Genomic DNA, 72,089 nt, shown 5'->3' on the forward strand with positions numbered 1-72,089 from the left:
TTGGCCAAAATTTGAAATCTAATTTTTCCACCACCACCTCCATTCATCTCTGGTCAATTACAACTTATCTCAACACTCACTTTTCAAAAAGGTTCACCATTTGAATTATTTCCATTTTGGATATTTTTGTATTTTCCAAAATTGAACACTATTCCTACACTATAGCAAATAGTGATCTACTCAAACTAACCTACTCTAACCAACCCCAAATGGTCCCCTGGTCCCCTCTCTCACTAACCTCAACATAGAAACCCTAGGGAGGGAGAGAGAACAAGCGTGGCATGGCCATGCCGGCCACATGCCGGCCATGCCGCACCACCTCCCCTCTCCTTCATCGCCGACCCTGGCCACCATGTCCCTGCACTCCACCTCACTCTACTGGATCGCCTAGCATCGGCCGTTGTCGAGGAGGAACACAGCACAGGCCAGACAAGCACGCGTCCATGGCGCCCTGGACGCCGCTCGCGTCGCGCGTGTGCACGCCGCGGGCATACACTGGACACGCGCCGCGCCACGACCTCGAGCACGCCCTGGCCCCGCTTGCAACACGTTGAGCATCACCGTGACACCGCAACGCTCCCAGACACGCCCTCGACCACGACCCGCCACCGCCGTCGCCGGAGAAGAGAACCCTGGTCCGCCGCGGACGCGACGGACACGGAAGCAATGCGACCAATTTAGCCACCGCCCGACCCCGCTGTCGCCGCCAATAGCATCGCCAGGAGCCGTAGAACACTGCCACCACCTCGCCTAGCTCGATCGCTTGCCGGAGAAGCCGCGCCATGGTCGACTTCTTCACGGCCAAGCCGCACCCTTGGCCATCTATAAATACCGCGTTCCCTGGACGAAGTTGAGCACACCATCTCGTTCACCACCCTCCACTGCTTCTCCTCCACCAAACCACTCGCTCGATTGTCGCCGGAGCTGCTTCAATTTGAAGATCGGAGCCCGCCAGTACCGCACCTCGCCGCCGTCGATTGGAGCCGATCCAGGAGTCGCCGCCGGTACCAGGAGAACCGCCGTCGTCCACATCGACATCACGCACACTGCCAGCCACCGCGGGAGCCCTGGTTAGCTCTCCCACCCCCTAGGCTCGCCGCCCGAACCTCTGCTTCTCGCCGGAGAAGACGACGACCGTGCGCCGTTGGATTGCCTTCTAATCCAACGCGCCACGTCGCTCGTACCGTTTCGGGTTTTAAACGCCGCTGACATGCGGGACCCCCCTGTCAGGCAGCCCACGCGGGCACAGACGCGTGGTGGGCTGAGGTGGGCCGTTTTATTTCAAATCGGCCCAGCTTCGTTTTCCCGCCGGCCCTTTTATTCAAAATTCGTTTAAATCAATTTCACCCAATTTCAATACTGCCCAAACTTTGAAATTAAGTAGTTTCAATTTGGCTAAACCAAATTTAGTGAAGTTGATATTGTTGGAAAGCCACTGAAATTCTCTACAACATGCCACTGGCCTCTTGGTCAATTTCCTTGTAGAATTAAGGTGACAAAAATAACAAGCCAGGGACTTTTCCCTATTCAAATAATTCTTAAAAATCAACCAAAATAGATATTAAGTTAATTCCAACTCTAATAGCTCACTTTTGACTTACACTAATTGTTTATGCAATAAAATGGTGTGGTCACTTTGCATGATCATGCCCTGGTTTAATGAGTGGATATTTTGACTAGTTTAACTAGTTGATATTGTCCAAAACTATTAAAGTTAAATGGTGTGAAGTCTTATACTTCATTTAAACTTGTCTCACATGAATTCATGGGATGCTTGGACCCCTGGTTCCAAACTCTCTTATATGAAATTCTTGAGATTTAAATCAAATGTAGTATTATTTAAATGGTATGAGGTGATCCACCTCATTTAAATCATTCTACCAAATGATGATGATGATGAACATTTGATTTAGGTCAATATGAGTTCATCCATGATTATTGGAGAAATTAAATCTTAAGAAGATTTCAATGAGAGGAAATTATTTCTCAAGAACCCTATGGAAACTATCATCTACATTTGGAATACACATTCTACTTAAATCCCACAACCCATGCACCCTAGTTTATTTATGTGTGTGCATAGAGTAGTTTGTGTGTTTATTTGTGATGTGTGGAATAGCCATTGAATTAGTGAGTAATTATACTCGTATTCAAATTTAGACGGTAGCACCGGAGAGTACGCCGAAGAAGAAGGTTGCTACCAGGAGGAGGAAGAGGAACAGTTTGAAAACTACCAAGGCAAGCTAAATTACTGTGCAAGCTTTTACCCTTGCAAAGTGCAAAGCCCCTTGGGGCATGGCACCATGTTTCTTATCTTTTCTTATGTGAACCCATCCCAAGTTTTTACTTGTTTTCTAAACGATTTACTTTTATAGTTAACTTTGGTCGAAGTACAAGTTGGGTACTAGAGTAGTGAGTTAGTCTCTTCCAAGCAAGGCAAGATAGCACCCCTCATGAATTAGAGCTAGTGCTAATAAACTAAATTTGACTACTCTAGATGGGAACAACATGTTTTTGAAAGGATTTTGAAACCTTGGAATGAAGATGCATTCCATTGAAGGATTTTTGAAGATGAATATGACCAAGAGAAGATGGTGATTTTTGATAAAACATGATGTTGGTTTGAATGCGATACCTTTCCAATTCTCAAGTACCCCCACAATACCTGATTATGGGTAGGGCTTAACTGGAAGTTTATGCGTCTTAGTATGGGTTCCCTCTAAACAAGCGTCATCGGGGTTATGCCGAAAGCTGCCTCTACCACAAAAGAAACGATACGACATGATGCGAAATGAGGTGAATGTCCGGCCCAAGCCCTGTGCAGTTCCCAGGTTGACAGTTGGTCTTCACTGGGAGGCCAAGCTCATGGGGAGAGGTGCTCATACTAGGGTTCGTAAGTGAAAGGTTATGGTTGATGATCCGCGTCGTGTTACGATTATTCGGGGAAATCCCGACGGATGAAATCAAATGTTGTGGCACAAGTGTGCAACCTCTGCAGAGTGTAAACCTATTCGAATAGCCGCGTCCACGGTTACGGACGGTTGGAAAGGCCATACAGTTTTCGATATCATATCTTGAAAATGATGTTGAGAGGTGATGGTGAAATGAATGGTGGCGGATTGAATTGAAATCACCACTTGAATGGTGGGGATGACACTAATGTTCCCACTTGAGTTAGTTAGCACTTGAGTAAGCTTTTCTCAAAACTTTGTGAACTAAAATTAGCTTTATGCAAATAAACTAGAGCTTAGCAAACCCTACTAGATTGTCTAGCACTTACATTAGATTGAGTTTGCGAGTACTCAACGTACTCACGGCTTTGTCCCTGGCTATTCAAATGGCCAGAGTATGAAGATGAACAAGGAGATGACCAGCAGGATGCCTACGACAACTAAGCGCCTTCCGACGTCAAGCGTTGGCCTGTGGACTCGAGAGTCCTTGTATCTTACGCTTCCGCTATGTTGAACTATGAACTTGTGTTTGTTCGTTGATCAATAGATCAACTATTCGTGTAATATGGATCATGTGATTCCAATTTGTAAGACTTATGGTTTGAAATGAATGATGACTGTGATACTTAACTATTATGCCTCGCAACAACAATATTCCTGGGATTGCGATGTATGACATAATAGGCATTCGGACTTAAAAATCCGGGTGTTGACATTACTTCAACTATTCCCTTATCAACTTGAATATTTAGCAGAATCCAGTGGAAACTGCACATGTTTATATATATATATATACGTCATGAATTACACATAACATCGAGTAAGAAAAATTGAATGTGCACAACAGATCAGTAAGACTCTCACCTGTAGTTGTAAGGAAACAGTATTGAATCACAGAAGCTTTGCTCCCCTATAAACCTTAGTAGGTTTCCCCCCGTTTCTTCGACATTATTCTTTACCGTGTCATGATGTACTTTATCTGGGTCAACAAACCCAACATTGAACATCTTATTACTTCTGCATTCAATGATCTTCAGTCTGCATAAGAGAACACATAAGATATAATGAGTATATGTAATGAACAGGAACAACTGAATGGACATGAACTTATATGTAGTTAACAACTTACAAGCAGTAGCAACTCATGAGAGATTTGTCGAGGGCGTCTAAATTGAATAACTGCCAGAGTTCATTCATCTCAATATGGATCTCCTCCTTTCGGAAGTAATAATCTTCTGGGATATCCGCCACGATGTAACTTGTGTTCTCCTTGCACGCATCAATGTACCACTGATGCAAATTCCGCATATGCGTTGGCAGTTTATGCAGCCGCTCTTTGCTGACCAAGTCGGCCCCATAGACAAATTTAGGAGCTATATCAGCAATGGGTAGTACTGCATCATGGGCACTCAGCAATTCCTCCACGGTACAGCCAACTTGAGCCGCTAGCGCCGCAGCTGCTTCCAGATCGAAATCACCATGTTCCTGGTACACCGAGGGAACATCTGACACTTTGAGTGGTGGGATCGATTGTTCGGCCTGTTCTCCGAGCTGGGGAACTTCCTTTCTTTTTCTGCCCGTTGTCGCTGCTTGCTTGGCCTTGAGGGGTGCACTTGTTGAACTTGATTTCTTCCCGGCTACACTTCTAGCTGATGATTTGCTCGTGCTAGCACTATCCTTCTTCTTAGCAGTGCCCTTGTCCCCAATTACCCTCGCAAGTGTGCGTGTGTAGTCATCCTTCTTCTCGTGTAAGTCATATTGCGATGGTGTGTTCAGAAAATCAAGAGCATATCCTTTTTGCTTCTCGGTGTATGGCGCTGGAGGTTTTTCCTTATGAAGCTATTCATGCACGTGTTTCTTTACAATGGCCTCATTTTCCTCTTTAGTACGATCGTAAGGACGGGGGGGAGGAACCTTGGTACTGTTGGGAGGGGCGACCGCTTGCGGACAGGACTCTTGAAACGCTTCCGGCTGGGTGCATTCCGAGTCTTAGTGGGCGCAGGCGGCGGCGCTGGAGATGGAGATGGACTACGGATGTCGTGGTCGTACCCATGGGGTGATGGTGGCGACATGTGATCAGTAGGAGGAGGTGATGGTGGCCTGCGATCACCTGGAGGAGGTGATGGTGACCTACTGGGACGACTGGTACTAGGGGCTACCCAGCCTGGCAGCCTGATGTTTTTCTTTTCCCAGAGAATGATTTCTCCCAGCACCTCTCTGAGTGTAAGCCCCCCATCACCTCCAGGGATTTCGAGCTCCAATGTCTCCCACGACGGTACAACTGAATCCACCCCGACACGAGCATAGCCAGCTGGAATCTGATTGCCATGCCATGTTGCCGGCTCACCTTCAGGTCCAAATGCCGGTAAGACATAGCCGACCGCCACCTTAACAGACACCTTCCTGAACACCTCATGGAGATCACAAGGTGTTTGCTCCTTGATTCCATCCAAGGGGTCGCCAGGACCGGCATCTATCATCATCCGTGTAGGCGGGGCCTCCGAGTCGGCCACGCTGCTGTCTCGTCGCTGAGATATGCCGGCGGTATTATCTGGCTGGCGATGTCCTTTAAGTTCATCAATCTCCCGCTGCTGCTGCTAAATCTCCCGCTTCTGCTGGTCTAGTTGCCGTTGGAACTCAGCCATCCGGTCATTCTGCACCTCCAGGTCGCGTTGTTTTGCTCTCGCTCGGCTTCTATAAGTCTCCGCGTCATTCGGAAACCCAAGCGCCCACGGAACACTAGGGCCGTAGCCTCTTGTTCGTCCTCCCTTCTCAGGATTACCGAGGACAAGCGTCAGCAAGTCTTTCTCTCTATCGGGAGCAAACTTCAGTTTTCCCGCTTTAATAGCAGCCGTCACTTCAATCCATTTTGCCCTGGGTACCCTAACCTTCTTGTCACTTTCAACAAGGTTCTTGTCTTCATGTCATACTCACGACCATGCCCAAGGAACCAATTTCGAGCCCTAGTGTCCCATCCTTCTCGCTCGGGTTCGGAGTGATCCCATTCAGCTTCATCTCAGCCTCTTGTGCATCCCACTTAGGCATGGCTACTTCGTAGCCCCCTCGGCCCGTATGATGGTGATATTTCTTTTCGCTTGCATTCTTCTTGTTTTTCTTTGACAGGTTCACAGCCTCCTCTGATTCTTTGTACTGCACAAATTCTTCCCAGTTATGCTCCTGCTTCGCTAGATAGTTTTCGAATACTGGAGGCTTCTTCTCGGCCTTATAAGCTGACCATAACCGGTTCTTATACGCCCGGAAAAGTTCCCCCATCTTCTGCAGAGCCCATTTCTTCACTAGCGCCCTCTGCTTGGCATTCTCAGAGTCCGATCCCAAATCTGGCAAAGTGAAATGTGACATGAGGTCGTCAAAAAGTGTGTTCTTGTACCTATCGGCAACCTGATCTTCGGACACATTCTTGGTCTTGTTCCATTCTCGAATAGTGATCGGGAGACGATCTCTAACCAGAACTCCGCACTGATTCTTAAATGTCACTCTGACACTCGCGGGTGCCACCGGTTGGCCTTTCGGTGATATAGCTTCAATGGTGAAGTGGTCTTTTTTACCCAATTTCTTTGCCGGGCCTCGTTTCTCCAACTTATCTTCGGAGGCCTAAGAGAATAAAAATCAGTTAATTTATATACACATGTACATATAGAATTCCATTAATGCCTCTATACTAATCGTATACCTCGTCATGACCGGAGCCGTCGGCTTCTCCGTCACCGGAGTCGTCGGCTTCTCCATCACCGGAGCCGTCGGCTTCTCCATGACCGGAGCCGCGGGCTTCTCCATCACCGGAGTCGCGGGCTTCTCCAGCTTCTCTGTCGGCTTCTGGACCTTCGCGGATTATGTCCTCGAAAAAGTCTTCCTGTTCCAAGTCTCGACGGATTTTGAATGGATCCATTGTTTCTGCAAAAAAATTAAATCGATAAGTACATATGTATATAACCCTATTCCTAACCCTAATCAAACACTAACCAAACCCTAACCCAAACCCTAACTCAAGGAGGGGAAGGCGGCGTGGAGCAGGGAGAAGAGAGCGTGTGAGGTAGATGATCTCGACAATGCTCACGTGACTAAGAGGTTGTTCGCGAGAGGTAGAGGAGAGGGAAGTTGCGGCATCGGGGGGGGGGGGGGGTTTCGCGAGAGGGGAGAGAAATATAGGTGTTTGCAGCGTCGGTTGTTTGCGAGAGGGAGAGAAGAGGGGAGTTGCGGCGTCGGTGGTTTTCGCGAGAGGGAGAGAGAGGTGTTTGCGAGAGGGAGAGGGTCGGCGTCGGTGGTTTTTGCGAGAGGGAGAGAAGAGGGGGAGAGGGCCGGTGTCGGCGTCGTCGTCGGTACTAGGGTTTGCGAGATGGAGAGGGGTGGTGTTGGCGTCGGGTTCTTCGGTGGAGGAGTCGTCTACTAGGGTTTGCGAGATGGAGAGGGGTGGTGTTTGTGTCGGGTTCGTCGGTGTCGGAGTCGTCTACTAGGGTTTGTCGTCGGGTTCAAAAATTATGAAACTAAATACATATACTAACTAATTACACTAACTAGTTTTTTTTAGTAAACTATACTAAAAACTATACTAACTAAATACAAACTAACTAATTACATAAACTACATTAACTAATTACATAAACTTTACTATACTAAAAAACTATATTAATTATAAACTAACTAACTAACTAATTACATAAACTATACTAGCTAAATAAACTAACTAATTATATAATAAATAACTATTAACTAAAAATAACTAAAAAATTAAAAAAAAATGGCCGGCGCCGGCGCCGGTACTGCCCTTGCTGGTGGCGTGCGCTACCTGAGGCGGCCGAGGCGAGCTCGAGGGAGGCGGCCGAAGAGGCGCGGCTGCGGCAGCGCCGGAGAGGAGCTCGAGGCCGGGTGCGAGGCGGCGCGGCGGCGGCCCCCGAGCGAGGCAGAGAGGAGGCGCGCGGCGGCCCCCGAGCGCGCGTGGCAGAGGAGGGAGGCACGGCGGAGGAGCTCGAGGAGGCGGCGCCGGAGGAGGAGCTCGAGGGAGGCGGCGCGGCGGCGGTGGCGGCGCGCTGAAATCCGGCAGCTGGCGGCGTCAAATCGATTAGGGTTGGCCTCCGGTGTCGCGGGTGGACGCTCCGCCGCGACGCGGAGGTTATATACTCCACCCCTTTTGTCGCGGGTCGTGGCTCGGCCCGCGACAAAGGCCCCTTTATCGCGGGTCGTTCCACCACCCGCGATAAAAGGGGTCTTTGTCGCGGGTCGAGCCACCACCCGCGACAAAAGGCCTTTGGGCTGATCCGTGGCCCAGCCCCTCCAACGGCTACGGCCGTTTGAATCCAACGGCCTAGAGCCGTTGGATGGGCTGTGCCACGGATCAGCCCATCCAACCCTCTTCACCCCTTTTCTTTTTTCTATTTTAAATTAATAAAACTATTATTTCAATAACTTTTGAATGGTAACTCAAATACAAATGTTTTATATATGAATATTGATCAGAAAAAGCTAATGAACATGAATATAACATCCATATACCTATTTGCATCTCGCATCATATGAAACATTGATAGTCGTGTATGTTTCACCCCTGTGCACCGCCGCCGTGCCACACGTGTCGCGTCCCGGCGACGCCGTCGTGCGACGTGTAGCCACCGCTTCCACGTGCCTCGCCCCGCCGATGCCGGCATGCGACGTGTAGCCACCGCTTCCACGTGCCTCGCCCCGCGTGCGCTATATAGAGCGACGAGTGCGGGCGCAACCACACGTCGCTACCGCCTCCTCCGCTCATCCATCTCCGGGATGCCTCCACGTCGTCGAGGGGCGTCCGGTTTCCGTGGCGTTCGAGTGCGTCCGAGCGGTAGGTTCTACGCCGAGATACGCGCCGGTGGCTTCCGCCTCACCCTCGGCACGTACAACACGCCGGAGCTGGCGGCGCGCGCTTATGATGCGGCGGCGTGGCGTTTTCGGCGGCCACGGCGCGACATGAACTTCCCGGATGTTGAATCGCTAGAGGAGGCGGAGTTCCTCGCGCCACCGCCGTGCCTCGTCGACGACGAGGACCGTCGCCGGCACCGCCAGGTGCAGCGCAGGATCGCCATCGCCGAGCAGGACGAGCAGTTGATGCGCCAGTGGAGGGCGCAGTTCCCCAACGACGTCGACAACACCGACGTGTTCTTCTCTAACCTTAGGGCACAACGCAGGTCCAACAGGCGCCACCGTCGGGCCGTCGCCACCTTCGAGCTCGAGAACCCGAATACAACTTGGACCGAAAACGACCCTCGGTGGGATGACATTTGGACGGAGACAACCTCCGACGACGAGTAGAGACTAGACTAGTAATTTATCTATTTTATTGTAATTTCAATAAAGTCGTTGTCGGTTCTATTAGTTTAAATTTAGTTTATAAAGTCGTTGACGGTTGTTTTTGTTCAATAAAGTGGTTGACACGAAATTTATTACGATTGAACTGGAATTAAAGTACAGAGCTCAACTGAAAATTAAGATACATGGCCAGATTAGAATGTTGGAGCCATTCAGTCATAGTCGTGCCTAGCCCTATAAACATCGCCACTGTAGTCATCATAGTCGCCGACGTCATCGTCGCTAGCATCGGGGTCGCGATTGTTGAACCTCGGCGGGTGAGTACGCGTGGGCTGGGATTGAGGGTAGCGCAGGCGGGGGCCACGGTAGGCCATGACGCTCTGGAGAGTCGGCCGCGCCACCACAGCCGACGGCCGGCCTCGTTGAAGTTCGAAGGAGGCGGGCCGTCCTCCTCGTACCTGGCAACCGCCCTCTCACGCCGATTGATGAAGAAGCTGTCCCAAGTCGGGCTGTAGTCGGGATGCCACTGGGGATTCCTCCGCTGCTCTGGCGTGAGCTCGAAGTAGTAGTGGTTCGTGATGGCCATCTCGCGCGCCACACCTAGAGGGATAGGAGGGACCGGTACGCCTCCGACGCTCAGCAACCAGCCGGTCGGGACGCGGTAGCCTGGCGGGCAGGGGTAGTTCGAGGCGCAAAGCGCCTCCGCCTCCCGGGGTGTTAGACATACGGTGGAAGCCATGGGAGAGAGTGATGAGGTTTGCAGATATGAGTCCAAGCCTACATATATATAGTGGAAAAATGGCGGGAATGCGGGAAGAAAATAGGCGGGAACGAAGTGGCGCGCGAAACTTTCATCCCGGGTGGAGGCTCCAACCGGGACAAAAGACTGCGGGTAACCTTTTGTCACGGCTGGTGGGTGCAACCGGGACTAAAGCTGTCGGCAGGATAAGGATGTGTCGGTAACATTTTGTCACGGTTGGTGGGTGCACACGCCCTACGGCATCTTCGGAAGCTGCTCCTCGGAAAAATTTCCCTGCAAGCCCGTGAAAGACTCTGTCTCCTCTAACAGTGTTGGGGAAAGGGTTCTTATTATTACATAAATGTATGAAGAATACATTCTTACATCGCCATCTACTGTTGTGATCTTCTACGCCGTAGCCATGGAGAATCTTCATCATTTAGCAAGATGCTTGGGTCAATTTTCACCGTGAATGGCGGAATTTCTTTAAACTTATTATAATCTTCTGACATGTCTGTCTTGTCATCCACTCCTTCATATTTACTATTCCCTTTATATTCGACGAGAAACCAGACGGAACCTTGATACTGAATAGGGCTTCAAAAAAGATCTCCTTCTCTTGTTTGGTAAGAGCGTAGCTGGCAGGCCCTTCAAACTTCCCTGGATGATTGTCGTTTCGTCCTTTATGTTGTTTCTGGTCCTCCCGTGCTTCTGGTGTATCTTTTGTCTTCCCATACACGCCCAGGAAACCTAGAATATTCACACAAAGATTCTTGGTCAGGTGCATCACGTCGATTGCAGAGCGGACTTCCAGGACTTTCCAATATTCTAGCTCCCAAAAAATAGATTTCTTCTTCCACATGGGCGCGTGTCCGTCATCGTCTTTCGGAACAGGTCGACTGCCTGGACCCTTTCCAAAGATAACATTTAAATCCTTGACCATGTCAAATATATCAGCACCACTATGTGGTACAGGCTTCGGACGATTGTCTGCCTCGCCATCGAAATGCTTGCCTTTTTTCCTTAAGGGATGCTTGCGCGGAAGGAAACGGCGATTGTACGGGTACACAACTTTTTTGCTTTTTCCCAAATATTTACCTTCAGTCTCATCTAAACAGTGTGTGCATGCGTTGTATCCTTTGTTTGTCTGTCCTGAAATGTTACTCAGAGCAGGCCAATCATTGATGGTTACGAATAGCAACGCTCGTAGGTCAAATTCTTGCTCGGTGTGCTCATCCCACACACGTACACCTAGTTTGGCCCACAACTCCAAAAGTTCATCAACTAATGGCCTTAGGTGCTGTGACTGCAGCTCTGCTCCCCAAAAGGATTCATGCCATCTGTACTTAGACCAAAGTATAAGTTCCTTGCCTCACCTGCAAAATCTGGGAACTCTCTCCCGATGTTCCTCCACTGCCGACCATCAGCGGGGTGCCTCAACATCGCGTCTTTCTTACGTTCTTCCATGTGCCATCGCAACAACTTGGCATGCTCTTTGTTTCTGAACAAACGTTTCAACCGTGGTATTATTGGAGCATACCACATCACCTTCGCAGGAACCCTCTTCCTGGGTGGCTCGCCCTCAACATCACCAGGGTCATCTTTTCTGATCTTATACCGCAATGCACCACATATCGGACATTTATTCAAATTCTCGTACTTCTCACCGCGGTAGAGGATACAATCATTAATGCATGCATGTATCTTCTGCACATCTAATCCTAGAGGGCAGACAAGCTTCTTTGCTTCATATGTACTGACGGGCAATTCATTATTTCTTGGAAACAACTTCTTTAATATTATCATCAATTTCTCAAATCCCGAGTCAGTCACACCGACCTCTGCCTTCCATTTCAGCAATTCCAATATGCTACCCAACTTTCTCTGCCCATCTTCACAACCTGGGTACAACAATTTGTGGTGGTCCTCTAACATCTTGTCGAACTGCAACCTCTCCTTATCCGTGCCACAGTCTCTTCTTGCATCAGAAATGGCCCGACGAATATCATCATCAACAGGATCATCTGATGTCTGTTCTTCACCTCCTTCTTCTTCATTGTCGTCCATTGCGGTATCAAAGCATTCAGAGAACATAGATCGGTACTGGTCATCATTACCTTCTTCTTCTTCGCCGTCTTCCATCATAACCCCTTCTTCTCCGTGCTTGGTCCAAACATTATAGCTGGACATGAATCCAAACCGAAGCAGGTGGCTCTTAATGTCTCTTGAGCAAGAGTAATCCTTCTCGTTCTTACATTTTAGACATGGACAACACATAAAACCTTGCTTCGACTTGTTGGCCTCGGCCACAAGCAGGAAAGAATTCACGCCCTCTCTGAAAGCGGGAGCACATCGGTTACCGTACATCCATGGATGACTCATCTGCATCATAAGTACAATTATATGTATCAGATGCAATCACCTTGCTAAAATTAGTATTGTACGGACTATACATATATATACGAGAAAATAGTTGCTAACCTTTTAGGATCAAAAAAAGGAGAAATCTTATCAAATAAAATCAAGTGGCATCCCTCACAAGCATTTCATCAAACACCTCTTGTGCACATGAAGAAAAAATGAGCTAGCATACACCTCCACCTTTCACCACCAAGGAAAAAAATGTAGGGAGGTGGGGGGGGGGGGGGAGGGGGAAGCTGGTTGTGAGTATATATAGGCATGGCCCTTTTGTCGCGGGCCGTATTACGACCCGCGACAAAAGGGGTGCTGGCAGGGAGCGCCAAAGCTAAGACCCCTTTTGTCGCGGGTTGTTATACGGCCCGCGACAAAAGGGCGCGACAAAAGGCCCGCCTTGCTCCGAATGGTTTCGGGGCGACGTGGCCACGCCATTTGTCGCGGGTGCAGGCGCGCCCGCGACAAAAGGCTCCCACGAAAGCCCTGTTTTCTACTAGTGGGAGCAGCCATAAACGAATTAAATCTACGATCGCCGGGAGGAGGCATCTTGGACCGACTACGATTGTCTTGAACAAATGAATGCCCGGGGAATTGTTTTATAGCACGTGACTCAGAGAAAAGACGGGAAATCTTGGCGGGAAATATTGGCGGGAAAATAAGGCAGGAACTTTAGGCGGGAAAAATTAGGCGCGAACTTTTTCCGAGAAATCTACATTTATTTATTAATACATCTCACGAAATTTAGATGCAAATATAACAAAAATTAAAATATGGCTAATCAGTACAACGGAATTTAAGATACAATGAGAAAGTAAAACTGAAAGTAACATACATAGCTACTACAGCAGATCACTCTATTTGCCCTGCGTCCAGCGTGTCCATTTTCCCGTCTTGTCACCGCGTTCTTCTGATGCCTGCGCCTCAGCAGCCCTTTATCTTAATCACTTCCTTTCTGCTTCACGGGCCTCCCTGCACACCTCTTCCTGCGTATACCTACGTGCAGCATCATTATCCATCCTCTTCTGATTCACCTCACGATTTCGAGCTTGTTGCGCCCTTAATTTTTGTATCTCTCTCTCTCTCTGCTTTATCATTAACAACAGCCTTTTCCTAACGCTGCTCCTCATGGAACCTTGCGCATGCACGCCGCTGTTTTTTCTCCACCTCACGGCGTGCCCAATCCGGTTGCTCATTGTCTATCCAGTGAAACCACTTGCAAAGGGGGGGAGACTGCAACACAAATAAGATGGTAAATAAACGAAAATGAATAACATATAAATATGCTTTTTAATCATGCTGTTAGAATATACTGCAGACCTCGAGGACGATGAACTTGTTTGTGCGGGTGTGATCGTAGTTCGCGCACATGAAATATTTCATGCCGAACTTATCAGAAAAATCCACCACCTCTTTCACTTTCGCAAGGCGGCCGCACCAACACCTCTCTGCTCTAACCCCCGGTGGCAAGCTTGCATTCTTCCTCTTCATCGGCCTAAAATCCTGGTCCGAGCAAGGCACATTCATGCTGGCTAAGATATGAGCACTTGTGTACCAAATAATATCGACGCCTGTTTTTATAGCGAACTCGACAGATCGTGCGGGAGAATTTTGCGGGAAAAATAAGCGGGAAGTGCCCTCAATCAGTGCAAACAGCAGAAAAGCTAGCGAATCTTGGAAAAAGCAGCATGGGAATCAGTGCCGGCCGGGCTGTCAGAGTTGCCGACGCATGCCTCCACAGCTGGTGGCGGCACCCCCGCCACGCCAGCATGCCACCACCGGCGAGGGCGGCAGGCTCACCTCTCGACGTCGCCGTTTGACGGCAGCACCAGCTGCCCAACGTGCCACCATGGCTCATGGCGGCATGCCCTGCCGCCACCGGCTGCGGCGGCATGCCCTGCTGCCACCGGCTGCGGCGGCATGTGCCACGCGTCGGCTGGCCAACGTGCCGCCATGTTACTTTTGCCATTTGCATTTAGAGGTGGTCTTTTTTGGCATTTCACTGGGGCAGGTGGTCTGATCTGTCAAAATTTCAACATTTCGATGGGTTGCTTGCTAGTCCCACTGTTGGCTTCAATCTGGTCAAGTGGTGTTTAAAGACATGGTCGTTCTCAGGCAGTGCGGCTTTCCTTACGTGTAGTTTGCTTGTAAATGTATGCAATCTCCGTGTTCTTTTCGTTACCTTGTTGTATCTAATCTTGTTTGGAGCTGACACTTATTATGCATCGGATGGAATAATTGATTGAAAGTCAGACTAACTGACTTCTTCGTAAACGTATTCTTGGTACGTGCTAGAAAATGGCTGCCTGCTCCCCGTGGTCAAAGAACATATGATTGGAGGCCGACTTTTGCTGGAAAATATTGGCCACAACTGCTTGCACAGTTTTGGAGTACTACTTCTCTGGCGTTTCGTTCTGACTAGGTCTCAGCACGAGCTACGGACCAGCACGCGTATATAAATGGAGTATGCCTAACGACACAAGAACACACACGCATTCATCCCAAACCAGTCGACCACAGGAGAACACACGCATCCTGATCGACCACCATGGCTTTCTCCTCGAGAAGCTTGGCCGTGTTTCTGTGCGTGATCCTGGTCTCGCTCGCGTTCGCCACGCGGGACGCGCTCGCGGCCAGAGCCCTTCTTCAAGGTATCGACAACTCTCTTATTCTTTCCATTGGCTTCATTAATAATATGCCGTCCTGTTCGGAAAGAAAGAGAAGAAACCTTTGAGGATCTCACAGTTCCGGTTAGAAACTGGCAGGTCCATCTGATGAGCTATATATATATATATACTTACACACTGCTTTGGTGTGCATGCAGACGGCCCTCCATACACAACCGGCCCTCCTTACACCGGTGTTGGCTATCCTGCCGTGCCTGGACCTTAGGCGCAGGATTCGGTTACGATGCTTCGATCAAGTATATGTATGTAGATACGGCGCCCATGGATAAATAAGTTTGTCGCCCAGCATCCACTCACCGGTCATATATGGCGCACAACTGTATTCCGTTTTATAAGTTTCCCTTTTCCGAATAAACGCCATGGAGCTAGCTGTGTGTGTGCGCGCGTGCGCGCGCTTGCGATGTGCGTGAATAGAGTCGAGAGTCTGTGGGTCGTGTCCTAGTTGAGGCGCTGCCTGAAATGTATAAGTCTTTTGGGTAACACGACGTCTAACATTTACTTCTTCTCTGTATTTATTCATTATTCTTCATGTTCTGTATTTAGCTAAACTCAACTTAAACTTTGTAAAGTTTGATTTAATATTTAGGAAAAAATATTAACATCTACAGATAAAATCGATGGTATTAGAATCATTATAAAGCGGAGTACTACAATTTTACATTATAATGATTTTGGTATTATGCATGCTGATATTTGTTCCTATATTTTTCCTAAAACTGAAGAGATGATGAGACAACAATTACACTCCTCATGTGCTTCGAGAGCTAGTCAAGACATTAAGATGCGCACAACAAATTTTTAGACAACGAACAAAACTGTGAAACAACGAGCAACCACTGATTATGACAACCTAAGGCCTCCAACAACAACAAACACAACAACGCCTCCAGGAAGGAAACGGCGCATGACAGAGGCCTTATTGAATCAAAACATTGAGAATGCATCATGAGTTTTCATCCAAAGAAAAGTTATCGCACTCTTTGTCACAAAAAGGCAATAACCTCAAAATGAAAAGGGATATTCTACAATAGAGAGGTCCATGTTACTTGGCTAAGCACCAATATTGTTGAATATATGTTCGCGAGCATAAGCTATACTTTCGCATGTTGTTGTACATTAAAAGAGCGAATTTCTCTAATTCTTTTCTTGGTTTCGTCGGTGGGAAATTCGACTATGCATGACATCGTCTCCCTCCACGTGGGCAGTCTAGTTTTTGTTTCCGATAAAGAGCTTTCTTTTTACTTAAAAATTTAAACATTACACAAGGCCTCTCATATACAAAATGCACATAGGCGCTCCAGTCCAATCGAACAAAATACAAAATAAAAAAGGACGGCGCAATACACATAATCCTTACATAAACTAAATAGCGCATAAATTTTTGGAGGGCCACTCGGAAGATTATGCTTCCATCCATGTTAAATAAAAATATTCCTCTCAATGTCTTTCAACGGTGCAGACACCTACATAAATAGTTCGCGATTCTTCCTGCGATGTATAGACGGCCATGAACAAATAAAAGTTGCTCACCAATAGATAACCTGCATGAGAGAGAAGATGTTTTATCCTTAAAAACCTTGTAATTTCTACATAGGCAAGGGCTCTCATCCTAATAGGTATTTTAAACATATGATCCACACAATTTATCCAATTACCAAATATATTAGTAAGGTACGTGCCGGATGGAAGGTAGAACCTACTTGGATGACCAGCCATATATAGATCTAGCAAATTGGCACTGGAATAATAAGTCTTTAATAGTATAATCATGACACCATAATACACACTTTTATACTTGTGTGCCAATTGTGTCTTACCATGTTATGTTTGTTAAGTATTCCTCCACTAGAAGATACCATGCAAAAAGCCTTAGTTTTTAGCGGAATCTTCATGTTCGAGATTTGTCCGTTATTATCAATGGGCACCTCTGGTTGAATTAAATCTCTATACATGGATCCCATAGAGAATTTACTACTGTCATGTAGAGTCCATCGAAACTTGTCTAATCCTTGTGTTAATTGGACCAAAGACAAATGTTGCAGCAAAACATTCCATGATGCAAGCCTAGGACTTAATGGATCTCTTTTGAACGTCACATTTGGCGTAGAGAACTTCAACACCTTTGCAATTGTATCGCTCTTGTGATGAACAATATTGTACATAGCTAGATATTATTCTCGGCGAATAGCATTACCTAAGCACTTATCCTCCAAGAACCTAATTTCCAAGCCATCCTTTATTATGAACGAACCATAAGGGGAAAATATTTCTTGTCGCCATTGGGCCAGCCCAGAAATGCGAGTCCCCAGGTTTCCATTACATACATATGCACGTGACCCTATGTATTTTTGGTTAAGAAGAGTGTGCCATACTCCATCTTTGGTAAGAACCTTAAGATGCAATTTACCAAGACGAGCTCTATTCTTAACCTCAAGATTGTGGATACCAAGTCCTCATTGGTCCTTAGGATGGGAAACTACATTCCAGTTAGCCATTTGATACTTTTTCACATGGCCTTGCCAAAAGAAACTTGATCGAAATAATTAAATTGTTGCAAAACTTTTCCGGATAACTAAGGAAGAAATCATGGGCAGTACCATATTACTTAGTACCCTATTAATAAGAACTAAACTTCCACCAAGGGATAGTAGCTTTTTCTTCCAACTACATTTTTTTTTGCCGCCTCTCCTCGGCATGCTTCCATTCATCATTTGTAAGTCTCAAATAGTGTATTTGGATGCTTAACTTGCCGAAAAAAACTGGCATAGCCCACATCCAAATAGATGGGCATAAAGGGAGGATTTGTCTGGAGCCTCGCCAAAAAAATATTAAATTTGCTGGAAATTTATTTTGAGTTGTACGGCCAGTTTCTCAAAAGCTGATAATATTAATTTCCCATTTCTCCCTTTTTTTAAGATCATGCTTCATAAATAAAACAGTGTCAATAACCTATTAAAGGATAGACAATCCACAAGGTGTGGAACTACTCCTTCAAGTTGACCGTCATATTTTCCATGCTCTATTATTAGGGATAATATATTAGCCATTGTATTAAATAGCATCGTGGTTAGTTTTGCCTTAACCCTTTTTTTGGTTCGAAGTATTATCATTCTGTAATACAATGGTTATTTGAATAACCTTTTACAAAATAAGCTACTACCTCTTAAATTATGTTGCTTTTAGGGAAAATGAGCTAGTTCTTGACCTTAAGCATGTCATAGTTTTCCGGAACATGACCATATTACATACGAGCATGGGTCCTGGAACGGCAAGCAATGATGCCTTTATGAGTTCTCCTTTCCTAGCCACGAAGAAACCAGTTTTGATTGTCCGAGTGCCAAAACCGGTTTTTCTTGAAGCAACTACATGAAGCACAATGTGTAATTGTATGAAACAAACGCACAAAAGTAGAAGACTTCTTCTATAGTATAGTTCAAATACCTTTCGATTGTGCTTGGTTGCTAGAAACTTACGGTATTTTCTACCATGTCCTGCTGATTTTGCTGGAAGCGGACCCAGATTTGAACTAAGTTTTGACTTTCGCTTGTTCTACATTGTTGCAAAAATCTGTTTTAGATCGACAACGTGTTTTTTTATCAGAGGTGCGCTGTCGGTTTGGGCAGTAAGTTTCTCACATGTAGCAAAAAAAGGTGGGAACGAACTAGCAATCTTTGCCGAGTATCACTACTAGAAATCTGCTGACTTGCGACCCCCGATATTTGTCATTTTTGGCCATTTATTACCAAAAATTGTGAGTCACCAATTGTTAGTCACTGAAAGATTACAACAACCATTTTTTGAAATGTTCATAAAGGGTTTTGACCAGAAAGAAGGTCATAGATTCTATGACCAAAATTTTGGTCACATACGATCTGGCTTGTTCATGTCAGATCCAACGTGGCCAATTTTACATGGCAGATTTGTGACCAAACCAAATTGGTCGTGAATCAAAATCAGCCATATATTTATCTTGAGATGTCGTTGCTTCGGTTTACACCTGCAACACGATACAGTGACAAATATTTCAAAATAAGCATCGCAAATAACATGCCAAAGTACAAAAATCATACAACATGAAGAAGGAACTGCCATCCAAATTGAGAGGTACCTTATATGGATGGGAAATCGAAGCCCATGAATGCATGACTAGCCAAGCAAATTTATTTAGGTTATATGTCAATAGAAAAATAAAAAAATGGAAGAGCGGCTCGCGGATCATCGGTTGCTGGCTGCGTGGCCATCAGATATGTTCGGGCTGCAACGATGGCAGCTTCGGCTGTTTTGGGTATTATGTTACCACTCCTTTCTACCGTCATGAAGGATAGATCCAAATCCCTTATGATATTTTTTCTATCCGCCGAAGGGACTTGGCTTAGCATGGACCTCGTCCTGCTTTGTCATGCACCGGCTGCGGCGCTTGCTCCTCTTGCAAAACTCAAGTTTGCCCGACGCTCGCTTGACAGGTTGGCTCTTCTTCTCCGCTCATCGAGCTGCTGGCTTGTTTCATCGGCTTGCCGCCGCCGCTCATTGAGTTGCTGCTGTGCTTTGCGCAATGCCTTCTGCTTTCGGCAGGTCAGGTAGTGGTATGCCATTAACTCATCTCGAGTTGAGTCGGGTTTACATATGCCTAACTATAAGATAATTCTTATTTTGCGGGCTTCTTCTTCTGGCATCATGGGTTTCTCTCGAATTTACACCAGGGTTGCCTAAGTCGCTGGCCCAATTAGGCATACCCATGTCAGTCGTTACTTTTGGAAAAGAATAGAAAGGAAATGAAGAAAAAATGAGGGAGCTCGTATATGTAAGAGAAGCATAGACACGATGTATCGAGACACACGATATGCCATGGGCGACATGCACATGTACCATAGTCCATGATCCCCAATCTTCATTCAGAGCTGAACATATTATCTAGCAAAACATGGACAATTGTAATATCTAGAGTAACCTATAAAATCTATAGAGATCAGCAAATTAAATCAAAATAGGTGAAAGGATCAAAAGAGCCTACTAATTTTGGGTAGTATTGATTCCACCGTGGCCCCCTACAGGTGAGGCGGCGGTGACAAAAGAGCTGGACCATTGTGAACCTCAAACCCCAATGGCCTTGAGTGCGTCTGTTGACGAGTTTAGGTCACTGATGCAGACTAAAATAATGTCGAAGTAGGAGTAGAGGAGATGCAGGACTGGCTGGGAAACTCGATTGAGAAGAGGACTGTGAAGGGGGCAATGATGAAATATGAGGAGTTACGACTCGGAAGAAGAAGGCCGAATGGTGCATGGAAGAGGAATAGCCATCGCCCAAGTAGTTTCATTTGTTGGTGGATTAATGGATAACCTTTATTCTTGGAGAAAAGGAGTTCGTTGGCTGTAGTTCCCCATGAGATGAAAAACAGGTAACGGCCGCATGTGGGAATCGTATTAAGTAACAGTATAATGGAACCACCTAGGAGCCTCCACAACGATTAGGCATCCTTAGCCGTCAGATCACGTGTATGTACGATCAAGATCTTTCTATCTTACCGAACCGTCACTGCTTCCGATTCGCACATAAAATCGCGTCAAAAGGCCAGCTCACCCTTACAAGGGCTGCTACTCCGCCGGCCGATCTAGGTGTTCTCTGGTTAATCGGGCCGATAGTGTGTACCTAGGTCCGTTCGCCGCTGTTTTTCTCCCGTCGCTGGCCTTTCCTTCTCCTCTCGCATACCATCGCAATCCTCTCCCATTCCTCTCCCTCTCCTACCCGGGTAATGACGGCGAGCTTCCCATGCTCGTCGCAGCCGTCCGGCGCACAGAACCATTGGGGATGCTTGTGCGCACTCAATCTCCATCCGTGGTGGGAGACTGGGAGTGCCGGCTCCCCCTGCTGCTCCCACAGAAAAAATTGCGTGAAACATTCAGATGGTGACGCCATGACGGCGGCGCGTGCGGGCGATGACGGTCTAAGTGGTGCGTAACCGTGGCTCCCTATGATGGCGCATGGTGGCGTGTGCTCAAGAGGGAGAGAAAGCTTGAAATTGAATTGGTTTGTCCTCTTGCAACTTGGTCTCAATCTGTACTGTACCAATCTTCCGTTTTAGCCTCAAGGCGCTGCTCCATGCCACTATTATTACCAGAAGCTGGTAAATCTAATTACTGATTCTATCCACATGCTGCAAATTGTTCGGTTTAGGGTCAGATTTGCTAAATCAGTTTCTCCTTGTGTATGTTGTTTATTCAATTTCTGGTTGATGTGGCATACCGTGGTAGTAATCTGGCATCTCGGTACTAGGAAGTCCAAAGGATATGGATTCATCCTCGAAACAAAAGGACATGGATTCGCCAAGTCAACTTTGTCTACAGAAATTGATGCAACTGCGGGCGTAAAACGCTGGAGAAGATGGGCTATGAGGTAAAATATGCTTTATTAATTCTCTTTATCCGTTTATATAGCAGAAGCCAAGTTCTTGCACTAACGCTGATGAAATTAGTTGTCGCAGGTTCAATGAACCTTGACAGATTTTAGGCATTTTTCCTAAAACTGCGACAATTAATTTGGATCAGAGGACAGTAGGATAATATGAAGCACTAAGTGTTCATCTATTATGAGAACACATTTTTTGCACGTGTAATTGTTTTAGCTATTTGATGGAAAAGGACACTATGCAAACAACAAATGATTTATTGCCGCCGTTAAGATAAGGTAATTATTCGTTATCATTTCTTGCATTCTTGGTCTGTGATGTTATATATTGTTGTTCAGATATTCAATCCAGTATTCTATGCCATTTGTCTACTTCACATCATAGCTCATAGTTCTCTCTCATAATCATATGCATATATGTTTTTTTTCTTATATACCATCTTAAAAGGATTTGTAAAATTTTCTGCAAGCAAACTTGCACTTAGATATTTGACGGCTGTTGGAAGTGCCCCTTCTATAGCGAATATTTTTTCTTCCATGCTACAAATTGATTAAATGTAATTTATTTTTTCACATTTATTTGTACTGTCGATTTCTCTTTGACTTTTCTACTCTCATTTTGTTGAAGATGAATAGGCACGGCAAAACACGGCTTATGTTTTCCAAATCATAGATTATTCTCATGTGTAATCCATTTGACTGTCTTTTACTCGCATATCAACTACAGAAAGGGTACATAAGGAAGTACAAGTATGTAACGTAATATTTATTCAGTTTACTATTTTCATACAAGTTTGTGGTTACATATTTTTAAGCACTAATTTAAAAAATACTTCCTTGGATAGATAATTTACAGTTGATACTGGAAGCTGAAAAGTGCTGAAACAGTAGGGTCTATGACAATTTTGTAATGTTTACGAATTACGTAATGTTTGACTTCGATCTATTCTACCTCTTCTTTTTCTTTTGTTGCGTTAGTGAAGTTTCTCAATGGCGGACATCAAGTAGTGAAATGGGTGTATACAACTTGAATATGAAGTCCGAGCCAGAACATAGGTGCTACAAAAAATGGTGCAAAGTTCTGGCTCGGACTTCGATCATGTAACATAGGTGCTACAAAAAATGGTGCAAAGTCCGAGCCAGAACATATGAAGTCAAATGGGTCTATGACAATTTTGTAATGTTTACGAATTACGTAATGTTTGACTTCGATCTATTCTACCTCTTCCTTTTCTTTTGTTGCGTTAGTGAAGTTTCTCAATGGCGGACATCAAGTAGTGAAATGGGTGTATACAACTTGAATATGAAGTTTCCCTTTGTTTATTTTCTGCAACTTCTTTTGTCTTTTCTTTCACATCCCCTTTTGTGTTATGTTGTCCCTGATATAGGTTTTATATGATTTATTCTTTACAGGGCTTGGTCTTCCAAAGTTAAATATTACCAATGGCAGCCTTGAAGGTACTCAAGTGATGTTAACATGTGGTTCCTTTTTCTTTTTTCTTGGATGTCCAGTAATCAAATATTATTACAGTGAGCTTGTCAGGGGAAGAGATCAGTGGGCTAACGAGAATGCTTCATATACTTGGTATACTGATAGCAGTGAGACATTAATCATGAAAAGCTCTGATTCTGTTTACCAACTTTAGCTTGTTACCAAAATCACTAAATCGGAAATAAGGCGAATCCGGTGTGTGAGTAATCTCATAGCCATTTCTATTGCTAATTAGTAAGTAATTATTAGTTTTAAAACAGCTGCCAATGTATATATATGCACTGTAGTGGATTCTGATTCGTAGAACATTGTTAATAGTTGGCAGAACCTTGGATTATTCGAAAATTTTCTCGCATGATGATAACTTGTGCTTTTCTTTTGTTCCAATTTCGTTCACGATTTATTAGAGAAGATTCTTCATGGTAACAATGTTTTCAGTACAAAACCAGCATAGCAGGCTAGCTGACATGCATGTATATAGTGGTGTGTCATGTTGCTTAAAATAATAGCTTTGTTTGAAAAAATGATTCAACATTTTTATTATCAATTTTATCTACTATATTTGTTCTAGCTTAAAAAATAAAAATGCATACAATGATTTCTCTACATGTGTACTATTAGTAGAGGTTAATTGCTTCCATATTTACAAAGTATTGTTATTAGCTTCAGCAACTATTAATAGCCCAGCTATATTCTTACATTATTTATTTTCCTTTCTCAGGATATTGAATCTACCTGCGTAGTCTAGCTTTCTAAAGCATGGGACTTTTAGATGCTCTTCTTTCTCATATGTAGTTTGTTTTATGGTACTATGTATTTGAAGTCTGATGCTTTCCTTTTTTATGTTGCTACTTGAACTGACACAGTTGTTCATTAAGTGAATTTAGATCATCATATGAGGATGTCCATAAATTACCCATTTGACTGATAGATGGTGCTACAAAAAATGTAGCTAATGCAACATGGCTGTCATGTAACGAAGTTTTCTTACGACTGCCTCCATTTTTTCCTATCATAGCGGCGCCCAAATTTATAGATATAGTTTCACTTCAAATTACAGATTATACTGATGTTCAAATGCTAAATCCAGTTCTTGTGCCATTTGCCTACAGTCCCCAACTCATAAATTTCTACCAGAATAATTTTAATTTTTCCACGCCTTCTATCTTATGAATCTGCACATGGTTTCTGGATCTCGTGCAAGCTGGCTTACACAAAGATATTTTATGGATAAACTTCGATGTGGCCCTTGTACAACGGCATTCTCAACGTATGTATTCATTACTTGCATCTTGAATGTACAAAACATTGAACACATTGTAGCTTCTTAGTCTATGGAGAATCTACTTTTGTGGTCCACCCGGTTTCATTTATTAGATGATTATGATTTCTGACCAAGTTGCCTCTCTCATTTTCACATATAAGATTTTTTTTCAAGCAGTTCAATGTACTTCACGACATTACATACAATGGTATACCTACAAGCACATGATCTTTCTAATTTACCTCCAGGAACATGCAGGACTTGAAGCAATCATCACTTGATAGATGCCACACTTGTACCCAAGAGTCATTCTGAGCTCCAGGATGGAGAGACAAACATGGCTTCTTGTTGGATAGCGACCAACTGATCAAGTTAAATTATTTTATTGAATGACATGTACACTCTTCGGTGAATCCAGTTGATTTGAATGTAGGCTCTCCAACTTGTATGGCTTGTGCACGATATTTACATTATCAATGCAAAAAATCAAATTTTTTGTTTAAGGTCCACTCTATGTATTGTATTGTACCTTTACAGGTAGAAAAATATCCAATATTTCATAATTAGGCCTGGACGCATGGTGAAGACATTAGCAATGTGTCCTTTGACAAGTTGATGCATGTTGAAGTGGAAGCACAAATTGATTCGGTGAAGAAATCATAATACTTCCTCACACAAGTATACAGAGGGAAGAATTTTCCATGTTCACAAATAAAATATTAATAAGATGTGATGTAATTCTGGTCTTTAAACGTTTTATTTTGACTTTTTTTGCTTTTGAAGTCCAATTTTCAAATCTTTTTAACAAATAGGATGCCCCATCACCTATATCTAGGCATTGTAATAGGTTCTTTTTGAAAAAAAAATGTTTTTATCATATTTTATTTATAATGGACGGGCGAGGCAAAGCGCGCCTTAATGGTCTAGTATTTCTTATTGTGCGCTATTGCCTAATTCCTCAGAATTAGCGCTTATAATAAAAATAAAGTATCTATTTTATGACCATTTCTTGTAAGGAAATTATGACATTTCTGATTAAAATGGTAGGATAGATTTAGGATCTGGAACCACCATTTGTTGCGAAATGGTCATAGATTGTCACTAGTTTTCTTGTAGTGTGACAGTTAGGGGACACTTGCCAAAGACCCAATTCCATCACGGCGCAGCTAAGCGTGGCGAGCATACGCAGTTTGCAGAGTTTTTTTTTCTTTTACAATTAGCAATGTCTGGTTCACTGGATATTTGCCTGGTGTTTTTTACTTGACACTCGACAAAGCATGTCTTCCCCGAGTTTCAAGAGCAAACACACTCGGCAAAAAGCAAAAGACTAGGATAAGATGCATTTTCCGGTGATGTTAATGCCTAATCGTTTGACGGTTTGCTACTCCCACTTTTAGGCGTTGTTTGCTTCAATCTTAATCAGAGGTTGGTTAAAGACTTAGCTGTATTGAGTCACCGCGCGTGGCAGATTGTTTGCTGGTAAACGCATGCAATCTCCGTACGTGTTCTTTTCGCCGCCTTGTATCTCATCGGCAGTTTGGAGCTTTGAAGGCCGTACCTATCGACTTCTCGTGAACTGTACTGTTGGAGTCTTGGTAAGTTAGATAGAATTGGAAATCCCGAATATGTCTTTTTTGTAATTTATTGTGTATCAATACATTAAAGTACTTTGTGCAATTATTTGAATCTTTCTTTGTGATACTTGTGCCATTCTCAAATTATCCCTACTTGTTTTTGTTATCTCATTGTAAATTGGAATGATTTTAAGATTTTATTGTTTGAAGTTCATTAATATAATATAGCATAAGAGAAAATGGTTGCTATCGTTCACTGCTCTTGATATATAGTGCACAATTATATATCCTTCTGTAAATTTCCCTTTTCTCGAATAAACACCGTGGGTCACGTCCAAAATTCTTAGTCCCGAGCTGTGTCGCTGCCTTGAAATATGTCCTTGGGTATAGTAACACGACGTCTTGTATTTATTTAGTTCGGCCTCACACTTGTTTTCCATATAGAGAATTTAATGAAAAATAAATTGATTACACTTACTTTGTGCTCTGAGCCGGTATGGCTTTGGCGATACACATAGCCAAATCTTTAGCTTTTAATAAAATACTCCGTCTGTCTCGTGAAAGTTGTGCTAAATTTATCTAACTTCAGATGTATCTAGATAATAAATAGCATCTAGATACATTTAAATTTTGAAAAATCTCAGATAAGTTTCATGAAATCGAGGGAGTACTATCCATTCCCCAAATTTTGGTGAGTTCGCCTCTAAATAACTAGTTTTCCTTCCACAAAATTGCATAATACGACAAGATTATTGGATTTACCGAGGTTTGCAAGACAGACCGCGCTATCGATGGCCAGGGAGTTGGTGACGGATATACTGCCTCCGCGTGGAATTGCGCGGAGACGCTGGTGGTTGCGAAGCAGCTGCACCTCTTCGTGCGCCATTGCAGCCGACGGAAGGAAGGCACCCCAGAACGCGTGTAAGAGCTTCCATAACGTGACTCTTATCAGTGGGCGCCAAGATCAAAATCTTGCTTGATGGGCAGTTATGGCCTCCGACCTGGTTGCCTAGGGGTAAAATTTTCGCCCGGCAATACTTCGTTTCCTTGTCTCGCGGAGTGGGAATTCAGGGGCGTCTGTGGAGTGTGGACTAGCAACCTCCGAAACTAGCTTCCATCGTTGCAACCAGAGACGCTTAGCTCAAAAAGAAATATCGGGACACTTAATTTCATTATTGAAGCGCTTGTATAAGCGTCCTGCACCGTGGATGCTCTAAGTTGCACCCCGCGACGGCATCCCACGGTGGAGCAAATTTACTTTATTATTTTCTTAGACCACCTTAACTGCCATTGTATGTGGAATACATGCATGGTGGGGTCGTCTTGGCGTATGAACATTTGAACATACATGCATGCACACATGCTATCACATATGAACTCATTGCACGCCAAACCAATGTTTGCATATTCGCCAAATGAATCAGTCACTAGCTTGCATATATCACTAGTGGAAAACAGCCCTTTTGTCGCGGGCCGTAAGGGCCTTTTGTCGCGGGCGGCCACCCGCGACAACGAAGGCGCGACAAAAGGTCCACCCTTTTGTCGCGGGTCGCTTACCACCCGCGACATATGGTCCACCACGTGGCAGGCGCGGGGTGCCCCAGGGGCACACCCTTTTGTCGCGGGCGGTAAAGGGCCTCTACGTGGCGCGCGCAGAACGCTGCTGCTTTAGGGTTTGAGGTGTGCAGCAACCCTCCCCCCCCCCCCCCCCGCCACCGCCCCCCCTTTTATTTCATTTTTTCATTTTAAAATAAAAGTTGCATAACAAATATTTGTACGCTACTACAAGTTGTACACGTTCATTCATTATATATAGATCGAGCAAACAAATATTGGGAGCAAAACTTCGTAGATTCCCCTTACACATAACCATGGAGGTCACTACCACCGGGACTAAAGCCCGTCGTCTATTCGAACTAATACATGGGGATCATTTGTTGCGCCTATTTAGACTAAACAAGCCGTTGTCGTCTATTACTTCTTTCATTAGAAGTCCCGCCAATTTCTCCGTAATTCCTAGTATGTGCTCGTGTGGTTGGAGCTTCTCCCGCATGAAGTCGACCTATAGAGGAAAATGAGATGAATATGACTATATCAATCTTGATAACGAAATACTGATGATAATAAACTAAAGTTGTGAATGTTATTGCTTACGTTGAATCTATTATCGTTGTGCTTCTCAGTGGTTAACATGCGAATGGACTCGCAAACGTAGTATCCACATAGATTCGTCCCCTGTGGCTGCTGGGCGCACGGTACAAGAGTAAATGTTAGCTTCTCTGCGAAGTTACCCGCAATATTATTCTTCAAAGCTCTCCAACACCTGCCAGGCAAAAGAATGATTGAATGAGTGGATAATTAATTGATATCTCACGAAAGATATAGCGCGGCAATTAATGATTGAAATTACCTCTGGAGAATGTTCTGCAAGTCGCGGAACCCGTCCAGGCCTCTACTCAATGGGTCCCTTACTTCAACTATTCCCTTATCAACTTGAATATTTAGCAGAATCCAGTGGAAACTGCACATGTTTATATATATATACGTCATGAATTACACATAACATCGAGTAAGAAAAATTGAATGTGCACAACAGATCAGTAAGACTCTCACCTGTAGTTGTAAGGAAACAGTATTGAATCACAGAAGCTTTGCTCCCCTATAAACCTTAGTAGGTTTCCCCCCGTTTCTTCGACATTATTCTTTACCGTGTCATGATGTACTTTATCTGGGTCAACAAACCCAACATTGAACATCTTATTACTTCTGCATTCAATGATCTTCAGTCTGCATAAGAGAACACATAAGATATAATGAGTATATGCAATGAACAGGAACAACTGAATGAACATGAACTTATATGTAGTTAACAACTTACAAGCAGTAGCAACTCATGAGAGATTTGTCGAGGGCGTCTAAATTGAATAACTGCCAGAGTTCATTCATCTCAATATGGATCTCCTCCTTTCGGAAGTAATAATCTTCTGGGATATCCGCCACGATGTAACTTGTGTTCTCCTTGCACGCATCAAGGTACCACTGATGCAAATTCCGCATATGCGTTGGCAGTATATGCAGCCGCTCTTTGCTGACCAAGTCGGCCCCATAGACAAATTTAGGAGCTATATCAGCAATGGGTAGTACTGCATCATGGGCACTCAGCAATTCCTCCACGGTACAGCCAACTTGAGCCGCTAGCGCCGCAGCTGCTTCCAGATCGAAATCACCATGTTCCTGGTACACCGAGGGAACATCTGACACTTTGAGTGGTGGGATCGATTGTTTGGCCTGTTCTCCGAGCTGGGGAACTTCCTTTCTTTTTCTGCCCGTTGTCGCTGCTTGCTTGGCCTTGAGGGGTGCACTTGTTGAACTTGATTTCTTCCCGGCTACACTTCTAGATGATGATTTGCTCGTGCTAGCACTATCCTTCTTCTTAGCAGTGCCCTTGTCCTCAATTACCCTCGCAAGTGTGCGTGTGTAGTCATCCTTCTTCTCGTGTAAGGAATATTGCGATGGTGTGTTCAGAAAATCAAGAGCATATCCTTTTTGCTTCTCGGTGTATGGCGCTAGCGCTGGAGGTTTTTCCTTATGAAGCTGTTCATGCACGTGTTTCTTTACAATGGCCTCATTTTCCTCTTTAGTACGATCGTAAGGACGGGGGGGAGGAACCTTTGGTACTGTTGGGAGGGGCGACCGCTTGCGGACAGGACTCTTGAAACGCTTCCGGCTGGGTGCATTCCGAGTCTTAGTGGGCGCAGGCGGCGGCGCTGGAGATGGAGATGGACTACGGATGTCATGGTCGTACCCATAGGGTGATGGTGGCGACATGTGATCAGTCGGAAGAGGTGATGGTGGCCTGCGATCACTTGGAGGAGGTGATGGTGACCTGGGACGACTAGTACTAGGGGCTACCCAACCTGGAAGCTTGATGTTTTTCTTTTCCCAAAGAATGATTTCTCCCTGTACGTCTCCGAGTGTAACCTGACCATCACCTCCAGGGATTACGAGCTGCAATGTCTCCCACGACGGTACAACTGAATCCACCCCGACACGAGCATAGCCAGCTGGAATCTCATTGCCATGCCATGTGTGCCGGCTCACCTTCAGCTCCAAATGCAGGTAAGACAAAGCCGACCGCCACCTTAACAGATAAGTTCCTGAACACCTCATGGAGATCACAAGGTGTTTGCTCCTTGATTCCATCCACGGGGTCGCCAGGACCGCCATCTATCATCCGTAAAGGCGGGGCCTCCGAGTCGGCCACGCTGCTGTCTCGCCGCTGAGATATGCCGGCGGTATTATCTGGTTGGCGCTGTCCTTTTAGTTCATTTATCTCCCGCTGCTGCTGCTGAATCTCCCGCTGCTGCTGGTCAAGTTGACGTTGGAACTCGGCCATCCGGTCATTCTGCACCTCCAGCTCGCGTTTTTTTGCTCTCGCTCGGCATCTATAAGTCTCTGTGTCGTCCGGAAACCCAAGCGCCCACGGAACACTAGGGCCGAAGCCTCTTGTTCGTCCTCCCTTTTCAGGATTACCGAGGACAAGCGTCAGCAAGTCTTTCTCTCTATCGGGAGCAAACTTCAGTTTTCCCGCTTTAATATCAGCCATCACTTCAATCCATTTTTCCCTGGGTACCTTAACCTTGCTGTCACTTTCAACAAGGTTCCCTGTCTTCATGTCATACTCACAGCCATGCCTAAGGAACCAATTTCGAGCCCTAGTGTCCCATCCTTCTCGCTCGGGTTCTGGAGTGATCCCATTCCGCTTCATCCCAGCCTCTTGTGCATCCCACTTAGGCATGGCTACTTCGTAGCCCCCTCGCCCCGTATGATGGTGATATTTCTTTTCGCTTGCATTCTTCTTGTTTTTCTTTGACAGTCTCACAGCCTCCTCTGATTTTTTGTACTTCACAAATTCTTCCCAGTTATGCTCCTGCTTCGCTAGATAGTTTTCGAATAATGGAGGCTTCTTCTCGGCCTTATAAGTTGCCCATAACCGGTTCTTATACGCCCGGAAAAGTTCCCCCATCTTCTGAAGAGCCCATTTCTTCACTAGCGCCCTCTGCTTGGCCATCTCAGACTCCGATCTCAAAATTGGCAAAGTGAAATGTGTCATGAGGTCGTCAAAAAGTGTGTCTTTGTACCTATCGGCAACCTGATCTTCGGACACATTCTTGGTCTTGTTCCATTCTCTAATAGTGATCGGGAGACGATCCCTAACCAGAACTCCGCACTGATTTTTAAATGTCACTCTGACAGCCGCGGGTGCCACCGGTTGGCCTTTCGGTGATATAGCTTCAATTGTGAAGTGGTCTTTTGGGCTCAACCTCTTTGCCGGGCCTCGTTTCTCCAACTTATCTTCGAAGGCCTAAGAGAATAAAAATTAATTAATTTATATCTATATGTACATATAGAATTCCATTAATGCCTAGTGATCGTATACCTCGCCATGACCGGAGCCGTCGGCTTCTCCATCACCGGAGCCGTCGGCTTCTCCATCACCGGAGCCGTCGGCTTCTCCATCACCGGAGCCGCGGTCTTCTCCATCACCAGAGTCGCGCTCTTCTCGGTCGGCTTCTGGACCATCGCGGATTATGTCCTCGAATAGGTCTTCCTGTTCCAAGTCTCGATGGATTTCGAATGGATCCATTGTTTCTGCAAAAAATTAAATCGATAAGTACATGTTCTAACCCTAACCAAACCCTAAACTTAATCAAACACTAACCCTAACCAAACACTACCCAAACCCTAACCCTAACCACGGATGGGGTAGGCTCAAGGAGAGGATCTCGACAATGCTCACGTGAGGAAGAGGGTATCGACGTCGGTTGGTTGCGAGAGGGAGAGGGTGTCAGCGACTGGTATTTGCGAGAGGGAGAGGGTGTCGGCGACTGGTATTTGCGAGAGGGAGAGGGTGTCGGTTGTTTGCGAGAGGGAGGGAAGTTGCGGCGTCGGGGGTGTTCGCGAGAGGGAGAGAAGAGGGGTGTTTGCAAGAGGGAGAGGGCGCGTGAGGGTGTCGGCGAGAGGGAGAGGAGAGGGAAGTTGCGACGTTTCAGAGGTAGAGGAGAGGGAAGTTACGGCGTCGGGGGTGGCGAAGCGAGGGAGACGGAGCGTGGGACGGTGTCGGTCCGGTCGGGGCGTTTTGAAAGATTTACAGAAAACTTAAACTAACTAACTAAAAAATACTAACTAAATTACTGACTTAATACCGGCGGCGCGTGGCGATTAACTAAATACTAATTAAATTACTAACTTAATACATAAACAACATAAAACTAATTAACTAAAAAACTAACTAACTTATACATAAATTTAAACTAACTAACTAGCTAACTAATACAAAATTTAAACTAGCTAACTAATACAAAATTTAAACTAATACAAAAAACTTACAAAAAACTAATACAAAATTTAAACTAACTAACTACATATACTAAATTTAAACTAACTAACTACATATACTAAATAACTAACTACATATACATAAATTTAAACTAACTAACTAGCTAACTAATACAAAATTTAAACTTGTACTAAACTAACTAACTAGCTACATATACTAGCTAACTAATACTAATAATATTATAAAAAAATTTAAAAAAATACTAGCTAACTAACTACATATACATATACTAAACTAACTAACTATACTAGCTAACTAACTAATACTAATAATATTACAAAAATTTAAAAAAAAAATACTAGCTAACTAACTACATATACATATACTAAACTAACTAACTATACTAGCTAACTAACTAATACAAATAATATTACAAAAAATTTAAAAAAAATGGCCGGGGGCACCGGTGGCCGGCGGCGGCTACCTGCGCAGGGCGCGCGCGGTAGAAGGGCCGGTGGCGGCGCAGAGGTGGCGGGGGCGGCGGCCGGGCGGCGGCCAGGGCCGGCGACGGCGCAGAGGTGGCGGGGCGGCGGCCGGGGCGGCGTAGCTGCTGGCGGCGACGGCGGCAGCGGTGCGGAAATTTTTGGCAGCCCGGCGGCGCAAAAATCGTCTAGGGTTGCCTCCGGGGTCGCGGGTGGTGGCTCCGCCCGCGACGCGGAGCTTATATAGGAGACACCCTTTTGTCGCGGGTCGTGCCACGGCCCGCGACAAAAGGCCCCCTTTTGTCGCGGGTGGTGGCACGACCCGCGACAAAAGGGGGGGTCTTTTGTCGCGGGTCGTGCCACCACCCGCAACAAAAGGGGGTTGGGGATGATCCGCGCCAAGTGCATCCAACGGCTCCGGCCGCTTGAATCCAACGGCCTGGAGCCGTTGGACGCGGATCAGTCCACTTTTCTAAACTTTTTCCTTTTCTATTTTAAATAAACCCTATTTATCTATTTTATATTAATAAAAACTATTATTTTAATAACTTTTAAATGGTAACTCAAATAGAAATATTTTATATATGAAAATTGATCAGAAAAATCCAATGAACATGAATATGACATCCATATACCTATTTGCATCTCACATCATAGTCGTGTATGTTTCACCCTAATGATATGCGGAGTATTTCGGACACCGACGTGTAGCCGCCGCCTCCGCTCATTCATCTCCGAGATGCCGCCACGCCGTCGCGGGTCGTCCGGTTTCCGTGGCATCCGTGGCACAGTGCATCCAACGGCTCCAGCCGTTTGTATCCAACGTGTCGCTTCCCCGTGCCACGTGTCGCCCCGTCGCTGCCGGCGTGCGACGTGTGTAGCCGTGGCTTGCACGTGCCATGCCCCGCGTGCGACGTGTGTAGCCGTAACTTACACGTGCCATGCCCCGCGTGCGACGTGTGTAGCCGTGGCTTACACGTGTCATGCCCCGCGTGCGCGCGCAGCCACACGTCGCCACCGCCTCCGCTCATTCATCTCCGGGATGCCGCCACGTCGTCGAGGGTCGTCCGGTTTCCGTGGCGTTCGAGTGCGTCCGAGCGGTAGGTTCTACGCCGAGATACGCGCCGGTGGCATCCGCCTAACCCTCGGCACGTACAACACGGCGGAGCTGGCGGCGCGCGCTTACGACGCGGCGGCGTGGCGATTTCGGCGGCCACGGCGCGACATGAACTTCCCGGATGTTGAATCGCTAGAGGAGGCGGAGTTCCTCGCGCCAGCGCCGTGCCTCCTCGACGACGAGGACCGTCGCCGGCACCGCCAGGTGCAGCGCAGGATCGCCATCGCCGAGCACGATGAGCAGTTGATGCGCCAGTGGAGGGCGCAGTTCCCCAACGACGTCGACAACACCGACGCGTTCTTCGCTGACCTCAGGGCACAACGCAGGTCCAACAGGCGCCACCATCGGGCCGTCGCCGAGTTCGAGCTCGAGAACCCGAATACAACTTGGGCCGAAAACGACCCTCGGTGGGATGACATTTGGACGGAGACAACCTCCGACGACGAGTAGAGACTAGACTAGTCATTTATCTATTTTATTGTAATTTCAATAAAGTCGTTGTCGGTTGTTTTAGTTTAAATTCAGTTTATAAAGTCGTTGTCGGTTGTTTTAGTTCAATAAAGTGGTTGTTACGAAATTTTATTATGATTGAACTGGAATTAAAGTACAGAGCTCAACTGAAAATTAAGATACATGGCCAGATTCGAATGTTGGAGCCATTCAGTCATAGTCTTGCCTAGCCATATAAACGTCGCCACTGTAGTCATCATAGTCACCGACGTCATCGTCGCTAGCATCGGGGTCGCGGTTGTCGAACCTGGACGGGTGAGCACGCGTGGGCTGGGATTGAGGGTAGCGCAGGCGGGGGCCACGGTAGGCCATTACGCTCTGGAGAGTCCGGCCGCGCCACCACAGCCGACGGCCGGCCTCGTTGAAGTTCGAAGGAGGCGGGCCGTCCTCCTCGTACCTGGCAACCGCCCTCTCACGCCGATTGATGAAGAAGCTGTCCCAAGTCGGGCTGTAGTCGGGATGCCACTGGGGATTCCTCCGCTGCTCTGGCGTGAGCTCGAAGTAGTAGTGGTTCGTGATGGCCATCTCGCGTGCCACACCTAGAGGGATAGGAGGGACCGGTACGCCTCCGACGCTCAGCAACCAGCCGGTCGGGACGCGGTAGCCCGGCGGGCAGGGGTAGTTCGAGGCGCAAAGTGCCTCCGCCTCCCGGGGTGTTAGAGATACGATGGAAGCCATGGGAGAGGGTGATGAGGTTTGCAGATATGAGTGTAGATGTGATATGTAAATGGAGACCAAGCCTACATATATATAGTGAAAAAATGGCGGGAAGACGGAGGCGGGAAGCGGTGGGAAGCGCGGGAAGAAAATAGGCGGGCAACCTTTAGTCCCGGCTGGTGGATGCATCCGGGACTAAAGCTGTCGGCAGGATGAGGATGTGTGGGTAACCTTTAGTCACGGTTGGTGGGTGCAACCGGGACTAAAGTTCCATCTCCTCTAACAGTGTTGGGGAAAGGGTTCTCATTATTACATAAATGTAGAGATTGTCTTGGGAACTATATATGAAGAATACATTATTACATCGCCATCTACTGCTGTGATCTTCTACGCCGTAGCCATGGAGAATCTTCATCATTTAGCAAGATGCTTGGGTCAATTTTCACCGTGAAGGGTGGAATTTCTTTAAACTTATTATAATCTTCTGACATGTCTGTCTTGTCATCCATTCCCACGATGTTTCTTTTCCCCGAAAGAACTATGTGGCGCTTTGGCTCCTCGGTTGATGTATTCTTTTGTTGATTTCTTTTTCTCGATTTGCTAGACATGTCCTTCACGTAGAAAACTTGAGCCACCTCGTTGGCTAGGACGAATGGCTCGTCCATGTACGCAAGATTGTTGGGATCCACTGTTGTCATACCGTACTTATCGTCTACCTGTACACCGCTGAGCTTCACCCATTTGCACCGAAACAAAGGGACCTTAAAAGTGGGACCATAGTCAAGTTCCCATATCTCCTCTATGTATCCATAATATGTGGTGGTTTGCCCATTCTCATCTTTTGCATCGAAGCGGACACCACTGTTTTGGTTGGTGCTCTTTTTATCTTGGTCGATCGTGTAAAATGTATTCCCATTTATCTCGTACCCTTGGAATGTACATATGTTTGAAGATGGTAACCTGGCCAACAAGTACAGCTGCTCTACAACAGTTGGGTCACTAATGAGATGTCTTTGCAACCAACTGCCGAAGGTATTCATGTGTTGACGTGTAATCAAGGACTCGGGCTGGCCTGGGTTTATTTCTCGTAAAACATTCTTGTGTTTCTCGATGTACGGAGCCACCAAGCTGGAATTGTATAGAACTGTGTAGTGTGCTTGATTGAAAGAAATCTTGTCCCTGCACACCGTTGCTTTCCTTCCTAGTGTGCCTTTTCCAGTCAGCCTCCCCTCATACCGAGATTCAGGAACACCAATCGGCTTAAGGTCAGGAAGAAAGTCAACACAAAACTCAATGACCTCCTCAGTTCCGTAGCCCTTTGAGATACTTCCTTCCGGCCTAGCTCGGTTATGAACATATTTCTTTAATACTCCCATGAACCTCTCGAAGGGGAACATATTGTGTAGAAATACAGGACCGAGAATTCTAATCTCTTCAACTAGGTGAACGAGGAGGTGCGTCATAATATTGAAGAAGGATGGTGGGAACAACAACTCGAAGCTGACAAGACATTCGACCACATCTTCCTGTAATCCTGACAAAGTTTCTGGATCCATTACCTTCTGAGAAATTGCGTTGAGGAATGCACATATCTTCACAATGGCTAGTCGAACATTTTCTGGTAGAAGTCCCCTCAATGCAACCGGAAGCAATTGTGTCATAAGCACGTGGCAGTCATGGGACTTCAGGTTCTGGAATTTTTTCTCCTTCATATTTACTATTCCCTTTATATTCGACGAGAAACCAGACGGAACCTTGATACTGAATAGGGCTTCAAAAAAGATCTCCTTCTCTTGTTTGGTAAGAGCGTAGCTGGCAGGCCCTTCAAACTGCCCTGGATGATTCCCGTTTCGTCCTTTATGACGTTCCTGGTCCTCCCGTGCTTCTGTTATATCTTTTGTCTTCCCATACACGCCCAGAAAACCTAGAATATTCACACAAAGATTCTTCGTCAGGTGCATCACGTCGATTGCAGAGCGGACTTCTAGGACTTTCCAATATTCTAGCTCCCAAAAAATAGATTTCTTCTTCCACATGGGCGCGTGTCCGTCAGCGTCTTTCGGAACAGGTCGACTGCCTGGACCCTTTCCAAAGATAACATTTAAATCCTTGACCATGTCAAATATATCAGCACCACTACGGGGGACAGGCTTCGGACGGTTGTCTGCCTCGCCAGCGAAATGCTTGCCTTTTTTCCTTAAGGGATGCTTGCGCGGAAGGAAACGGCGATTGTACGGGTACACAACTTTTCTGCTTTTTCCCAAATATTTACTTTCAGTCTCATCTAAACAGTGTGTGCATGCATTGTATCCTTTGTTCGTCTGTCCTGAAATGTTACTAAGAGCAGGCCAATCATTGATGGTTACGAATAGCAACGCTCGTAGGTCAAATTCTTGCTCGGTGTGCTCATCCCATACACGTACACCTGGTTTGGCCCACAACTCGAAAAGTTCATCAACTAATGGCCTTAGGTACACATCAATGTCGTTGCCGGGTTGCTTTGGGCCTTGGATAAGCACTGGCATCATAATGAACTTCCGCTGCATGCACAACCAAGGAGGAAGGTTGTAGATACATAGAGTCACAGGCCAGGTGCTGTGACTGCAGCTCTGCTCCCCAAAAGGATTCATGCCATCTATACTTAGACCAAACCATAAGTTCCTTGCCTCACCTGCAAAATCCGGGAACTCTCTCCCGATGTTTCTCCACTGCCGACCATCAGCGGGGTGCCTCAACATCGCGTCTTTCTTACGTTCTTCCATGTGCCATCGCAACAACTTGGCATGCTCTTTGTTTCTGAACAAACGTTTCAACCGTGGTATTATGGGAGCATACCACATCACCTTCGCAGGAACCCTCTTCCTGGGTGGCTCGCCCTCAACATCACCAGGGTCATCTTTTCTGATCTTATACCGCAATGCACCGCATATCGGGCATTTATTCAAATTCTCGTACTTCTCACCGCGGTAGAGGATACAGTCATTAATGCATGCATGTATCTTCTGCACATCTAATCCTAGAGGGCAGACAAGCTTCTTTGCTTCATACGTACTGACGGGCAATTCGTTATTTCTTGGAAACAGCTTCTTCAATATTATCATCAATTTTTCAAATCCCGAGTCAGTCACACCGACCTCTGCCTTCCATTTCAGCAATTCCAATATGCTACCCAGCTTTCTCTGCCCATCTTCACAACCTGGGTACAACAATTTGTGGTGGTCCTCTAACATCTTGTCGAACTGCAACCTCTCCTTATCCGTGCCACAGTCTCTTCTTGCATCAGAAATGGCCCGACGAAGATCATCATCAACACGATCATCTGCTGCCTGTTCTTCACCTCCTTCTTCTTCATTGTCTTCCATTGCGGTATCATCGCATTCAGAGAACATAGATCGGTACTGGTCATCGTTATCTTCTTCTTCATCGCCGTCTTCCATCATAACCCCTTCTTCTCCGTGCTTGGTCCAAACATTATAGCTGGACATGAATCCAAACCGAAGCAGGTGGCTCTTAATGTCTCTTGAGCAAGAGTAATCATTCTCGTTCTTACATTTCAGACATGGACAACACATAAAACCTTGCTTCGACTTGTTGGCCTCGGCCACAAGCAGGAAAGAATTCACGCCCTCTCTGAAAGTGGGAGTACATCGGTTACCGTACATCCATGGATGACTCATCTGCATCATAAGTACAATTATGTATCAGATGCAATCACCTTGCTAAAATTAGTATTGTACGGACTATGTATATACGAGAAAATAGTTGCTAACCTTTTAGGATCAAAAAAAGGAGAAATCTTATCAAATAAAATCAAGTGGCATCCCTCACAAGCATTTCATCAAACACCTCTTGTGCACATGAAGAAAAAATGAGCTAGCATACACCTCCACCTTTCACCACCAAGGAAAAAAATGTAGGGAGGTGGGGGGGGGGGGGAAGCTGGCTGTGAGTATATATAGGCATGGCCCTTTTGTCGCGGGCCGTATTACGACCCGCGACAAAAAGGGTGCTGGCAGGGGGCGCCAAAGCTAAGACCCCTTTTGTCGCGGGTTGTTATACGGCCCACGACAAAAGGGCGCGACAAAAGGCCCGCCTTGCTCCGAATGGTTTCGGGGCGACGTGGCCACGCCATTTGTCGCGGGTGCAGGCGCGCCCGCGACAAAAGGCTCCCACGAAAGCCCTGTTTTCTACTAGTGTATATTCGCAAAAAAAAAAAGGTGCTAGCTTGCAGCCACGTTTTTTTGTAAGGTCCATTATTCTATTTTTGTTTAGTTTTTCAAAGTATGATAGATCTATGATTATAGAAACTGATTCAGTGTAATTAAAGAAGTGCACATGGTGCTTGCCGACAGACCTAACAATGCAACGAGAACCATGCTCAACGCCTACGTAAACCCGCTATCGATAATGGTCCCACACTAGTAGAAAAGAGGCCTTCCATCCCAACTCATTAGTCCCTAAATATTTTGGCCCGGGACTAATGGGGTCTTTAGTCCCGGTTCTACTGGGGAATCGGGACTAATGCTCCGGCCTTCATCGCCAGCGGGTTCGAACGGGACCTTTAGTCCCGGTTGGAGACACCAACCAGGACTAAAGGGCTATGGTAGGCTGCGGCCGGCGCAGTCCTCTTTAGTCTCGGTTGGTGTTACCAACCGGGACTAAAGGTCTACCCTTAGTTCCGGTTGGTGGACTAAAGGTTTTTCGGGTTTTTTGCGCCCCCCGCCCCCCCCCCCCCCCCCCCCCCCCCGGATCGCCTTTTTTGCTTTGTAGAATACAAAAGAAAATGATAGAAAATTCAAAAAATAAAATGTTTTCAGATTCTTGTATGTTATGCAACCTACTATTCGGTGAAATTAAGAAATTTGAATTTTGACTTTTTTTGAAAAAAAAGATTGAAAAATGGTAAAACTGCTTTTCTGATTGCATACGATATCGGAAAAAAACGTATAATATATCAAAATCATCGTAGGAAAAAGTTACCCGGTTAGCCAATATTTAGATCCTCAAAATTCCAAAGGGAAGTATGAAAGCAGGAAGATTTTAGTTTTTGCGAGAAATTCAGGATTTTATGTTTTTTATATATAAAAATAAAAATTAATAATTCCAAACATTATTATTACATCATTACTACTGAAAAGTATGAAAAGTTTTTAGATTTGGTTTCACAAAAAATAAAAAAATAAAAATAAAAATAATAATATTTTCATTTATTTATTCAAGATTATTATTACATCATTACTTTTGTTTATTAAAAGAATTATCTGGACCATCAAAAAATAAAGAACTGTGACATCGTGACCAATAGGTTAATAGGATTGATATGATACTAGTATCAATAACGTGCGCGCAGAGCACTTGGAAGCAGGATGAAAGGAACTGAGAAATTAAGCGTGCTAGTACTGGAGCCATCTAAGGATGGGTGACCGAGCGGGAAGTTTGACCACAAGTGAGAAATTTGACCTAAGATTAAGTGTAGTTAGAGACTAAACTATGCAAATAACTGAAATAATAGAAATTCTGAAAAAATAGAAAAAAAAGGGAGTGGAAAAAATAAAATAAAAAAATAAAAAAATTTCACCTGGAGGTCTTTAGTCCCGGTTGGTGTTACAAACCGGGACTAAAGGTACTCCGCCCGACGCACGTCTGCAGCCCACGTGGATGGACCTTTAGTCCCGGTTCGTTAGCACCGGGACTAAAGGGGGTTGGCTTTAGTCCCGGTTGCACAAACCGGGACTAAAGCCCCTTATGAACCGGGACTAAAGGCCCTTTTTCTACTAGTGCCATGAAGGTTAGAGTTTAGACCACATAGGAAGAGCAGATGGTCCCATGCTGGGAAACACACCTAACCTCTTGGGTCGCCCCCGCCCGGGCGATCCCGGAGGACCATCGACGCTGCCTCTAGCCAGCCCCTCTCCGGCCCCGCCTGGCCGCTGCCGCTGCCCTCGCCAGCGGTGGTGGCGACGCCCATCCCGCCAAATGGTGGAGGGCAGGAGAGGGCGTGTTTCGGCCTCGTGACGGCGGGTTGTGGTGATCTGCAGCAGAGGGATGAGGTGGGCGGCGCGGATGGATGAGGCGGCTGGCGGTGGTCGACGGCGGCGGTGATGGTCCGGCTGCGCGTTCGGTTAATATGGTTAGTTCTGTTTGGTAAATACTATTTTAATACTTCGGTTTCAGTAATAACCATTTAATATCGGTTAGGTTTTCGGTAATAACCAAACTAACCAAAGTTGACGCGATTTTTTGAATGGCACATATTTTTCATGGTTAGATATTTCAGTTTTGTATTTAGTTTAACCAAACTACCAAAGTTGTCATCACTTACTGGCAAATCTAGAAAAGTAGTTCCACGTAATACACGATACAGTACTACTAGTATATCAGGAACTGAACATCCGTGCCCCTGGAGAAGATCATTTGAGGCACCGGCACCTCGCTACGATCAGGGGCTTCATGGTTGTTTCAGGTTCAGAATACGAAGGCATATTGAGAGAAGTACAGAGGCGGGCGCCGCCGGACGGCCGGAGGACGGCGCGCCGCGTCCTTGCTGTGGAGTGGAGGACGGGAGATGGAAGTCGTCGTGGAGTTGAGTGGAGCCGGTCCCGGATGCATAGGGGGGAGTCTACGGACGGCCGGAGGATCGCGCGCCGCCAGAAGGAGACCATCTCTACCACATCCTCCATATTGATCCGCATTTGATAAGTTGCTCGTTTTTTTTGGCCCGGTGGCCCGGATAAAATTTTCAGGCCACAGCCCAAACCATCAGCGAGCCGCTATATATTGCGTTCGGCGGCCGCGGATGGGGGTCGAACCCCATCCGTCTCTCCGCCCGCTCCGCTCCCGCCGACGAGAAATCCACGCGGCCCGACGAGAAATCCGCGTGCCATGGCGTCCGGCAGAGGTCGAGGAGGCCGCGGCGGAGGGAGGGTGGGCGGCGCTGGATCCGCCCCCGCGCGCAAGCTCCCCGCCAAGGAGCTTGAGCAGCAGCGGTGCTCCTCCGATGCCACCCGCATACGCGGGTCATACCGCTAGCTCCACCAAGGCCGCCGCGACGCCGAGAAGAAGGCGGAGTGGCTCCGCGAGCAGGCGGCGCAGGACGCCTGCTACATCGAGCTTGACAACGACTAGGCTGCCAGCTCTGCCGCCGCGGCACGTAGCTCCCCGGTGAGCTCCATTTTGTTTACCTGCCGCGGTGGTGCCATTAACATAGAGAAGCGGAGCCTACTGCTCCGTTGTTTATCTCCCCTATGTAACGAACAATTCCTGGCGCGAATGAATTTTTAAATTATGCAGTTTTTTTTATGGCGTTGCTGAACTGCACTTCTAAATTTCAACCTGTACATATCGTTTGGGGTGGCCTGGATCGGTGCATATGGGGTTTGGGGTTTGGGGGATCTGCTAGAGATGCTCTTAGCGATAGCCTATGGGTCGGCGCAGCCTCCAGTACTCGTTGCGGCCGCTCGAGGTGTCCCTGTGCCGCTCGAGGCTACCAGTTCGAATCGGTTAAGTTTAGTTGGGCCGCTGGGCCTTTGAAGCGGCGCCCTTGCTGGCCTGTCTTCGGTTAGTTCCGGTAAAAACCGCGGTTTTTTGGTTTAAAACCGAATTAACCGAGGGTCATCTGGTTAGCACCTCTGCTAACTGTAACCTTAACCAAAAACTGGAATTTCGGGTGCAGTTAGGTTTTTTTGGGTTCGGTTTTCGGTTTCAGTTCGGTTATCTGCAGCCGGAGGTGGTGATTCCGGTGGGCGGCGACGGCTCGGGGTTCTGGGCCCGATCTCGGCCGATTGGGCTGATCTGGGCCTGATTCGGCTCCTTGGCTTGTTGGATCCCATCACGCGCTTGTTGGCAGAGCAGGTTGCCTACTCCTCAGTCGCGGCACCTCGTCTTCTCCTCAGCTACCGGCCGATGGCGTGGGGGCTTTTGGCGCGGTTTTTGAATAAAGTTGCTCCTAGGGTTCCTCTTGTGCGAAGATGAAGATCCGTCTGAGGCGTGTCCTGCTTGATCTGGCCGGAGTGTTTGTTGGAGATATGCCCGAGAGGAAATAATAAAATAGTTATTGTTATATCTTAGTGTTCATGATAAATGTTTACACTCCATGCTATAATTGTATTAACCGGAAACATTGATACATGTGTGTTGTGTAAACAACCAGAGTACCTAGTAAGCCTCTTATTTAACTAGCTTGTTGATTAATAGATGATCATGGTTTCCTGATCATGAACATAGGATGTTATTAATAACAAGATCATATCATTAGGTGAATGATGTGATGGACACACCCATAGTAAGCATAGCATGAGATCAAGTCATCAAGTTCAACTTGCTATAACCTTTCAGATACATAGTAACCTAGTCCTTTCACCATGAGATCATGTAAATCACTTATACCGGAAGGGTACTTTGATTACATCAAACGCCACTGCGTAAATGAGTGGTTATAAAGATGGGATTAAGTATTCGGAAAGTATGAGTTGAGGCATATGGATCAAGAGTGGGATTTGTCCATCCCGATGACGGATAGATATACTCTGGGCCCTCTCGGTGGAATGATATCTAATTAGCTTGCAAGCATGTGACTGGTTCACAAGGGATATCATATCACGGTACGAGTAAAGAGTACTTATCAGTAACGAGGTTGAACTAGGTATGGAGATACCGACGATCAAACTTCGGATAAGTAAAATATCGCGAGACAAAGGGAATTGTTATTTTATGTGAATGGTTCTTTCGATCACGAAGTCATCGTTGAATATGTGGGAGCTATTATGGATCTCCAGGTCCCGCTATTAGTTATTGATCGGAGAGGAGTCTCGATCATGTCCGCATAGTTCTCGAACCGTAGGGTGACACACTTAAGGTTTGATGTCGTTTTAAGTAGATATGGAATATGGAATGGAGTTCGAATATTTGTTCGGAGTCTCGGATGGGATCCAGGACATCAAGAGGAGGTCCGGAATGGTCCGGAGAATAAGATTCATATATAGGAAGTCACTTTCCAAGTTTGGAAATGATCCGGTGCATTTATGAAAGGCGCTAGAATGTTCTAGAACTTTCCGGAAGAAATCACCATGGAAGGTGGAGTCCCGGTTGGACTCCACCAACCCTAATCAGCCAACCAAGTGGGAAGGTGGAGTCCATAGTGGACTCCACCTCCTTGGCCGGCCAACTAAGGGGGGAAAGGGAGGAGTCCTAGTCCCCCTAGGTTTCGTCCATATGGCAGTTTTTGAATTGGGGTCTTATTCAGATCTTTGGGCAAACCCTTGGGTATTCCACCTATATAAAGAGGGGGAGAGGGGGGCTGGCCAGACACACTAAGAGCACCACCTAGGGCACCCAGGCCGGCGCCCCCCCCCCCCCCCCCAAGCACCCCTCTCCCAAAACCCTAGCGGTTCCCTCCTCCCTCTCTCTCCCGCACAGAGATCTCAACCACCACTGGAGATCTCAACCACCACCGCCACCACGCCGTCGTGCTGTCGGGATTCCGAGGAGGATCTACTACTTCCGCTGCCCGCTGGAACGGGGAGAAGGACGTCGTCATCAATTCCGAACGTGTGACCGAGTACGGAGGTGCTGCCCGATTGTGGCACCGTCAAGATCTTCGACGCGCTTTTGCAAGCGGCAAGTGATCGACTACATAAATAACGAGATCTAATCTCGTAGGCTTTGGAAATCTTCGAGGGTTAGTCTCATGATCTTCTCGTTGCTACCATCTACTAGATTGGATCTTGGCTTGTTATTCGTTCTTGCGGTAGGAAATTTTTTGTTTTCTATGCTACGAATCCCATCAGTGGTATCAGAGCCGTGTCTATGCATAGATTGGTTGCACGAGTAGAACACAATGGTTTTGTGAGCGTTGATGCTTTTGTTGTCTTTAGTTAGTGTACTTTGCATCTTGCGGGATGGTGGGATGAAGCGGCCCGGGCTAACTTTACATGACCGCGTTCATGAGACTTGCTCCACGCTCGACATGCAACTTGTATTGCATAAGTGGCTTTGCGGGTGTCTGTCTCTCTCACCATAGTGAAGATTCAATCTACTCTTTCTATTTGACAACACTAGTATCACCGTTGTGGTTCATGTTCGTAGGTAGATTGGATCTTACTCGAAAACCCTAAACCACGTAAAATATGCAAACCAAATTAGAGGCGTCTAACTTATTTTTGCAGGGTTTGGTGATGTGATATGGCCATGATGTGATGATGAATATGTATGAGATGATCATTATTGTATTGTGGAAACCGGTAGGAGCCTTATGGTTGTCTTTATATTTCATGTAATAGTATTATTTCAAAGTAGTTGTAATAGTTGCTACATGGAGAACAACCATGAAGACGGCGCCATGGACCTTGACGCTACGCCGACGATGATGGAGATCATGCCCGTTGATGATGGAGATCATGTCCGTGCTTTGGAGATGAAGATCAAAGGCGCAAAGACTAAAGGGCCATATCATATAACATATGAATTGCATGTGATGTTAATCCTTTATGCATCTTATCTTGCTTAGATCGCGACGGTAGCATTATAAGATGATCCCTCACATTAATATCAAGATAATAAAGTGTTCTCCCCTCGTATGCACCGTTGCTACAGTTCGTCGTTTTGAAGCATCTCGTGATGATCGGATGTGATAGATTCTACGTTCACATACAACGGGTGTAAGCCATGTTGCACACGCGGAAATACATGGGTTTGCTTGACGAGCCTAGCATGTACAGACATGGCCTCGGAACACAGGAAACCGAAAGGTTGAACACGAGTCATATGGATGATATGATCAACATGTTGATGTTCACCATTGAAGCTACATCATCTCACGTGATGATTGGTTTTGGTGTAGTGGATATGGATCGTGTACCACTAAACAACTATGAGGGATGTTGTATTAAGTGGGAGTTCATTAGTAATTAGATTAAAACATGAACTAATTATCGTGAACATAGTCTGAATAGTATTTTGAATTAAATTTGTAGAATTGGCATCCGTTATCTACCATGCGCTAGTCTTGTAATTGAGATAGAAATACTGTTAAGTCTGACAAGAAACTTTACGGACTGGTACCGTATTGTTAAAGAATCAAGAAATGATTAAGTCCTATTGCAAACTTTTAGTAAAGCTCACATTGTTGATTCAAAGAGCAATGGTTTCAATTAGTACCTAAAATCATCTTGTCTCCGTGAAACTTGAAGTTCAAATCCGTTTGAAAAGTAAGGAGCTGAAAATTTTGTTTTCAAAAATAAGCAAAGTATGAGATATATGTGATATCTAAGACCTTATTGCAAGATGATAGAATATAATCTAGTGAGACTACATAAACTCATAAGTTTTATGGGAATGTACGAAGGTTGAAGATGCCAGGCGTCCCAATCCTCCAACTAGTTGGGCACTAACGATATTCGCATATCCATGAAGTGGTCGTCCTTAGTATGCACCGTTGCTAAGACTCATCGTTTCGAAGCATCACGTGATGATCGGGTGTTATAGATTCTATGTGTGCATACAACGGGTGCAAACCAGGTTTGCACATGCGAATACTGAGGTTAAACTTTACGAGCCTAGCATGTACATACATGGTCTCGGAAAGTGGTCATGATTTGATGGATAAAATTATGAGTGCAATTGTTCATCACATTACAAAGTTACTAATAGTGAAATCTGGAACACTTGTCATATGATGATCAACTTAAAAGTAAGAACCTCAAGGTTATTGGTATTTGACCAATGGACCTAGAAGTTATTGTAGGTGAAGTGTTTTCTGAGAATGAGGAAAGCTAAAAGAGAAACTACAAAAGATTTTGGCAGAAAGAAAGAAAAGACTAGAAAGTCTAGCTCAGGTGTATATAGATGATATACATGTTATGAATGTATTCCTTGATTGGTCACACAATGAAGTTCTTGGGTATTTGTACCAGATTGGTTGGTATGAGATGTCATACAATACAACACAATACAAGAATACGATGGCCTAAGTGACTGATAAGGAATATGGTAATAATGCACGTCTGGAACATAATAAAGTGTTATTCTGTTTGTCGTTGGCATTCTACCTAGCCCTTAGAATTTATAATAAAGAACTTAATAATTGTTATTTTGCTCTAGTCAAATAAAAACAATGAGTTGTTCAAATTATGACCTTACTCCATATACGATGGATAAGTTATTATAAATCTTAATGGTGAAACACACATAAATAACACTGACGCTAATATGCCGTAAGGCAAATGATTTGAATTCCACTTATTAGTGGAACCGCCATTTAGGTCATGTTAGAAAGGAACGCATGAAGGAACTCCATGCAAATGGACTTTTGGAGTCATTTGATTTTCGAATCGTTTGGCGCTTGCAAATCTCTTCTAAAGAGAATGACTGAAATACCATTCACAGGCCAAGAGTTGAACGGGCAACTAACTTAGTGGAAACATACATGATGATGTATGTGGTTCACTGGGCATAGTTGTGTGCGGAAGATTCTTCTACTTCATGAAAACTTCCAACAATGAATTGAGTATATATATGTGGATATATTTATTCGATAAGGAAGAAGTTTGAAACATTTGAATGGATTCAAATAAATTTCAGCATGAAGTGGAAATCATCGTAATAGAAAAGTCAAATATCTATGATTGGATCATGGTGGAAATATTTGAATTACGATTTTTAGCGAACATCTAAGAGAGTTATGAAATTGTTCTACAACTCACGTTTCTTGGAGTATCATAGTGATGATAGAGTATCCGAGAGACGTATCCAAACCTTGTTGGATTAATGATGAGATAAAATAAAATAATGCCATTATATTTTGTGGATTATGCTTTAGAGACTACCGCTTTTACACTAAATAGAGCGTCATCATAAATCCATTGAAATGACACCATATGAGTTATGGCATGGGTATAAACCCTAATAGTCCTTTCTTAAAATTTTGGTATGCATAGCATAAGTAAATGAGTTTACAACCAAAATCGAATGAATGTCTTTGTTGGTTATCCTAGAGAATGATTGGGAATTCTTTCCACTATGAAGTCAAAGACAAAAGTGTTTGTCAATGTTTCTTATTTCCAAGAAATTGTTTCTAGCGAAATATTTGAGTGGGAGGACAATGGAACTTGGTAAGGTTGATGAACCTGAGCGTGATGATCAGAGTAGCGCAACATCGGAAGTTGTTCTGGAAGAAGTCACGACGATCATGGCTTCCATGTCTACAAAATGTTATAGTCATGGAGATCGAAGTACCTATTGAACCTTGTAGGTATGGTTTACTTTGTGATCAAACAAATGATTTGTGGACAAAGGATTGATTTTGAACAACGATAAACTATCTACATACAAAGAAGCTATGATGGGCCCTGACTCCGTTAAATGGCTAAGAGCCATAAAATCCAAGATAGGTGAATACTTTTTGAAAGTAAATGTATCTATAAAATTGATGGACTTAGATGGAATATCCTTGAAGAAGCTCGACTTGTCGAAAAGTTGTTTATGACAAAGTTCAAAGAGTTGACTGCGATAAGATTAGATCTTCAGCAGCGATGCTTATAGTTGATACGTCTCAAACGTATCTATAATTTCTTATGTTCCATGCTAGTTTTATGACAATACTCACATGTTTTATATACACTTTATATCATTTTTATGCATTTTCCGGCACTAACCTATTAACAAGATGCCGAAGCGCCAATTCATGTTTTCTGCTGTTTTTGGTTTCAGAAATCCTACACAGAAAATATTCTGGGAATTGGACGAAACAAAAGCCCACGGTCTTATTTTCCACGGAGCCTTCCAGAAGACCGAAGGAGAGACGGAGAGGGGCCACGAGGTGGCGACCCCACCTGGCGGCGCGGCCAAGAGGGGGGCGCGCCGCCCTATGGGGTGGGCCCCTCGGGCGCCCCCCGACTCTGCCCCTTCGCCTACTTAAACACTCCGTCGCGAAAACCCTAGTACCGAGAGCCACGATACGAGAAAAGTTACGGAGACGCCGTCGCCGCCAATCCCATCTCGGGGGATTCAGGAGATCACCTCCGGCACCCTGCCGGAGAGGGGAATCATCACCGGAGGGCTCTACATCACCATGCCCGCCTCCAGACTGATGCGTGAGTAGTTCATCCTTGGACTATGGGTCCATAGCAGTAGCTAGATGGTTGTCTTCTCCTCTTGTGCTATCATGTTTAGATCTTGTGAGCCGCCTATCATGATCAAGATCATCTATTTGTAATGCTACATGTTGTGTTTGGTGGGATCCGATGAATATGGAATACTATGTCAAGTTGATTATTGATCTATCATATATGTGTTGTTTATGATCTTGCATGCTCTCCGTTGCTAGTAGAGGCTCTGGCCAAGTTGATACTTGTAACTCCAAGAGGGGGTATTTATGCTCGATAGTGGGTTCATGCCTCCATTGAATCTGGGACAGTGACAGAAAGTTCTAAGGTTATGGATGTGCTGTTGCCACTAGGGATAAAACAACAATGCATTGTCTAAGGATATTTGTATTGTTTACATTACGCACAGTACTTAATGCAATTGTCTGTTGTTTGCAACTTAATACTGGAAGGGGTGCGGATGCTAACCCGAAGGTGGACTTTTTAGGCATAGATGCATGCTGGATAGCGGTCTATGTTCTTTGTCGTAATGCCCTAAGTAAATCTCATATTAGTCATCATGATATGTATGTGCATTGTTATGCCCTCTCTATTTGTCAATTGCCCAACTGTAATTTGTTCACCCAACATGCTATTTATCTTATTGGAGAGACACCACTAGTGAACTGTGGACCCCGGTCCATTCTTTTACATCTGAAATACAACCTACTGCAATCATTGTTCTCTGCTGTTCTTTGCAAACAAACATCATTCTCCACACCATACGTTTAATCCTTTGTTTTCAGCAAGTCGGTGAGATTGAAAAACTCACTGTTAAGTTGGGGCAAAGTATTTTGATTGTGTTGTGCAGGTTCCACGTTGGCGCCGGAATCCCTGGTGTTGCGCCGCACTACACTCCTTCACCAACAACCTTCACGTGGCCTTCATCTCCTACTGGTTCGATAAACCTTGGTTTCTTACTGAGGGAAAACTTGCTGATGTACGCATCACACCTTCCTCTTGGGGTTCCCAACGGACGAGTGCTTTACCGTCACAAGGAAGCTACTTTCTGGCGCCGTTGCAATCCCTGTAGCACGCCAGCAGCTCTTTTTCTGGCGCCGTTGCCGGGGAGATCAAGATACGCTGCAAGGGGAGTCTCTCACATCCAATCTCTTTACTTTGTTTATTGTCTTGCTTTACTTTATTTTATTTTCTGTCTTGTTTGCTTTCTTTATATCAAAAACACAAAAAAATTAGTTACTTGTATTTACTTTATTTAATTCAGTTTGCTTTACTTATTTTTATTGCTGTTAAAATGAATACTCCTGAGAACACTAAGTTGTGTGACTTCACTAGCACCAATAATAATGATTTCATACGCACACCTATTGCTCCACCTGCTACTACAGCAGAATTTTATGAAATTAAACCTGCTTTACTAAATCTTGTTATGAGAGAGCAATTTTCTGGTGTTAATACTGATGATGCTGCTGCCCATCTTAATAATTTTGTTGAACTTTGTGAAATGCAAAAGTATAAGGATGTAGATGGGGATATTATAAAACTGAAATTGTTTCCTTTCTCCTTAAGAGGAAGAGCTAAAGATTGGTTGCTATCTTTGCCTAAGAATAGTATTGATTCATGGACTAAATGTAAAGATGCTTTCATTGGTAGATATTATCCTCCTACTAAAATTATATCTTTGAGAAGTAGCATTATGAATTTTAAGCAATTGGATAATGAACATGTTGCCCAAGCATGGGAAAGAATGAAATCTTTGGTAAAGAATTGCCCTACCCATGGACTGACTACTTGGATGATCATCCAAACCTTTTATGCAGGATTGAATTTTTCTTCAAGGAACCTATTGGATTCAGCTGCTAGAGGTACTTTTATGTCCATCACTTTGGGTGCTGCAACAAAGCTTCTTGATGATATGATGATCAACTACTCTGAATGGCACACTGAAAGGACTCCACAAGGTAAGAAGGTAAATTCTGTTGAAGAAACCTCCTCCTTGAGTGATAAGATTGATGTTATTATGTCTATGCTTGTTAATGGTAGATCTAATGTTGATCCTAATAATGTTCCTTTAGCTTCATTGGTTGCTCAAGAAGAACATGTTGATGTGAACTTCATTAAAAGTAATAATTTCAACAACAATGCTTATAGGAATAATTTTGGTAACAACTATAGGCCATATCCTTCTAATAATGGTAATGGTTATGGTAATTCTTATGGTAATTCTTACAACAATAGTAGGAGTGTACCCTCTGGTCTTGAAGTCATGCTTAAAGAATTTATTAGTACACAAACTGCTTTCAACAAATCTGTTGAGGAAAAGCTTGGTAAAATTGATGTTCTTGCTTCTAAGGTTGATAGTCTTGCTGCTGATGTTGATCTTTTAAAACTGAAAGTTATGCCTAATGAAACTAAAGATATTAAGTCATTTGCTACAGCAAACGCTATACAAGTTCGAATTAATGACAATATTAGAATGATGGCTGAGTTGCATGCTAGGTGGGAAAGAGAAGAAAAACTAGCTAAAGAGAATAATGTAGCTAAAGTTTGGACTATTACCACCACTAGTAATATTGATGCTTCACATGTTGCTAAACCTCCTACCATCAATGGTAAAATAATTGGTGTTGGCAATGTTTCTACTCCTAATACAAAGCATGCAAAATTGCCTGAAACTGCTGAAACTGTGTGTGATAAAAGTGCTGAAATTTTTCAGAGTATTGGGGACAATGATCCCATTGCTTTAGATCATAATGGTTTTGATTTTGATAATTGTCATATCTCTGAAGTTATTAAGTTCTTGCAAAAACTTGCTAGAAGTCCTAATGCTAGTGCTATAGACTTGGCATTTACAAAACATATTACAAATGCTCTCATTAAAGCTAGAGAAGAGAAATTAAAACTTGAAACTTCTATTCCTAGGAAGTTAGGAGATGGTTGGGAGCCCATCATTAAGATGAAGGTCAATGATTTTGATTGTAATGCTTTATGTGATCTTGGTGCAAGTATTTCTGTTATGCCTAAGAAACTTTATGATATGCTTGACTTGCCACCATTGAAATATTGTTATTTGGATGTTAATCTTGCTGATAATTCTATAAAGAAACCTTTGGGGAGAATTGACAATGTTCACATTACGGTTAACAATAACCTTGTCCCCGTTGATTTTGTTGTTTTGGATATTGAATGCAATGCATCTTGTCCTATTGTTTTGGGAAGACCCTTTCTTCGAACTGTTGGTGCTATTATTGATATGAAAGAAGAAAATATTAAATATCAATTCCCTCTTAAGAAAGGTATGGAACACTTCCCTAGAAAGAGAATGAAGTTGCCTTTTGATTCTATTATTAGAACAAATTATGATGTTGATGCTTCTTCTCTTGATGTTACTTGATTTTCACTTTCTGCGCCTAGCTGAAAGGCGTTAAAGAAAAGCGCTTATGGGAGACAACCCATTATTTTACTTCTGCAATTTTTTTTTATATTTGTGTCTTGGAAGTTGTTACTACTGTAGCAACCTCTCCTTATCTTTACTTTATTGCATTGTTGTGCCAAGTAAAGTCTTTGATAGTAAGGTTGATACTAGATTTGGATTTCTGCGCAGAAACAGATTTTTAGCTGTCGCGAATCTGAGCTGTTCTCTCTGTAGGGGAATCTAAAAATTCTGAAAAAATTCGTGAGTAATCCTCAGATATGTACGCAACTTTCATTCAATTTGAGCGTCTTCATCTGAGCAAGTTAAGTGCCTCGAAAAAATTCGTCTTTACGGACTGTTCTGTTTTGACAGATTCTGCCTTTTATTTCACATTACCTCTTTTACTGTGTTGAATGGATTTCTTTGCTCCATTAACTTTCAGTAGCTTTGGGTAATGTCCATAAGTGTTAGGAATGATTGTGTCCTCTCTGAACATGTGAATTTTTGATTATGCACTAACCCTCTAATGAGATTGTTTTGAGTTTGGTGTGGAGGAAGTTTTCAAGGGTCAAGAGAGGAGGATGATATAATATGATCAAGAAGAGTGAAAAGTCTAAGCTTGGGGATGCCCCCGTGGTTCATCCCTGCATATTTCAAGAAGACTCAAGCATCTAAGCTTGGGGATGCCCAAGGCATCCCCGTCTTCATCAATAACTTATCAGGTCACCTCTAGTGAAACTATATTTTTATTCCGTCACATCTTATGTGCTTTACTTGGAGCGTCTGTGTGCTTTTATTTTTGTTTTTGTTTGAATAAATTCGGATCCTAGCATTCATTGTGTGGGAGAAAGACACGCTCCGCTGTTTCATATGAACACTGGTGTTCTTAGCTTTACTCTTAATGTTCATGGCGAAGGTTGAAAACCGCTTTGTTTATTGCTATTTGGTTGGAAACAGAAAATGCTTCATGTGGTAATTGGTATATTATCTTGAATAATTTGATACTTGGCAATTGTTTTGAGCTCTCAAATAGATCATGTTTAAGCTCTTGCATCATGTAGTTTGAACCTATTAGTGGAGAATTACTGTAGAGCTTGTTTAAATTTGGTTTGCGTGATTGGTCTCTCTAAAGTCTAGATATTTTCTGGTAAAAGTGTTTGAACAACAAGGAAGATAGTGTAGAGTCTTATAATGCTTGCAATATGTTCTTATGTAAGTATTGCTGTACCGGTTCATACTTGTGTTTGCTTCAAACAACCTTGCTAGCCAAAGCCTTGTACTGAGAGGGAATGCTTCTCGTGCATCCAAAACCTTGAGCCAAAACTTATGCCATTTGTGTCCACCATAACTACCTACTATGTGGTATTTCTCTGCCATTCCAAAGTAAATTGCTTGCGTGCTACCTTTAAAAATTTCATTCCTTGTCTTTGCAATATATAGCTCATGGGAAAGTAGCCTAAAAACTATTGTGGTAATGAATATGTCACTTATGTATCTTATCTCTTATAAGTTGCTTGTTGAGCGGTAACCATGTTTCTGGGGACGCCATCAACTGTTCTTTTGTTGAATATCATGTGAGTTGCTATGCATGTTCGTCTTGTCTGAAGTAAGGGTGATTTGCCATGAGTTGCATGGTTTGAGTATGCATATTGTTAGAGAAGAACATTGGGCCGCTAACCAAAGCCATGTATCATGGTGGAAGTTTCAGTTTGGACATTAATCCTCAATCTCTTATGAGAATATTATCTGTTGTTGAATGCTTATGCATTAAAGAGGAGTCCATTATCTGTTTTCTATGTTGTCCCGGTATGGATGTCCTCAAGTTGAGATCTATCAAAAACGAGAAATCAAATGCGATCTATCTCCTTGGACCTTTGTACAGGTGACATAGAGGTACCCCTTTGTGACACTTGGTTGAAACATATGTAATGCAATGATAATCCATGGAAATCCGAGCTAATTAGGACAAGGTGGGAGCACTATTGGTATTCGATGCATGAGGCTTGCAACTTATAGGATGTCTTATGCATAACACATATGAATTATTACTACCGTTGACAAAATTGTTTCCATGTTTTCAAAATAAAAAGCTCTAGCACATGAGTAATCCCTGCTTCCCTCTGCAAAGGGCCTTTCTTTTACTTTATGTTGAGTCAGTTTACCTACTTCTTTCTTTCTTAGAAGCAAACACTTGTGTCAACTGTGTGCATTGATTCTTACATACTTGCTTATTTGCACTCATCATATTACTTTGTGTTGACTATTATCCATGAGATATACATGTTAAAGTTGAAAGCAACTGCTGAAACTTATATCTTCCTTTGTGTTGTTTCAAAACCTTCTATTAAGAATTTATTGCTTTATGAGTTAACTCTTATGCAAGACTTATTGATGCTTGTCTTGAAAGTACTATTCATGAAAAGTCTTTGCTATATGATTCAGTTGTTTAGTCATTATCTTTACCATTGCTTTGAATCACTTCATTCATCTCATATGCTTTACAATAGTATTGATCAAGATTATGATAGTAGCATGTCACTTCAGAAATTATCCTTGTTATCGTTTACCTACTCGAGGGCGAGTAGGAACTAAGCTTGGGGATGCTTGATACGTCTCAAACGTATCTATAATTTCTTATGTTCCATGCTAGTTTTATGACAATACTCACATGTTTTATATACACTTTATATCATTTTTATGCATTTTCCGGCACTAACCTATTAACAAGATGCCGAAGCGCCAGTTCCTGTTTTCTGCTATTTTTGGTTTCAGAAATCCTACACAGGAAATATTCTCGGAATTGGACGAAACAACAGCCCACGGTCTTATTTTCCACGGAGCCTTCCAGAAGACCGAAGGAGAGACGGAGAGGGGCCACGAGGTGGCGACCCCACCTGGCGGCGCGGCCAAGAGGGGGGGCGCGCCGTCCTATGGGGTGGGCCCCTCGGGCGCCCCCCGACTCTGCCCCTTCGCCTACTTAAACACTCCGTCGCGAAAACCCTAGTACCGAGAGCCACGATACGAGAAAAGTTACGGAGACGCCGTCGCCGCCAATCCCATCTCGGGGGATTCAGGAGATCACCTCCGGCACCCTGCCGGAGAGGGGAATCATCACCGGAGGGCTCTACATCACCATGCCCGCCTCCGGACTGATGCGTGAGTAGTTCATCCTTGGACTATGGGTCCATAGCAGTAGCTAGATGGTTGTCTTCTCCTCTTGTGCTATCATGTTTAGATCTTGTGAGCTGCCTATCATGATCAAGATCATCTATTTGTAATGCTACATGTTGTGTTTGGTGGGATCGGATGAATATGGAATACTATGTCAAGTTGATTATTGATCTATCATATATGTGTTGTTTATGATCTTGCATGCTCTCCGTTGCTAGTAGAGGCTCTGGCCAAGTTGATACTTGTAACTCCAAGAGGGGGTATTTATGCTCGATAGTGGGTTCATGCCTCCATTGAATCTGGGACAGTGACAGAAAGTTCTAAGGTTATGGATGTGTTGTTGCCACTAGGGATAAAACAACAATGCTTTGTCTAAGGATATTTGTATTGTTTACATTACGCACAGTACTTAATGCAATTATCTGTTGTTTGCAACTTAATACTGGAAGGGGTGCGGATGCTAACCCGAAGGTGGACTTTTTAGGCATAGATGCATGCTGGATAGCGGTCTATGTTCTTTGTCGTAATGCCCTAAGTAAATCTCATATTAGTCATCATGATATGTATGTGCATTGTTATGCCCTCTCTATTTGTCAATTGCCCAACTGTAATTTGTTCACCCAACATGCTATTTATCTTATTGGAGAGACACCACTAGTGAACTGTGGACCCCGGTCCATTCTTTTACATCTGAAATACAACCTACTGCAATCATTGTTCTCTGCTGTTCTTTGCAAACAAACATCATTCTCCACACCATACGCTTAATCATTTGTTTTCAGCAAGCCGGTGAGATTGACAACCTCACTGTTAAGTTGGGGCAAAGTATTTTGATTGTGTTGTGCAGGTTCCACGTTGGCGCCGGAATCCCTGGTGTTGCGCCGCACTACACTCCTTCACCAACAACCTTCATGTGGCCTTCATCTCCTACTGGTTCGATAAACCTTGGTTTCTTACTGAGGGAAAACTTGCTGCTGTACGCATCACACCTTCCTCTTGGGGTTCCGAACGGACGAGTGCTTTACCGTCACAAGGAAGCTACTTTCTGGCGCCGTTGCAATCCATGTAGCACGCCAGCAATAGTCTATGCGAATTGTTCTAGTAATCGCTACATATTTCTTTTATGAGATATGCTAGTAGGATGGCAAAATACATTACTTAACAGAAGTGTGTATTAAAGGTGTATACAAGATACAACTGAGAGTTTTGCTAGTCCGTAGAATACTAAAAAGGTATACAAACTTCACTGGATGAAGTGAGTATCACGGAGTTGGAATCTTCACTGGATGAAATAATCAAAGAGTTATGATTTCATCAGAAATGATGGAGAAGCTTGCATTTGCAAAAAATTAAGTGGGAGCGCTGAGACATAGTTATAATATTATATGTGGATGACATATCATTGATTATAAATGATGTAATTATATACTTGATTAAAAGGTTTCATTGAGAATTAACTTCAATGAAAGGATATGGACTGAAACATATTTAGTGTCAAGATCTATGAAGATAGATTGAAACACATAATAAGTTTAAGTTAAAGTACATAGAATGAATATTGAAGTAGTTCAATATAAAAATATTAAGAAGGTGTTCTTTTCCATGTAAAGGTTTAACAAGACTTGAGTGTATTTGACACTCGATGAATAAAAACACATGAGTGATTTTAGATCACGAATAATATGTACAAAATCAGATGTCCTGTGCTCTAAAGTGTTAAGAGCATATACCAGAATTATTCATGTAATGATCATTGGATAACAGTAAGTATATCCCTGAGTGCTTTAGAAGAACCAAGGATATATATATATATAGTTTTGTATGGGTAATGACAAACAAATCGCTGTAAGGTGTTACACCGATATTAGTTTGGTCACATATAAAAATAAAATTTCAATCTCAATTAGGCTAAGTATGGTTTAAAAGGTAGCACAATGAGCTAGAAGAAGTCTATGCTAGATTTAGATGAGTTCTAAATATTGTAACGGATTCTACAAACAAAGGCAGAGTATGTCATTGTTTTGACAATGACTGAGGATGTTTAAGTCGAGAAGTTCTTTGAGAACTTGGTGTAGTTCCGATAGTGTCAGAACTTTGAAGCTATATTGTGTGTGACAATATTAGTGACATATTTCAGACCACGGAATTAAGGTTCCACCAGAAGACCGAACATATACGATTAATGCCGACTCATTTGGAAAATGAATGATGCGTGAAGACGCAAATGAATTGCAAAATACATACGTTTCTCAGCGTGTCAGATTCGTTGACTGAAACCTCTCCCATGAGCAAAACATGATAAGCACCAAAAGGCCAAGGTGTTATATCTTTACAAAAGTAAACTAGATTATTGACTCTAGTGCAAGTGGGAGACTGTTGGAGATATGCCCGAGAGGCAATAATAAAATAGTTATTGTTATATCTTAGTGTTCATGATAAATGTTTACACTCCATGCTATAATTGTATTAACCGGAAACATTGATACATGTGTGTTGTGTAAACAACCAGAGTCCCTAGTAAGCCTCTCATTTAACTAGCTTGTTGATTAATAGATGATCATGATTTCCTGATCATGAACATAGGATGTTATTAATAACAAGATCATATCATTAGGTGAATGATGTGATGGACACACCCATAGTAAGCATAGCATGAGATCAAGTCATCAAGTTCAACTTGCTATAAGCTTTCAGATACATAGTAACCTAGTCCTTTGACCATGAGATCATGTAAATCACATATACCGGAAGGGTACTTTGATTACATCAAACGCCACTGCGTAAATGGGTGGTTATAAAGATGGGATTAAGTATTCGGAAAGTATGAGTTGAGGCATATGGATCAAGAGTGGGATTTGTCCATCCCGATGACGGATAGATATACTCTGGGCCCTCTCGGTGGAATGATATCTAATTAGCTTGCAAGCATGTGACTGGTTCACAAGGGATATCATATCACGGTACGAGTAAAGAGTACTTATAAGTAACGAGGTTGAACTAGGTATGGAGATACCGACGATCAAACTTCGGATAAGTAAAATATCGCGAGACAAAGTGAATTATTATTTTATGTGAATGGTTCTTTCGATCACGAAGTCATCGTTGAATATGTGGGAGCTATTATGGATCTCCAGGTCCCGTTATTAGTTATTGATCGGAGAGGAGTCTCGATCATGTCCGCATAGTTCTCGAACCGTAGGGTGACACACTTAAGGTTTGATGTCGTTTTAAGTAGATATGGAATATGGAATGGAGTTCGAATATTTGTTCGGAGTCTCGGATGGGATCCATGACATCACGAGGAGGTCCGGAATGGTCCGGAGAATAAGATTCATATATAGGAAGTCACTTTCCAAGTTTGGAAATGATCCGGTGCATTTATGAAAGGCGCTAGAATATTCTAGAACTTTCCGGAAGAAATCACCATGGAAGGTGGAGTCCCGGTTGGACTCCACCAACCCTAATCAGCCAACCAAGTGGGAAGGTGGAGTCCATAGTGGACTCCACCTCCTTGGCCGGCCAACTAAGGGGGGAAAGGGAGGAGTCCTAGTCCCCCTAGGTTTCGTCCATATGGCAGTTTTTGAATTGGGGTCTTATTCAGATCTTTGGGCAAACCCTTGGGTGTTCCACCTATATAAAGAGGGGGAGAGGGGGGCTGGCCAGACACACTAAGAGCACCACCTAGGGCACCCAGGCCGGCGCCCCCCCCCCCCCACCCCCGAAGCACCCCTCTCCCAAAACCCTAGCGGTTCCCTCCTCCCTTTCTCTCCCGCATAGCTTAGGCGAAGCCCTGCCGGAGATCTCCACCACCACCGCCACCACGCCGTCGTGCTGTCGGGATTCCGAGGAGGATCTACTACTTCCGCTACCCGCTGGAACGGGGAGAAGGACGTCGTCATCAACACCGAACGTGTGACCGAGTACGAAGGTGCTGCCCGATTGTGGCACCGTCAAGATCTTCTACGCGCTTTTGCAAGCGGCAAGTGATCGACTACATCAACAACGAGATCTAATCTCGTAGGCTTTGGAAATCTTCGAGGGTTAGTCTCATGATCTTCTCGTTGCTACCATCTACTAGATTGGATCTTGGCTTGTTATTCGTTCTTGCGGTAGGAATTTTTTTGTTTTCTATGCTACGAATCCCATCAGTGTTGTGTTCCGGAAGGCTTCGCTGGCGAATGTAACAGCGCTCTTATGCCTAGAGTTTGCTAGAGTGGGAGGTATTCGGTCACGCGTACTCATGTGTTTTATTCCGACCGTTTGGTTCTGGAGGGAGCGGCGCAAAGCTCTGCTCTGTGTTTCAATCAGATGACATTTTGGTCCATGGTGAAGTCAGAGGTGGAGAATATCATGATGGCCGGATTGAAGGACTAGCAATGGAGGTTCCAGTCTATGCACTGTTGAGGAGCTTGCTTGGTGTTCCGGGCTTCCCATCTAAAGTATGCAAGTGGGGTGACAGCACGAGTGAAGTTCAGAGTCTTACCTTTCAGGGTGAAAATCCAAGGTCTGGCATTAATTGGTTGTGCCTGGTAATGGCCTTGTTGGAGGCATTGTTTTGAGAACTTAGACTATCTTTAGTGTGAAAACCTAAGATCTTTTATCGGGCAACGACGACGCTTTTGCACCGTTTCCTTCTTGGAAATGTCGCTTTTGGAGAGCCTGAAGTTCAGTTGTTGTATTGGTGGTGGTTGTACTGTTGCTGCCAGGGTTGGGATACCGTTGGGGGACTTTTCTTTTCTTAGTTTTCTTTTCTTGTTTTTGGCTGTGTGCATTCATACTATCATTAGGGTATTGCATTATTGCAGAGTTTAGATGTAATTGGTATCTCTCGATATTAATATATTTCCTTTATCGAAAAAGGAAGAGCAGATGGGCCACACATATGGGGATCCTCGGTTAAATGTCTAACCCAGACATCCAGCACAATTAGAGTTGTTAGATTTTTCAAAAAATGATCCTTCATAAACATGGTGAGCAAAACCAAACCCTGCACTGAACAAGGGACTGCCACCGGGAATACATTAGCAGTTTGCGGTCGCGCTGCCAAGGGCAAAATAGTGGATACGCACACTAATATTGATAAGGCAGCTCACATCCGACTAGGGGCCTCTTTGTTTGAGCTAGTTTGTGGCTGGCTGCAGCTGGCTATTCTGGTGTGCAGGGAAAGCTGTTGTGCAGGAAAAATTGTTGTGCAGAGTTTTAGTCTTTGGCAACTTGTTAGCTGTTTGGTTGCAAACAAATGAATTATCTAAAATATCCCGAGTTCTACGATTATGTATCTTTGTTAATTTGCTAATGTAAATGTAGAAAATATATACATCGCATGTATTACCAATAAAAGGAGGAATTGAGAATACACTATATTTGACAGCATAACATATTGTAAGTCCCTATAACACAGTTTGCTAATTAATAATTATTCATTATGTACATTGCAATACACTCACAAATTGATGCTTCAGTAAATCTTTATCTTTCGTATCCACAAATTCGTTCACTTTTCTCATCCATCAATGTAATAGTGCAATCATATTTTGGCATACAAAATAGTTCACTGAAAGAATTGATCTTCTGAACGCAAAATTCAGAAAAAAAAGATTCTGAACATGAACTAGACTAGATCGTGCGGGAGCTTGGGAAATGTCCGGCTAAAGAGATGCATTGGCCGGCAGTGAGTTCCTGCTAGGAGCGACATAGCTCCTAGTCGACGAGCGGAGATGGGGCTGGGCATCCTTGGCCAGCCGACGGCGGACGACCTCCTAGTTGACGAGGTGGAAGGGACGGCAGCGCCAGCGACGAGCCTGGTCGGGGATGAGCTCGAGCGGCGCAGTTTCGATCTTCCGGGCACGAGCTCAGGCGGCGGCCCTTCTTCGATCTACCGGGCATGGCCTCGGGCAGCAGAGGTCAGGGACGAGCTTGAACGGCGGCAGTGAGGTGGATGTCAGGGGTGGCGGAGGAGAGGTGGCGGAGGTGATCAGCCGGCGGTCAGAAGGATTCGGCGACGGCCTTGCTCGGTTTTCTTTTTTTTAAAACAGGCCATGCTCAGTTTTCGTTCTGTTTGCTGGTCTCGTAAGGGCATCTCCAACGGGAAGCGACCGTTTGCGTCCGTGGGATTGAAAAATGCGGGACAACGCATAGTGATCGGACTATTCGTGGAGATGCAAACCTGACCAAAATATGCGCCTCAAAGTGTCCGCTTGCATCTAGCGGACGTTTCGTCGGGCCCGCCTGCCAGCGACCCTCGCTCGATGCGTCTTCTTAGGCACGCCAGCGACTGGCGCCGCTGCGTCGCTTCGGCAGTCTGCGTCACGTTAATGGCGATGCCTCGCCTGCCGAGGGGCCGCCACCCACCTCCGCCAACGCAGTAATGGCGATGCCACGCGTGGCGCGCCCCTCGCCTCCCTCCGGCCTATATAAAGAGGGTGCGCACTCTTCTTCCTCATCCACTCCTCCACACAAACCCTAGCCGCCACAACCTCCACCGTATCGCCGCCTACCTCTTCCTGCGACGCAGCCAACCCGCGAGGAAGTCCATGCCGGGTCCAGGTGGCTGGCGAGGCGGTCGAGGCCGCGGGCGTGGCCGCCCCCGGGGCCGGGTCCGGGGCTGCCGAGGTGGAGCACCTACGGCCCCACGGTCGCCGTCGCCTTTGCCGTCGGCGTCTTCGCAGGAGGAGCAATGCTTCGAGTTCCTCCTCCGCATCGACGACGACCCCTCGCCATCAAGCGGCTCCCGGACAAGTTCGCCGAGTTCGTCGATGGTGTCGAGCCGGCCCAGTTGCAGCTACGGGAGGCCAGCTGCAACTTCTGCCGGTGGCCTGTCGAGGTCTTGTTCGACGGGCAGGGCAAGATGTACCTGCCCGTGACCTCGTGCTCGAGCTCGGCTACCAGCTCACCTTCCTATACGAGGGGGATGGCGAGATGATCGTCAAGGTGTTCGACGACACATCCTGCCGCAGGCACTACCACACCGACAAGTCCGGCTCGGACACCGACATTTATAACTGTCAGAGTGTTCTTTCTTTGCAGCGAATATGGTCACGGGCCAATTGAAGCCACTAGTGGCGGTTTTCTAGATGTTCTTCCTCGAAAGGACCAACAGGGATATCATTACCAGCTGGATTTTCCAGTTTGGGTGACTGAGAGTGTCTGAGGGTGTTCCTTCTTGGCAGCGAGCATAAGAAAGCAGCGAAGCCAAGACTAGTTAGGTTTCCTCATTTTGCAATGTTTTTACTATGTATTAGTTTGTGTAAACCATGTTCCAAACTATGTATTAGTTTGTGTAAAACCATGTGCCAAATTATGTGTTAGTTTGTGTAAAATCATGTTCCCAATTATGTATTAGTTTGTGTAATGGTTGCAACTATGTTTAAATGAAAAAGAGAAAAAAAAAAGTGGAAAAATAATATGCGTCTCGGCCCGCTGGAGCCACCTCTGGCGCAAACGGACGCACGGACAAAAACGGACATTTTCGCATCCGCCTGGCGACACAAACGGACGCGTGCGGATAATTTAGGTGTTCGTTTTGCATCACCCCGCTGGAGATAACCTAAGAGTAGACAGTACCAATTCGGGCCCTCGGGTGGCATTTCTCAGTAAATACGCGTAAGAGAAGGGGCAAAGCAGTATACTCGTTCGGTTGCAAAAGCTCCGAAAGCACCTCCAATATGTGTTTTTTTTTCAGTGTGTTAGAGAAGGATCTGCTTTGGCAAAAGCATACAGCAAAGCTGAGCTCTTTTATTCGTTCGTCTGACTTATTTTCGTGGAAAACACCTAAAAACCGAAACAAAGAGACCGTAGATCATGTCAGTCATATGAGGCCTGAAATGGCAATCAGCCAGGGATTGGAAAGATGGGTCGCTGTCGTTGCCCTAGAAAATTGCAATAAAAAAGATTTAGTGTCGTCGACCCGCAAACGAGAACACATGGGGCATCCATGTCGACATCTGACCTTTGCATATACATGCGTGTTGTTCTAGAGTGTAGCTACACATTGTCAGCGAGGCCACCCGCAGCGCAAGGAAACTAGTCATCTGGCGGAAGCGAGGGGGATAAGGAGGAGAGAGGATATCTTTCTCTTTTAATCCAAGTTATACTGTTTTAATTAGAATAAGGTAAACACTTTTTTTCATGTTGTGGGATCAACTCAGAAAAATAGATACATTTGATGCAAGTTCGGCTAAATGGACCTAATTTAAGACCAAGTCAGGTTTTAAGATTAATTTTCATAAAAGTGAAATTTTCTATTTTGGAAAGGTAAAAGAGGTAGAATATGAGTACACACATAGTTTTGGATGTCAGTCTCGTACTCTATCTTTGAAGTATTTAGGTATTTGTATTTATTATAGGAAGCTTTTAAATAAAGAATGAAAACCTGCTGAGGATCATTTTGAGAAAAAACTAGGAAGTTGGATTGGTAAGATGCTCACATGTGGAGATCGTCTCATCCTAATTAATTCGGTACTCACAAGTTTGCCAATGGTCTTTTTGTCATTTATTGAAATCCCAAAGGGGGTTAGGAAGCGTTTAGATATCTTTAGGTCACTCTTCTTCTAGCAAAGTGACAATCTGAAAAAATACCGCCTTACAAAATTGAACATTGTATGTCGCCCGAAGGATCACGGGGGTTTAGGAATCGAGGTCATTGAGCTAAAAAATAAGTGCTTACTAAGTAAATGGATTTTAAATTACTTAATAAGCAAGAGATGTGGCAGGAGATACTACAAAATAAATACCCGGGTAAAAAAACCCTTACTCAGGTCAAAATCAAACCAACTAATTCGCCATTTTGGAAGGGTCTAATCGGAATCAAAGATGAGTTCTTCGACATGGGATCTTTTGTTTCTGGTGATGGGGTAAATATTCGTACCTAGGAAGATATTTGGCTAGGTGATAAGCCTCTTTCTGCCAAATATATATCTTTCTTTAGCATTGCAAGTCTTGTTGATGTGTTATCGCATTCACCTTTGAATATTAGTTTCAGACGGGTTTACCGAGGGATAGATGGCCTCTATGGCTGAATTTAGTTGAAAGACTAATGTAGATTCAGTTGGTTGATGAACCAGACAGATTCTCTTTGCACATGTTTGCGAAAATACGTATGGAAACTCAAGGTACCACTAAAGATTAAGATTTTTATATGGTTTTTTAGTAGAAAGGTTATTCTAACGAAAGGTAATTTAGCAAAACGGAATTGCCATGAGGTGTACAAAATATGTTTTTTGTGATGCTTAAGAATATGTTAATCATCTTTGTATTTCATGTACGTTTGCTAAATGTGTGTGGAGGGTTGTTCATTTTACCTTTAATATTATGCCACCTAGTAATGTAATTAATATATTTGGCAATTGGCTTAATGTAATTGAATCATTTGTTAAGGCAAGAATTCGAGTGGGAGTTTGTGCATTAGTTTGGGAAATATGGAATTAATTGTTGAAAGGATGTGGTTTTTTAACAAGACAACGACTCCAATTTTGTGCAGGTCATTTATTGGGCTTTGTATTGCATCCACATGTGGTCTTTCCTTCTTCCTGTGGAGCAGCGGGTGAAGGGATTCGTAGCATAGAAAACAAAAAAATTTCCTACCGCAAGAACGAATAACAAGCCAAGATCCAATCTAGTAGATGGTAGCAACGAGAAGATCATGAGACTAACCCTCGAAGATTTCCAAAGCCTACGAGATTAGATCTCGTTGTTGATGTAGTTGATCACTTGCCGCTTTCAAAAGCGCGTAGAAGATCTTGATAGTGCCACAGTCGGGCAGCACCTCCGTACTCGGTCACACGTTCGGTGTTGATGACGACGTCCTTCTCCCCGTTCCAGCGGGCAGTGGAAGTAGTAGATCCACCTCGGAATCCCGCCAGCACAACGGCGTGGTGGCGGTGGTGGTGGAGATCTCCGGCAGGGCTTCGCCTAAGCTATGCGGAAGAAAGAGGGAGGAGGGAACCGCTAGGGTTTTGGGAGAGGGGGTGGTGTGGGGCACCGGCCTTGGGAGCCTCTTGAGGTGCGGCTGAAGTCGTGTTCAGCCCCTCCCCTCTACTCCTCATTATATAGGTGGAATCCCTAGGGTTTGCCCAAAGGTTCGAATAAGACCCCAATTCAAATCTTTCCATGTGAGCGAAACCTAGGGGGACAGGGACTCCTCCCTTTCCTTCTCCCTTGGCCGGCCAGGGTGGTGGAGTCCACCATGGACTCCACCTTCCCTCTTGGTTGGCTGGTTAGGGTTGGTGGAGTCCAACCGGGACTCCACCTTCCATGGTGATTTCTTCCGGAAGGTTCTAGAACATTCTAGCGCCTTCCATAAATGCACCGGATCATTTCCAAACTTGGAAAATGACTTCCTATATATGAATCTTATTCTCCGGACCATTCCGAAACTCCTCGTGATGTCCTGGATCCCATCTGAGACTCCGAACAACATTCGAACTCCATTCCATATTTCATATCTACTTAAAACGACATCAAACCTTAAGTGTGTCACCCTACGGTTCGAGAACTATGCGGACATGATCGAGACTCCTCTCCGACCAATAACTAATAGCGGGACCTGGAGATCCATAATAGCTCCCACATATTCAACGATGACTTCGTGATCGAAAGAACCATTTACATAAAATAACAATTCCCTTTGTCTCGCGATATTTTACTTATCCGAAGTTTTATCGTCGGTATCTCCATACCTAGTTCAACCTCGTTACTGATAAGTACTCTTTACTCGTACCGTGATATGATATCCCTTGTGAACCAGTCACATGCTTGCAAGCTAATTAGATATCATTCCACCGAGAGGGCCCAGAGTATATCTATCCGTCATCGGGATGGACAAATCCCACTCTTGATCCATATGCCTCAACTCATACTTTCCGAATACTTAATCCCATCTTTATAACCACCCATTTACGCAGTGGCATTTGATGTAATCAAAGTACCCTTCCGGTATAAGTGATTTACATGATCTCATGGTCAAAGGACTAGCTTACTATGTATCTGAAAGCTTATAGCAAGTTGAACTTAATGACTTGATCTTATGCTATGCTTACTATAGGTGTGTCCATCACATCATTCACCTAATGATATGATCTTGTTATTAATAACATCCGATGTTCATGATCAGGAAACCATGATCATCTATTAATCAACAAGCTAGTTAAATGAGAGGCTTACTAGGGACTCTGGTTGTTTACACAACACACATGTATCCCTGTTTCTGGTTAATTCAATTATAGCATGGAGTGTAAATATTTATCATGAACACTAAGATATAACAATAACTATTTTATTATTGCCTCTCGGGCATATCTCCAACAGTCTCCCACTTGCACTAGATTCAATAATCTAGTTTACATATGTAAAGATATAACACCTTGGCCTTCTGGTGCTTATCATGTTTTGCTCACGGGAGAGGTTTCAGTCAACGGATCTGACACGCTCAGAAACGTATGTATTTTGCAATTCATTTGCATCTCAACGCATCACTCATTTTCCAAATGAGTCGGCATTAATCATATATGTTCAGTCTCCTGGTGGAACCTTAATTCCGCGGTCTGAAATATGTCACTAATATTGTCACACACAATATAGCTTCAAATTTCTGACACTATCGGAACTACACCAAGTTCTCAAAGAACTTCTCGACTTTAACATCCTCAGTCATTGTCAAAACAATGACATACTCTGCCTTCGTTTGCAGAATCCATCACAATATTTAGAACTCATCTAAATCTAGCATTGTGCTACCTTTTAATGAACACTTAGCCTAACTGAGATTTGAAATTCATTTTTTTTTTATATGTGACCAAACTAATATCTATGCAACACCTTACAGCGATTTGTTTGTCATTTCCACATGAATCATTCTGGTATATGCTCCTAACTCTTTAGAGCACAGGACATCTGATTGTGTACATATTATTCGTGATCTAAAATCACTCATGTGTTTTTACTCATTGAGTGTCATATACACTCAAGTCTTGTTAAACCTTCATATGAAAAGAACACCTTCTTAATATTTTTATATTGAACTACTTCAATATTCATTCTATGTACTTTGACTTAAACTTATTATGCGTTTCAATATATCTTCATAGATCTTGACGCTAAGTATGTTTCAGTCCATATACTTTCATTGAAGTTAATTCTCAATGAAACCTTTTATTCACATCAAATACATGATTACATTATTTATAATCAACAATATGTCATCTACATAAAGTATTATAAACATGTCTCAGCGCTCCCACTTAATTTCTTGCAAATGCAATTATCTTCATCGTTTCTGATGAAATCAAAACTCTTTGATTATTTCATCCGGTGAAGATTCCAACTCCGTGATACTCACTTCATCCAGTGAAGTTTGTATACCTTTCTAGTATTCTATGGACTAGCAAAACTCTCAGTTGTATCTTGTATACACCTTTAATACACACTTCTGTTAAGAAATGTATTTTGCCATCCTACTAACATATTTCATAAAAGAAATATGTAGTGATTACTAGAACAATCCGTATAGACTATAAGCATCGCTGATGAAGATCTAATCTTATCGCAGTCAACTCTTTGAACCTTGTCGTAAACAAACTTTCGATAAGTCGAGCTTGTTCAAGGATATTTCATCCATGTCCATTTATAGATCCACTTACTTTCAAAAATTATTTATTCTTTCAGAAGGCTTACCAAGCTCCAAGCTTGATTATAGATACTATCTTGGATTTTATGGCTCTTAGCCATTTTAACGGAGTCAGGGCCCATCATAGCTTCTTTGTATGCAGTTGGTTTATCATTGTTCAAAAATAATCCTTTGTCCACAAATCATTTATTTGATCACAAAGTAAACCATACCTACAAGGTTCAATGGGTACTTCGATCTTCATGACTATAACTCTTTGTAGACATGGGAGCTATGATCTTTTTGGCCGCTTCCGGAACCATTTCCGATGCTGCGCTACTCTGATCATCATGCTCAGGTTCATAAACCTTATCAAGTTCCATTGTCCTCCCACTCAAATACTTCGCTAGAAACAATTTCTTTGAAATAAGTAAGAAACATCGACATACACTTTTGTCTTTGTCTCCATAGTGGAAAGAATTCCCAATCGTTCTCTGGGATAACCAACAAAGACATTTATCCGATTTTGGTTGTAAACTTATTTACTTATGCTATGCATACCAAAATTTAAGAAAGGACTATTAGGGTTTATACCCATGCCATAACTCGTATGGTGTCATTTCAACGGATTATGATGATGCTCTATTTAGTGTAAAAGCAGTAGTCTCTAAAGCATAATCCACAAAAATATAATGGCGTCAATTTATTTTATCTCATCATTAATCCAACAAGGTTTGGATACGTCTCTTGGATACTCCATCATCACTATGATACTCCAAGAAACGTGAGTTGTAGAACAATTTCAAAACTCTCTTAGATGTTCGCTAAAACTTATAATTCAAATATTTCCACCATGATCCAGTCATAGATATTTGACTTTTCTATTACGATAATTTCCACTTCATGCTGAAATTTATTTGAATCTATTCGAATGTTTCAAACTTCTTCCTTATTGAATAAATATATCCTTATATATACACTCAATTCATTGTTGGAAGTTTTCATGAAGTAGAAGAATCTCCCGCACACAACTATGCCCAGTGAACCACATACATCATCATGTATGTTTCCACTAAGTTAGTTGCCTGTTCAACTCTTGGCCTATGAACGGTATTTCAGTCATTCTCTTTTAGAAAAGATTTGCAAGTGCCAAACGATTCAAAAATCAAATGACTCCAAAAATCCATTTGCATGGAGTTTCTTCATGCGTTCCTTTCTAACATGACCTAAATGGCGGTTCCACAAATAAGTGGAATTCAAATCATTTGCCTTATGGCATTTTAGCGTCAGTGTTATGTATGTGTGTTTCGCCATTAAGATATATAATAACTTATCCATCGTACATGGAGTAAGGCCACAATTTTAACAACTCATTGTTTTCATTTGACCAGAGCAAAATAATAATTATTAAGTTCTTTATTATAAATCTGAAGGGCTAGGTAGAATGCCAACGACGAACATAATAACACTTTATTTTGTTCCAGACGTGCATTATTACCACATTCCTTATCAGTCACTTAGACCATTGTATTCTTGTATTGCGTTGTGTTGTATGACATCTCATACCAACCAATATGGTACAAATACCCAAGAACTTCATTGTGTGACCAATCAAAGAATACATTCATAACATGTATATCATCTATATACACCTGAGCTAGACTTTCTAGTCTTTTCTTTCTTTCTGCCAAAAACTTTTGTAGTTTCTCTTTTGGCTTTCCTCATATTTCAGAAAACACTTCAACATCAATAACTTCTAGGTTTGTTGATCAATTACCAATAACCTTGAGGTTCTTACTTTGAAGTTGATCATCACATGACAAGTGTTCCGGATTTCACTATTGGTAACCTTTTAATGTGATGAACAATTTCATTCATAATTTTTATCCATCAAATCATGAAAACTTTCCGAGACCATGTTTGTACATGCTAGGCTCGTCAAGTTTAACCTCAGTATTCACATGTGCAGATCTAGCTTGCACCCGTTATATGCACACGTAGAATCTATAACACCCGATCATCACGTGATGCTTCGAAACGACGAGTCTTAGCAACGGTGCATACTAAGGACGATCACTTCATGGATATGCCAATATCGTTAGTGCCCAACTTGTTGGAGGATTGGGACGCCTAGCGTCTTCAACCTTCGTACATTCCCATAAAACTTATGAGTTTATGTAGTCTCACTAAATTATATTCTATCATCTTGTAATAAGGTCTTAGATATCACATATATCTCACACCTTGCTTATTTCTGAAAACAAACTTTCCAGCTCCTTACTTTTCAAACGGATTTGAACTTCAAGTTTCACGGAGACAAGATGATTTTAGGTACTAATTGAAACCATTGCTCTAATGTGAGTTTTACCAAAAGTTTGCAATAGGACTTAATCATTACTTGATTCTTTAACAATACGGTACCAGTCCGTAAAGTTACTTGTCAGATTTAACAGTATTTCTATCTCAATTATAAGACTAGCGCATGGTAGATAACGGATGCCAATTCTACAAATTTAATTCAAAATACTATTCAGACTATGTTTATGATAATTAGTTCAAGTTTTAATCTAATTATTAAAGAACTCCCACTTAATACAACATCCCTCATAGTTGTTTAGTGGCACACGATCCATATCCACTACTCCAAAACCGATCATCACGTGAAATGATGTAGCTTCAATGGTGAACATCAACATGTTGATCATATCATCCATATGACTCGTGTTCAACCTTTCGGTTTCCTGTGTTCCGAGGCCATGTCTGTACATGCTAGGCTCGTCAAGCAAACCCAAGTATTTCCGCGTGTGCAATATGGCTTACACCCGTTGTATGTGAACGTAGAATCTATCACATCCGATCATCACGAGATGCTTCAAAACGACGAACTGTAGGAACGGTGCATACGAGGGGAGAACACTTTATTATCTTGATATTTAATGTGAGGGATCATCTTATAATGCTACCATCGCGATCTAAGCAAGATAAGATGCATAAAAGGATTAATGACGTGGGCATTACCCTTCGGGTAATTGACATTGCCCTATCCTGTGCGGCCCAACTGGAGGCCCATGAAGATACCCGATGGCAAGGCGGGCCACTAGGACGGCGCTGGAGAAAATTCCTTGAAGAACAAGACAGAGAGGAGCCGAACAAGGAAAGTTTAGAGCTAGGTCTTTTGTAAACCTAGTCGTACCCGGACAGATCTCTTGAGACCTGGCCTCCTATATAAAGGCCAGGAGAGGGGCTGCCGAGGGACACGATAAATCTTAGCAACTTTAGCCACCATAAGTCTAGAGCTAGGTCGCCGTAGCACTTAGCCTCTCGACGAGATCACAGCCGAAACCTTCGGCACCCCATTGTAACCCGATATTCTCATAATCAAGATCAGACAGGCAGGACGTAAGGGTTTTACCTCATCGAGGGCCCCGAACCTGGGTAAATCGCTCTCCCCGCTTGTCTGTTAACCGATGTCTCGTGTCAGCCTACAGGATTCCATCAACCCTAAGCCCCACTCGGAGGGCATTGCCGAGGAGTACCCTCGACAATTGGCGCCGTCTGTGGGAACCCTGTCGGCACAAGATCGGTCATCGGCAGATCCAGTCATGTCGTCGGCAGCTTCGTCAACGCCATCATCATCGTCATCGCCAAATCTAGGAAGCCCGATTCGATTCGGCTCCTATGAGTTCACCCCGCATAGCGACTCTTCTCGCTCGACTTTCTCAGATCTACAAGGAAACATGGAGATGACGTTCGGCAGCGTCCACTACAACGTCAACGCGGAAGGAGTCCTTCGGCTGCTAGAACCGTATGCCACTAGGTCATCGAAGAAATCACCACCACCGGCCACGGGGCCAAGCGTGTCGTCATCAGTCGAACTTTCA

At 44.1% G+C, this 72,089-nt stretch overlaps 2 protein-coding genes and 1 long non-coding RNA gene across 3 annotated transcripts; 1 reads left to right on the forward strand and 2 right to left on the reverse strand.

Moving 5' to 3' along the window:
• Window positions 1-1,676: 1,676 nt before the first annotated feature.
• On the reverse strand, window positions 1,677-13,923 carry LOC139838296 (uncharacterized). The gene is made up of 6 exons (XM_071827702.1): window positions 13,710-13,923; window positions 7,756-7,996; window positions 4,081-4,662; window positions 3,816-3,989; window positions 3,671-3,719; window positions 1,677-1,685 (listed from the first exon to the last, which is right to left on the reverse strand). Exons 1-6 carry the CDS (start codon window positions 13,921-13,923, stop codon window positions 1,677-1,679), a joined length of 1,269 nt encoding a protein of 422 aa, XP_071683803.1.
• Window positions 13,924-14,848: 925 nt separating this feature from the next.
• On the forward strand, window positions 14,849-15,588 carry LOC127345965 (uncharacterized). The gene is made up of 2 exons (XR_007879140.2): window positions 14,849-15,047; window positions 15,221-15,588. It is a non-coding gene; the product is annotated as an uncharacterized lncRNA (long non-coding RNA).
• A 12,158-nt stretch (window positions 15,589-27,746) lies between these two features.
• On the reverse strand, window positions 27,747-31,503 carry LOC127340487 (uncharacterized). Its single transcript, XM_071827703.1, has 7 exons — window positions 31,257-31,503; window positions 30,699-31,181; window positions 28,695-29,410; window positions 28,430-28,603; window positions 28,227-28,337; window positions 27,971-28,139; window positions 27,747-27,878 (listed from the first exon to the last, which is right to left on the reverse strand). The coding sequence occupies exons 1-7, from the start codon at window positions 31,461-31,463 to the stop codon at window positions 27,747-27,749; spliced, it is 1,992 nt and encodes a 663-aa protein (XP_071683804.1). The 5' UTR covers window positions 31,464-31,503.
• Between the last annotated feature and the right edge of the window lie 40,586 nt (window positions 31,504-72,089).

Source organism: Lolium perenne, chromosome 3 (genome assembly GCF_019359855.2).
Source record: "Lolium perenne isolate Kyuss_39 chromosome 3, Kyuss_2.0, whole genome shotgun sequence".
NCBI classification, from domain to species: Eukaryota; Viridiplantae; Streptophyta; class Magnoliopsida; order Poales; family Poaceae; genus Lolium; species Lolium perenne.

What these genes read in the sequence shown, in the direction of transcription:
- LOC139838296 (XM_071827702.1), bottom strand. Translation starts at nt 13,923, where the DNA reads ATGAATGTGCCTTGCTCGGACCAGGATTTTAGGCCGATGAAGAGGAAG. An exon ending in CATCGTCCTCGAGGTCTGCA is followed by an intron (nt 7,997 to 13,709) that starts GTATATTCTAAC and finishes GCCGGATTTCAG; the next exon opens with CGCGCCGCCACCGCCGCCGC. An exon ending in CTCATGAGTTGCTACTGCTT is followed by an intron (nt 3,990 to 4,080) that starts GTAAGTTGTTAA and finishes TCTCTTATGCAG; the next exon opens with ACTGAAGATCATTGAATGCA.
- LOC127340487 (XM_071827703.1), bottom strand. Translation starts at nt 31,463, where the DNA reads ATGGATCCATTCGAAATCCATCGAGACTTGGAACAGGAAGACCTATTC. An exon ending in ACGGCTCCGGTCATGGCGAG is followed by an intron (nt 31,182 to 31,256) that starts GTATACGATCAC and finishes TTATTCTCTTAG; the next exon opens with GCCTTCGAAGATAAGTTGGA. An exon ending in CTGTTTCCTTACAACTACAG is followed by an intron (nt 28,338 to 28,429) that starts GTGAGAGTCTTA and finishes AAACATGTGCAG; the next exon opens with TTTCCACTGGATTCTGCTAA.